Here is a 72,089-nt window from a genome sequence, read left to right as displayed (position 1 = left end):
GGTGGGTTAGTACCTGTCTACACTGTGGAATGGGATTGGGGCGGTGCCAGGGCTGGTGCTGGTGGCCCGAGGAGGCCACGTGGCCTTGGGAGGAAGGACACCCTGGGTGAGAGGGCACAGCCTGAGCTGGAGACGGAGCAAAGCCCGGCGAGTGGCTGCACACCTCACCCCAAACAGCCATTCCCAGGGTACGGCCAGTGCGCTTGCAGGCAGGTGATTTACAGAGCTGCTCAAGACCCCCATTCTTCCAACGTTGTCCATGAACTTGTGTTTCCAACTTTGAGGCATGAGTTACGACATACCACCCTGAAAATTCAATTACCTCAGCAAGACGTTTGGCATAAATCAAAGATATTTACAGCTCGCAGAGGCGTCGGAGAGCATGCCCAGAGAGGAAGCGACTCGCCCAAGGTCACCCTGCCGACGAGAGGGGCAGCTGAGAAAGATTAGGAATCTAAAACTTTTGCCCGTATCCGCGTGTGCTGGGAAACAGAATGGCTGCCTCTTCCACAGAAACCCTCCATCTCTCTCCTCCGAACAGAGGAAAACCCAGAGGAGGGACGCAGAGTCCCCGGCATAGGCTCTGAGCCCCCAACAAGGCCTCGATGCCGGACCAGTCACCAGCTGATTGCTGCGGCCACGGAATGAAATGAGGTCAAGTCTGAAGGCATCTGTCAGTAAATGGTACATGGTCCTGCAAAAGCAGGGGATTGTTAATCATCCTTATTATTCGTTATTATGGGTTATTATTGTTTATTCTGCCTGGAATGATAGCTAATGTTTCCTGGGGTTTTGTTTTTTTTTTAAACCTATTTTTGTTGAACTTATAAAGTGTAATTTAAAACCCCAAACACCACCAAGTGTATAAAAGAAGTCTCCTCCAAGCAACCTGTTAATATAACAGTTTCCTATAGTCCCTTCCAGAAAATGTTTTCCTATTGCTCTGTACCTGGCTTTTTTATTTTTTATTTTATTTTTTATGTAACAGTACACCTTGGGCAGGGTTCCACAGCAGTACATACAGATTTTAGCTCATTCTTTTTCTAAGGAAGAAAGAGTGCTCTATTCCTAAGTTGAATTAGATATTATTCAACCAGACCCCTGTGGAGGGTCCTTGGTGGTCTTGTGGAGGACTTTCCCCATCACAACGGAGCTGCGGGCTCGGCAGGAGAAGCACCGAGCGTACGTTCTGGGACCTGAAACTGCTGGGTCAGATGCGGTTCAACTGCTGTCCAGCGAGGTCACGCCGACAACCCACACCCCCGCCCCCCCCCCCCCCCCCATGAGCTGTGTGTGGAGCGCCCCTTTTCCCAAGCTCTAGTCCACCCCAGAAAGGAGAGACCTCTTTACATGAGCCAGTCTGAGCAGTGAATAGTGGGGCCTGCTTACTGTTTTAATTTGTTTCTTATTATGACCAACGGTAAACGTCTTTTTATATGCTGATTGACAATCTCTTGAGCAGCGTCGTTGCGTGTGTTGAGTGAGAAAGAGTGAGAGAGCGAGAGAGATTACCTGAACTGCTTGTTTATAGAGCCCTTGTCCATTTTTTTAAACTTTTTGTTTTTGTTTTTCATTTCGCTTTGTATAACCTTAAAACCAATTCAGAAAAGCAGCCTTGGGTGAAACAGCACAAGCTTTTTCTCTTTCCTGATGTATTGTTCATTTTATTTCTTTACCGTGTTTTTGGCCTTTTTTTTTTTTTAAGCGTACAAAATAACCTTCTCACTGAGCCTTCCATTTCCACTCTCGCCACAACTGTGATCTTTTTAAACCGGAGCCCGGTCCTGCGGCCTCCTGGTGTTTTCCATCCTTCTTAGAACACACGCCACAGCGGAGCGCTGACCTGGGGGCCCTTCCTGGCCTAGCAGCTGCCTGTTTCTCCAGACGCACACTTGACCCTGCTCACGCCCGCCCCACCTGAGCTCTCTCCCTTCTGTTCTTTATACCTCGCTCTCTCTCCCTCTGGACTGTTCTTTCTTCTGTCTCCAGCTAGCTAGCAGAGGAAAGTGCCCCCATTCCTCAGGTCGTGGCTTAAAGGTCCCCTCCTCGGAGAGGCTTCTGCGACCCTGGCCGGAGGCAGCCTTTTCTTGCCGTCCCCTGTCTCGGCCTCCTGTCCGTCTCTCTGGCTGCACTCCTCACCGTGGACAGGCACTTGTCTGCTTGCTTCTCTCTGCTCTCCCCTCCAGCATGTACGCTCCCGGAGGGCAGGGGACACCACTGCACCCCAGTGCCCCGATCCGTGCCTGAAACACTGTGCGTCCGCGCCCGTTATCTATTTAATGCACGAATTAGTGTCTACTCAGACCCAGCCTCCCTCCCTTTACGGCTGATGGTGTTTCTGGGCGGCTTGGAACAATACTTCCCTCTGGCTTCATTTTCAGGTTTGAAGTCATTGATGGAGATGGGTGTTTATTGAGCACCCTCTCTCTTCTGGGCACTGTTTACAGGCACAGGGGTGACTGTGGGGAACAGGCAGGCAGGACAGCTGTCCTCGAAGAGCTTGAACCTCAATACGGGGACGGATGATGGGCGTCAATGAAATTAATGATTGTAGAGGATGGCAAGAGCTACGGAAAAAATAAAACAGGAAATGCCCTGAACGGGTAGCTTAGTTGAGGACGCCCTCCTCACTTCAATGGGCGCCAAACCTGGAAGTGGCCCCATCAGCTCCGGGTTTAAAAGGTCACCACCCTCTGACCTCCCTAGAAGTTATCTGAGTGAAGGAAAGAAAGAAAGAGGAACCTAGCTTTATCATTTGTTCTTTAAATTTAAATGGCTGGTCAGTTGCCCATTTAGTAAACAATCTATCCTTCCCTCCCCAAGATTTAATTTCAAGTGCTTCTTTTAACATTTACTAAAATCCCCTTGGGGGTTTGGTATAGTTGGGGGGCTCCATTCTGAAACCACACATTTTGATTACTGGAGCTTCATGATACATTTTAAGATTGGCTAGAAGATCACTCTCCTTTTATTACTATTTTGTCCTATTTTTGCATATTTACTTTTTCCCAGGTGACTTTCAAACGCTTTTGCCAAATGTTGAGAGTGAAATCCTTAGTGTTTTAATTAAGATGCATTAGGTTTATAGATTTATTAATAGATTATATATAGATTACAGAGAAGTTACCTCTTAACGATATTGTGATTTTTCTGCTCATAAATATGCCTGTACCTACTTGTTCCCATAGTGTTTTCGGATTTTTACGCACCAATTTAACAGCCATGAATTTATTAAAATAATGTATCTAACTTGCTTGCAAAGAGCTCATTATAGAAACTTGGAAAACAAGGGCATAAAATATAAAAGAAAATGCAGAAGCAAATAAAAATCCCATATAATTGCATCACGCCAGAGACCCATTGTTAGCAGGCTCTTGTGTGGGTGGAGCACACGCAGGCATGCGTGTGGGGCATGATCATACGGCTTGTTGAGTTTTCCATGAAACTTCACACTTGATCCTGTCTCAGTAGACATCCTTTAAAGCACAACTATAATGGTCGCCCAACATCACAGCACACAGCTACACTGTAATTTATTCAACGACACTTCAATTGCTAAACATTTCGGGGATTTGGGGGAAGGTTTTGGCCTTCCAAGTAGGGCTGCAGTGAACACACAGAAAGAAGCCTCAACTGAAGAGCGAGAAGACCATCCATGCTGGCTGGTGTGTGTATAAGAACTAACTCCGTGCTGAGTGCACCACCTGTGCTGAAAGGGAAGCTCAGGGAAGGTCTTGTACCCTGACTGCCGGCTTCTCTGAAACAAAGGAGCTCGTTGAAAACTACAATTCCCCAAATGCACTGCTCCAGGGCTCTGACTCCTCCCCCACCCATTACATTATGCCAGCCTGGAGGACACGCTTGCCAGGCCAGCCACTCCCTCTGTCAGGCCCCAGACAGTGCCCAGTGGATGTGCTGGGATCATGGTTGAGAGAGGGGAGTGAGCATTCACGTACAGAACCACTGTCTGGGGAAATGGATGTCCAGTCTCAGGTTAGATGAGACCCTGGCCCCCTGTCTCAAGCATCCCTCAGAGAGGGAGAGACCCCAGACCTGCCTTCCTTCCTTTAACTGATCAATTCACTCGGATTAGAAACGCGGAACAGACTTGGGCCTCCGACAGTGATCTCCACGGTGCCCGAGGTGGAAGCTGCGCCCGACGGCTGCCCGTCTTGTTTCTACTGTTTTGCTCACTCGGTTACTTCAAATACATTTCTCAAGGAAGAACCTCTGAAGATCCTGAGTAAGAACTGCTTTGCAAGATGCCACTTGGGATTACAAATCGCCAATTCCTTGTTATAATAACTAAATGTAGTAAATATAAAATACTGATCTTTCAATATGAAGTTTATTAAGAAGTAGCCACAGTTTTCTCTGTATGTGCTGGCGAGAGCTCCTACTTGGTCTTGGGAAGCCATGGAAGGAAAGAAAGAAAGAATGGTGGTTGCTGGGGAGCTTGGGAGAGATTTTTTTTTTTTTAATATATTTGTATTGATTTCAGAGAGGAAGGGAGAGGGAGAGAGAGGTAGAAACATCAAAGATGAGAGAGGATCTTTAATCAGCTGCCTGCTGCACGCCCCACACTGGGGATTGAGTCCGCAACCCAGTCTTATGCCCTGACCGGAAATCAAACTGTGACCTCCTGGTTCATAGGTCGACACTCAACCACTGAGCCCCCTGGCCAGGTGGGAGAGAGATTCTTTAACCAGTGATCTCAAAATGTACCTGGCTCCCCGAGGTCTTCCTTTGGCTGCCACCAGGCCCTGCTGAGAGGAAGAAGCTGGTAGCTTTGTTCCCATTTTCCCTGCTTTCTGGGAGCCCCCCTCCCTCCCTTGGGGACCTTCCATGGGTGTGGGGGACTCTTCAGGGCTATTCTGGGTCCTCTGGCCATAACCATATCACAGTCAGGGGGACTCCCGCCTGCCCCCAAGATTTCCATCCCCTCATCATTCAATCAAACACTAACCTAGCTATTTCTGTCAGGGATTTTGCAGATGTAACTAGAACCTCATTGAAGGTCATCTGACCTTAAAAAGCAGAGACCACCCAGGTGGGCCTGGGCTAAGCAGCTGAGCATTTAAAGGCAGAGTTCGCTCTGACTGAAGACAGAAGAGGAAGTCAGAGGGACTGGAAGCACAGGGAGTATTTGCTGTGCTTTGGGGGCTTGAGGTGGAGGTACCACGTGAGTAGGAATGCCCACAGCCCTAAGTTGCCCAGAGAGGCCCCAAATGAAAGCCAGCAAGGAAACTGGACCCCCGTTTTTCACCCCCCAGAGAGCTGAATTCTGCCAAGGCCCTGAATGCCCTTGGAAGCAGATTTCTCCCCAGAGCTCCCTGCCCTCACCCTGCTATCAGCCTTGTGGGACCCGGAGCAGAGAACCCACGCCACACCCGCCCAACTCGGACTTACAGAGCCACGAGCCAGTCAATGGGTGTCTTTCTTCAAGTCCCTGGGCAGCCAGAGAACACCAGTGCACCTCCTGCCCCCGCCTCACCGCAGGGCAGCGGGATCAGAGCCTCACTCTGTCTGACCTTCCCAGGAAATCCCCCCTCAACCACCAGGTGAGCCCCACGTGGCTCAGGACAGGAGAACCCGCGTCTCCCCGCCTGATCTGAGGGGCAAGGGAGAGATCTATCCATATCATCCCGTCCCTGGAACCAGGCACGGCAGTGAAGCAAGAGGGACCATTAACACATCCAGAGGACGCCAGGGCACGGCAGCACTGAAGCCCCACTTTGATCCGGGCAGGCATCTGGGGAGCAAGAGTCAACAGAGGCAGCGATCTGAATCCAAAGCCGTCTACCTCTATGCCTTCGAAGGGGAGACGCATCTACACCCTCGCCGGTGAAGAAAGGGGAGACGGAGGGAATGCAGCCGGGCAGCCACCAAGAGGAAGGGAGGGACCCGGGAGCGGGGACCAGGGGCACCCGGACCCACTGCCAGAATCTAAAACGTTTTCCCCACCGCAGACCCAGCAACGCCAGCACCCCACACCCCACAGTTTGAGATTTAAACATGTTCAAGTTCTCCAAGCCCCAAATTAGCCCTTGTAAGAGCTTATCTGCTTTCCCCACAATGGACTTTAATCAAGTGCTTCAGAAGCGGGCAAATATGTGACGTTAATCGGCCCTCGATGCGCCTGGGGAAGCGGCAGAGCGGCTGGGCCTCCTCTTTGCCACACTCTGCGGACTCTTCCCTGCCGCTCCCCTCCCCCCCTCGGGGTTTGTGAAATGCTTGGCGAACTTGCTCCCAAGGGAAAGGGAGACTGAGCGGGAATGGGAGTTACCATGGCACATCACAGCCCATCTTAACACGGTTTTCCCGACGGTGGCGGGCAAGCGCCTTACCCGACAGCAGCAGCCTCTTTAAAACTCCCTACCCGAAATATTCCAGAAAGGGTGCACTGGACACTGGCTGGGCTCCTGCCCATCAAGAAGGCCCAGCACGGCGGCCCTGTTTCTGAACCCCAACAAGGAACCGAGGTCCGAAGAGATAACAAGTGCTCAAGAGCCAAGAGTCATCACCACCACTACTGAGCACTCGGTGTGTGCTCCATGCTGCGTGTTTACACACGAAAACTCGCTGACACCTCACAACAGTCCTCCGATAGCAGCGCTACGAGCCCTCCCATTTTACAGACGATGAAACTGTGCACTAGGAGGCCGAAGGAATTCACCCCAAAGAGATTGTAATTTGACTGTGAATTGGGGACAACGCAGAGATTCCAAATGGGGTGCTGTTTTCCACTCTTGTAGTGCAGTTGGGCGATACCCCAATCACGTATCCCCACGGTTAAGGGGCCAGCAGGGGTCAAACACACATCCGTGTCTTAGGTCAGGTGGCCCGGAAGCAGACCTCAGGAGGAGAATTTGTGTGCAAGAGGTTTATTCGGGAAGGAGGGGAAGAAACCGGTGAGCGAAAGGAGGAGGAGGGACAGAGAAATGGAAGCCAAGCATAGGCGAGGGCCCAGCCTGACCCCCAGGGGAACTGGGGAGCGTACAGCACACCTGAGTCTGTCCTGCTGCCAGTGGGCAGCTGGCCCTTTGTAGCCAGCACTGCCTGCCCACTGGCCACGGGCTGCCCAGGGAAATGGCGGGATTTCCAAGCTCCATAAGGGAAGGCCTCCTGGGGGAGTCACGGCTACAAGAGTCAGAGACGAAGTATATATTGCTGGGTAATGGGTTCGCAGAATCCCTAAGAGGGATCTGGGGGGATCAGGCAGAGGCCCGACAGTTCCCGCCACAGTCTGATTGAATCCTGGTGCCTCTATCTAGCTGTGTTGCCTTGGGTAAGTTGCTTAACCTTGCTGAGTCTCAGAATCTGCATCTGTGAAGTAGGAATTAAGTTTCCTACTCCCACCCTCGCTGGCGTCCACTGTGCAATCAGCCCCTCTATGGGCCCCTTCCTTCCTGCCTGGACAGTAGACCCTGCCCACCACTGCACAGAAACGGACTCCACAGCTCAGCATCCCTGCCTGGCCGCTGGAGGCCGAAGCCCTGTTGCAATAAAACATTCTTGTGGTTTGCGGGTGGGGTTGCTTTATCCGTCTCAGATATTCAAGGAGAAAGCTTAATGTGTCTCATTTTCCTGGAATGTCGCATTTAGATGAGCTATGTGTGTGTCGATGGTCCAGCCCCCTTAACACACACACACACACACACACACACACAAATCTATAAATTACAGTTTTGTGAACAAAACACTCAGCCACATTTGATCCTTGGCGTGCTTGACGACCACTCCCTTTGTAAGAGATTTCTTCCCGCTGGTTATTAAAAAAAAAAAAAAAAAAGAGATCCATTATTTGTTTTAGCTCAATTCCCTGAAAGTATGGAGGAGCCACAGAACCCGAGGAGGAAACTGGGGGTAGGAAACTGGGCAAAAACCCTGGGGCAGGTGGAGGGACCCCTTCTCTCCACTGGATTAAGATTTCCAGTTGCATAAAAACGAGGAGGCAGAGGTTAGAGGCAGCCTTGCTCTGGCCCAGCCAGGCAGAGTGGTGATGGCCAAGCCTGGACCACTGGAATGTGCTCTGATGCCCTAAGGAGCAAAGCAGAACTCCCAGGACGGACTTGCCCTGGGCGGTGGGCAGGAGCGGGGGGGGGGGGGGGGGGCGGCGTGGGGGGGGGGGGGGGGGTGGCTGCAGTCAGGTCTTGTCCAGCCCTGTCCACATCCCTGAAGCAGCATCTACCCCATCACTCCTCAGGCGTCCAGAAGAACCACAGGAACAATTACAACAACACACAGTTCTGCACAGATTTCTTTTTTTGTGTGTTTTGTTTTTTAATCCTCACCCAAGGATATTTTTTCCATTGATTTTCAGAGAGAATGGAAGGGAGGGAGGGAGGGAGGGAGGGAGGGAGGGAGGGAGGGAGGGAGGGAGGGAATGAGAGAGAGAGAAACATCTATGGGAGAGACACACATCGATCGATCGGTTGCCTCCTGCATGAGCCCTGACCAGGGCCAGGGATCAAACCTGTAACCAAGGTACATGCCCTTCACCAGGAATCGAACCTGTGACCCTTCAGTGCGAGGGCCAATGCCCCAACCACTGCGCCACACCAGCCAGGGCTGCACAGGTTTCTTTAGGGCACTGTCATACCTGGAGATGATCTTAATGCCCCCGAGAGGTAGGCAGGGCCACTTTCCCACTCCTGTTTGGTCTCATAGCGGATGTCCACGCTCAGAAATTCTACCACTGCATAATCCTTTCTTCCGGTCTGGCACTCAAGTCTCACTAGGCTTCATTGACTTGTCTAAGGTCTCAAAATGCCTCTTAATAGTCCAGGAGGAGAATTCTGGGTTTCTAACTCCGCATACTCTCTTTTGATGGGTTTCAAAACACTTTGGGAAAGACTCACATAAGACTCACAGGCCACCAAAACCCCCACGTTGGACACCCCGGGCACACGCACCGTATCCTGCAGAAGAGCAGAGCGCGGGGGTGTTTCCTTTCTTCCCATTAATTTCTGTGGCCACTTACTGACTTCCTCCTGTATGCAAAGACTCCCCTTTCCTCGGCTTTTAATAAACTCAGGCCTTGGTGCTTACATTTTGTTGTTGTTGTTAATCGTCACCTGAGGATATTTTTTCCATTGATTTTTTTTTAAAGAGGGAGAATGGAGGGAAAGGAGGAGTTGGGAGAGACAGCGAGAGAAACATTGATGTGAGACACACATCAACTGGTTGCCTCCCACACCCACCCCAACCAGGCCCGGGGATCGAGCCTGCAACTGAGGTACATGCCCTTGACCGGAATCGAACCTAGGACCCTTCAGTCTGAGGGCCGTCGCTCTAACCAGGGATCAAAACCGGCGAGGGCGGTGCTTACATTTTGAACAAGCTCTAAATCTGTGGTTCTCAACCTTTTTAATGCCGCGACCCTTTAATACAGTTCATGTTGTGGTGACCCCCAACCATAAAATTATTTTCGTTGCTACTTCATAACTGTAATTTTGCTACTGTTATGAATCGTAATGTAAATATCTGTGTTTTCCGATGGTCTTAGGCGACCCTGCTCTACATCATTGGTTCTCAACCTGTGGGTCGTGACCCACAGGTTGAGAACCACTAGCAGGGTCGCCTAAGACCATCGGAAAACACAGATATTTACATTACGATTCATAACAGTAGCAAAATTACAGTTATGAAGTAGCAACGAAAATAATTTTATGGTTGGGGGTCACCACAACATGAACTGTATTAAAGGGTTGCGGCATTAAAAAGGTTGAGAACCACTGCTCTAAATGCTCTGCTCAGATACCCCTCCCTCCTTCCCCATTCATGTCCCTTCTTTGTACGTGTCACCCTTCTGCAGATGACAGGCACGTGTCAGTGATGGCACCGTGGGGAGAACGGGAAAGAAAATGCCATTTTCTTCTGCACATACAGAAATGTACAATATGAGAAGCTTTTGCTTTTGGAAGGGCTAGCCGATAGCATGAGTCAGCTACACTAAGCAGACTAATGCGTTTGATTAAACATGCAACGTATTTGATTGCCGATGCCAGGACCCGGTGCTGGAGTGGACTGGTTGCCAGGAAGCATCATCTTCTGCACCCGGTGGGAGTAAGAGACCAAGAGCACAGGCACGGGGCCCTGGGGAAGGCTGCTGAGCTGTGTACCAGCCAGGCCAGAGGGGGAAAACCTACCGGACGAAGGCAGTGCTCGGGTGTGGAGCTCAAAGCTGGCGGAAACCCTGGCATTTTATCAGGCAAACATCTTCCTCCTCAGCCGTCCCTAGATAACAAGCTGGCAGGCTGCTGGGGTCATGAGCGAATCAGCAAGAAAACTGAGCAGGAGACAGAGAGTTGGGGGGCGGCGGGTGTTGAGTGGGAGGCGGGATATAGAAGAACCAGAGCAGGAAAGAGTTCTTCCCAAAACCAACGTGGTGCAGCGTGCCTTTGTCAACTGAAGAAGCCACCCAGACGTACGGTCAGGAAGGGCACAGGAGGCGGCTCAGTAACACCTGTCCAGGGAGCAGGAATTTCTCAGACTTGAGTCCCAGATCCCCTCCCTCACTGTCCATGGGACCCTGGCTGAGCTCCGGCTATTCAACCCCCCACCCTAGGGTTTCTGTGGGTATCGCGGGTTCACATAGGAAAGCACCTATCATGTGTCCTGGACATAGTAGGCATACTTGGTCCTCACCACAACCCTGCTTGGCGGAGTGGCTGGTGGAGAACCTGACCTGGCTAAGGCAGAGCACACACTCCCTCCACTCTGCCATCAGCTGCTGAAATGTTTTAGAGCAGCACGCCCTCCTGTCAAATTAAATACAATATGGAGCCCCAACATGTGAGTGGAGAATCCCGGGTGCTGCACGCTCAGTTTAGAAACCGTGAATTTAGATTCAACAGCCACAAATCAATCAACATGCTTTACACCACATTAACAAACTGGAGGATAAAAATCATATGATCATTTCAATAGATGCAGAAGAAGCAACTGGCAAAATTCAACATCCACTTGTGATAAAAACTCTCAACCAAGTAGGTATAGAGGGAACATACGTCAACATAATCAAGGCCATATATGACAAACCCACCGCTAACATCTTCGCCAGGAACAAGACAAGAACCATGAATTTAGGATATAACTTTTCACAAAGCAATGGGATGGATCAAAAATGTCACCATGACTTAAACTTACATCTGTGCGATTACTATTCAGACACAACTTTGTCAGGTGGGTGATGCTCTCAGGTCCATCTTGCAGGTAGTAAAACTGAGGCTCAAAGAAGCTAATCAGCTTATCTAAGCACACCCATGTGATGGGGGACAGAGCTGGGATTCAACCTCCAATGCCCACACTGTGAATCCATTGTTCTCTCTGAGGGCAGAATTCCATATTAGCCCTTCCTAGTCTCCCGAAGAGGAAATGGGGCTGAGGTGACAGAGAGTGGATCATTTTCTCAGCTCCCCCAACCCTTCACCTCCAACTGACACCACCACCTGGGTTCCTTCAGCAGCAGAGACGAGTGAACAGTCCGGCGGGCACGGCGTTCGACAGACTGTCCTTGAAGGCCCTCTGCCTTGACCCAGGGAAAGCATGCAGGCCAGTCTCCTGGGGCCTTGCCTGGTTCATCACCAGCTCTCTGGGCACCCATCCCTCATCCCTCCCTGGAGGGCAGAGCCAAGATGGAGAGGAATGCTCTCACCAGGCCATCCAACACAGTCGGCTGTTCCCAAGCTGTTGCTGCTTAGACAAAAATCTCCCCAACCTGGTCTGCATCATAAACACGTCTTTCCCAATCCGGGGTTTGGCCCAGAACCCACGAATCCTGAGAAATGAGTGGGATCCAGCTCTCAGTGGTTCACGCAAAAGTGGATACGGGGAAGAGGCAGACTCATGCACACTCATTTACGGAGATCCACAGTGTGGTGTGTGCCATGCCCTGTGCTAGGTTCTGGGGATGCAGACATGAAAAGGTGCGTCGCCCTTAGGACATGAGGAGCCAGTGAATCTTTAGAGACCACTTCGTCCCACCTGTCCACTTAAGATCTGAGAAGACTGAGACCCAGAGATGAGGAAATGACCCAAGAAGTTCATGCGACTCAAACCAATAGGGTCCTTCCCTGAGCCTTTCCACGTTGGTGCCAGAGGAAATGGATGCGTACTTGGGGTTTTCAGCCAGGGCCAGGACTAGAGTGAAGCCATGGAGATGCCTCCTGCAAAATACTAGGAGGCACCCCTCTCAGGATCTTTCCGTCATGACCAGGAAACTGAAGGACTGGTCAGGGCCCTGTGCTTGTCCTCCCAAGGCCCACATTCTATCAAGTCATCACCTCTTCTCTTGCCGGCCCAGATCCCCCGGCTGCCTGTGGCTCTCTTGTGACCTCCCTGCCTAAGCTAAAGGTTCCACCAGGAGGCCCACTGCCCCAACCTCATCTCCAGACCTCGTCTTGCTACCAAGCCCCGATGCACAACTCCGGAGTCCAACTTCTCCATGTTAGGGTTGGAAGTAAAGGAGAGGACGTGAGAGGATTCCTGCTATCAGGGCCTCCCCTCTTCCTTAGGACCAGCCGGAGACAAGACCCGATGACGATGGGAGGCCTGTGACGGCAGCCAGGGGGCGCAGTGGGGAGGCAGCCTCGATGATCAAATGGATCATTTTGGAGGCATCTAGGTTTGGGCAAACTATTTGCCAGGGTGTTCTCCTTGTTGGCAGAAGCTCAGTGCCTCGGCCTGCAAGAAGCTGGGGAGGGGCATCTGCCAACTCGGCCCTCCTTAAAGGGAGAGTTCCTCCTCACACAGGCACACGTGACCCGCCGTGGGCCGGACAACCAGCCAGATGTTATCAGAGGCAGGACACGGCTTCGAGTCCAGGAGGAGTGTACTGTTTCAACTCACACACCACAAATTATTTTCTCTGCACATTCCTGGGACGTTTGAGGGCACAAACTTTCCGCCTTAGCTTTCCTGGTGATGTTTCCATTCAAGCAACAGTGAGGGTAGGTGTCAGCAGCCCCTGGGGCTCCTAGTGAGAAGAAGAAATGGATCAGGCCATCTCCAGGCAAAGAAGGGAAGACTCAAGATGGGATGGGATGGGATGGGATGGGATGGGATGAACAACAGGGAAAGGAAGAGAAAAGGAAGCAGGATTTGCTCCTGCGGTAGGGTTTGCAAAGCTAGCTCCATGAGGTGGTGCTTACGAGTGTGGGCTCTGGAGACCCATCTCTAGGGTACAAATCCCAGGTGTGCCCTTGACGTACTGTGTAACCATGTGTGAGTGACTCGACCTCTCTGAACTTAGCTGATCAGCAAAACAGCACTTACTTCCAGGACTGCTGTGGGCACTGAATGAGATGACATGCATGTGACCCTTAGCACAGCATCCGGCTCACGGCATACACTCCATGCAACTTGGACACGATTATCCCTCTACCAGGAACTTCTGTGGAATCTGGTTACACGGAGAACAGATGTCCTGGGGAGCCTGTGTCCTGGCCTCTCTCGTGATCCCAACGGATCTGCTTTGAATATCTGGATCACAGGTAGACCGCTCGACCTTGACCTATGAAATCAAGAGCTCTGTCGAGGTAGAAAAGGCCAGCATCAACTTTTCACCTTCCACTGCGAAAGTAACAAATAATTAGAGCGGCCCTTAAGGAGAGGCACACGTCTAGGTCAGCTCGCTGGCACCTCTGGGAAGCAGTGCTCCTGAGCCCTGGCTTGTCCTCGGGCCGAGTCTGCCGTAGATGACGGGTCTCCGCCTGCGGAATACGTCATTGAAACGAAGCTTCTGCTGCTTTAAAAAGGACACCAAACAGTTTGCAAACCACTATCCTGGACAACAGCACCTCCAGCTGCAGGTTTGTACCTTTTATTTGTACTTATTTATGTATTTATTTCTAGAGAGAGTGCAAGGGAGGGGGAGGGACAGAGAGAGAGAAACATGTGAGAGAGGCACATTGATTGGTTGCCTCCTGCACGCACCCTGACCAGGGCCCGGGATCGGGTCTGCAACCGAGGTATGTTCCGTTGACCGGAATAGAACCCGGGATGCTTCAGTCCTCAGGCCAACGCTCTATCCACTGAGCCAAACCGGCTAGAGCAGGTTTGTACCTTTTAGATGCACGAGATGTCACTTCTGTCAGAGAAACCATGACCTCTTTGAGAAGTCTGGGTATTCCAGCTCATTGAGACTGGACATGGGAAGTTATAGCTAAAAAAAATGCCGGTCCCACTTTTGATCCATGTTGCAATAAACACTGAGTGTAAGATGTAATTCTTCTGTTTTAAGAGAGGCTCCTCGCCCACCTAGGAGCCACCGCTTTCAATTTTACCAAGCCAAAATTGAGTTCATGGAGAGATTGGGGCATCGTTTCACGGACTGTAACCTTTGAAAATGCATTTAGAAGGAAGAGAGCAAGGTTTTCAGGTGTGAATAGCCAGGGATTGATCGAGTGGTAGGAAAAGTGACCCTGCCCGAGGGTCGCCCAGAGTGGGGGCTCGCACACGTCAGCCGTGGGACTCTGCCAGGTAAGAGGCAGGAGTCGCCCTCTGCCCTCCTCCGCTCTGGCCTGGGCACTCCTGAGCCTGGAGAGGAGAAGGTCGCGCCCAGGGAGGGAGAGAGGGGCAGGAGAGGCTGGTTAGTAAGAAGAAACCTTCAGTAAGAAAATTAAAACATCCACCGCGCTTGCGGTCCAGCCCCAGGGCCATGTTTTAGCATCAGGATGCACTGAGTGTAACATTTAAGAGTGTTTGCTAAGGTGAGCAGACGGCAGCGACCCACCAGGAGTCCAAGAGGCACCACTTCTAGGCACGTGCTTTCCTTGAAAATATTAGTAGGAATCCTGGGAAGGCACATCCTTTTAACTATTTAATTTATGTGTATGTTTTTTAAAGAACGTTTAAAAATACATATATTTTTATTGATACCAGAGAGTAAAGGAGAGGGAGAGAGAGATAGAAACATCAATGATGAGAGGGAATCATTGACTGGCTACCTCCTGCACGCCTCCTACTGGGGATGGAGCCCACAACCCGGGTATGTGCCCTGACCTCGGGAATCGAACTGTGACCTCCTGATTCATAGGTCAATGCTCAACCACTGAGTTACACTGGCTGGGCTAAAGAAGTTCTTTTTAAACTTCAAAACCTTAGCATTATTTTCCTTCAAATGTTTGTATCAGGATTTATTTATTCATTCATTTTATTTATTTGTTTGTTTGTTTGTTTGTTTTTGGTCAAATAATAAAAGCAAAACCTGGCCAACATTTTTTTTTTATTATTTCTTGGAAGAATACAGGGTCATTCACAGAATCAAGGGCAAAATCAAGAATGTACTCTGCCTTGGGAAGGACGGGAACCAGGTGGCTCCTGGAAAGGCTGGGAGGCCAACTGCTGGCTTACATTTCTAGAACACGCATGGGAGATGGAGGTGGCTTCACTCCCCTCCCCCTCCCCCAACTTGGGGCAGAGTGATTGACAGTTCCTCGCAACCATAGCAAAGGAAGCGGAGGTAATTCAATTTCTCCAACGGGGAAAATTACACTAATGTTTTGACAGTTTATCATTGATGTGTCTTTTTCATGTAAGAAAAGTATTCAAACATAGCTTTTAGCTTCCCAAACCGCAGGAAAAGTTGGGTATCCTATTGAAACAGCTCACGGAGGAGGGGAGGAGAGGAGAAGGGTTGTGTTTTTTTTTTAAATCTCGTTCCATCTTTAATACATACTCTGGATTAGATGCTGATTAATTTGGCACCAAGGTCTGCTGCTAATCAGTTGCATGTCAACAACCAGTTCTGGAGACATTTAAATGATAAAGCATGACAGGATTAACTGCACTTTTGCAAATTACCTCTTTATAAAATATAAGCAAACCCGATGTGCACACAGGGCGTGTGTGCAGGGAGGGGAGAGATGACGACGCGCGTTTTCTTCTACCAAAGCCCACACTTCCCACCATTTGGGAGCCTCACAGTTCGTATTCTTTCCAATGTGCTCAGGAAAGAACGTGTTGTGTTGGCAGGTGATGACAGAAACGTGACAGGTGAGTAAAAGCTATTTCTGCCCGGGGCACTACTATGAATGTGCCAGTATATCTAAATTTTTTAAAAAGCTTCTCTCACCTTAAAAAAACTACAAAAAAAAAAAAAAAACAGTAGTCGCAGTATGGTTCAAACTTTATTTTCTTTAAAGCCAGTTGGTTTACTGAATAAGTATCTACTTTTGGGAATCCATGGGCACCGTGGGTAGAGAAGTGCATGGATTTTTCATTTTTAAGTCTTGGTTAGAAATATGAGCTTAGCTTGGCTGCATGGCTCAATGGTTGAGTGTTGACCTATGAACCAGGAGGTCGTGGTTCAATTCCTGGTCAGGGCACAAGCCCGGGTTGCGGGCGCGATCCCCAGTGTAGAGCATGCAGGAGGCAGGCGATCTATGATTCTCTCTCATCATGGATGTTTCTATCTCTCTCTCCCTCTCCCTTCCTCTCTGAAATAGATAAAAATACCTTTTTTTATGAATATGAGCTTAGCCACCAGGCCAGGGGGTTCTCAGCCCCAGCTACACATCAGAATCGCCCAGGCAGATTTAAAACATACTGATATCCAACACCACCCAGGCGATTAAATTGGAATCTCTGGGCATGTGACCTGGTGCATGAAAATCAACCAAACGCTGGATCTCAGGCATCAGCTATCTGATAGGAATGGGCACCACCTTCCCCATCCATGTCATGGGAGCAGCAATATACCAATCTGGTAGGGCGGTTGCAAAGACTCAACAAGTTACTCCTGTGATATGCTCATTAGCACGTGCTGGCTCCTCATAAGACCACGTGGGTGGTGAGCGCTGACCCTGGACCGTGGGCAACAGCCTGGCACCACAGCTCAGGTGGGCCACTCTCTCACGCTGGGCGGGGTAAACCAGAAGCCCAGGCCTGAGCCCTAGTGTCCTCAGCTGTTCACATGAGATAAGAACAGTATCTACCGCAGAAAGTCCTTTTGAAGATTCAATGATGCAAGTTACGTGAAGCGCAGCACACCAACACCTGTTAACTCCCATGCTTGTAAAACGTAATACGTCACCTGGAACTATCTTGTGAAATAAAAACCTCTCTCTACCATTGCAGAGATGACTGGTTTCCTGACTTGCCAAAGGTCACCGGCTAGTAGGCAGAATACCTTTCCTCCAAAGTCCACCTTTTCCTCTCTCCGTCAGCCGCACTGTTACTGCGGTTTGGTGGATTCCTCAGTGACGGCCGAAGCCCTAAGCCTGGCAATGGAGACCTTCACAAATGGGCTCCATCCAGCCTTTTTCAATCATTTCTCCACTTATGTGCAATATTTCTCCAACGTGCTCTATCCATTCTCTTCTTGGGGCCTCAAGTCACACCTGTGTGTGTGCCCAAATCCTTCCCCTCTTCCAGGGCCTGGTCCACATGCCTGCCCCCCACCATCTGCCAACAGAACTGCTGCCCCCTCCCCGCCCCCCCAGCACTTTGTCAGTTACCTCCCTCCTTCCATAGTATCACATCTTGCCAGGCGGGACTCTCAGGCATTGGGCTTTATCGTACCGGGATCTGTGCTGGGCGCTGCCTCCTGTAATTCAATCTCACGCCTCCCATTTTTTACAGTGGGGCTGGCGGGAGACACATTTGTCATAATCGACCCATTTGACTCGTACGAACCGTTGTAGACAGACTCGACATTATTAACTCCGTGAGGTCTGTCTGGGAAGCGCTTGCACACTGTCCACGGTGAGTTCTGCCCGTCGGTCCTGTTGGGAGTTCGGGGCGGCGCATGGGTGTGGTTGGCCGCGTATGTCCTCGAGTGGAGGGTCAGTGTTCCTGCATTTTTACAAACTCCGACTGTATGTTTATGCATAAAGAAGGGGAAGAATTCAAAATTAAGTTGTGCACTTGAAGGAGTTGTGTCAACGCCTTTAAACAAGAAACAAATCCAGGGTGGTGGAGAGGGCCCTGGAGGGGGGCAGGCAGAGCCCTGGGCTGTAGTCCCATCTCGGCCACCACCTGGGTGTGACCTTAGTGGAGTGAATTCCTCTTTCAGGGCCTCTATTTTCTCAAAGGCCAAGTAAGGAAGTTGGACTCGCACATGACGTCTGATCCAGGTCCAGCATTCATTCCAAGAAGCAATGAACGCCAACCCAGTGGAATGTGCAGGCTCTGGTGTTTGTTCAGAGAGTGAGCAAGCTTTGAGGGTTCTTGCCCTTAGAATGACCTCCGTCGCCGACCAGAGGCCTGAACCTGATGGGCTGATTCCCTGCGTCCTCTGGATTCTAACCCATCTTTCCAATAAGAGGAACACTGCCCCTCGGGACCTGGGCTTGGGGATAATAGGTCAAGTTCTGTTTGTTTTGCAGAAATACATCTCAGCCTTAACCATCTTCTAATTCCCAGGATGATGACTAAACCTTGGCTCTTGGAGACCAGCCCATCCAACTGCCTTGCTTTATGGATGGGGAGCATGAGGCTGTGGGAGGGGCAGTGACTGACCCAAGGCCATGGGTAGATAGAGCTGGGCAGGCTCCTGTTCTCCTGGTCCAGGCTCTACGTTACTGTACTCGCTGTGCTGTGGGGTTTATTGTAGGCGTGGGCTGGGGCTGTGGAGATCCTGAGCCCTCCTGGAAAGAGGGTGCTGGATGCACAGAGCCACATGAACCCCTCGTCTCTCTCTCCCGGGGTCCAGCAGGTCAGAGCTCAAAGGGCATTGGAGAATATTCAGTCCTGTATCTCTACCCTGCGGGTAGCAGGCAGTGAGCCAGGGATAAGAGAATCCTCACCCCCAATGTCAAGGTACTTGGAGTTGGGGCTTCGAGGAGGTAATAGGGTTAGACGAGGTCATGAGAGTGGGGCCATTGAGAAGGAATCGGCGCCCTTATGGAAAGAGGAGGAGACGGGGTCTTACTCTGCTCTCCACCATGCGAGGGACAAGAAGACAGCCACCGGCAAACCAAGAAGAGTGGCCGCATCACCTGTCGGATCTGCTGGGACTAATGTGATCCAGACATGCCGCTGAAGCCTGAGCAGCTTGTCTTTCTGTCCCCGCCCCCTTTCCAAAGGGTCAGGAAATTCTCGAGCCTCACGGGGTGGGTGCACCCCGAGAAGGCTGGAGCCACCCCACGCAGCTGCCACGGCGCCCGAATGCTCATCATCAGGAGGGCTGGAAAGAGTTCCTGTTTTTAAAAAGCTGAAATCAGAAAGTGCTGTCATTTTCTTTAAATACATTCTTTTGAATAAAACATCTATTCTTGAAGCCAGCAGCAAGCTTGGGAACATGTTCAAGATGACATGATTGATAACAAGGAGGCTTTTTCAAGATGCTTCTAATTTCATCTTCCTGGTTAAAGAATGCGAACTTTCCAGCATGATGTATGGCCTAATAAGGTGCGCTTGAACCGGAGTTATTTATTTATGCTTCCATCATTGACAGATGAATATTAACCACTGAGAAAATGGTAAAGCCAATTAGGAAACGCTGAGTAATGTCCACGCGAGAATGTAAGCACACAAACACACGTTACCCCTCAGCCAAAGGCCAGAGCCGCAGACTGCCTCGGCCTTCTCTGGGACGCCGTGGCCAGGCCAGGGTGTGGTGGCTCCTCTCCCTCCAAGTGCCCTTGGGTTGCCCTTGAGGAAGTCTAACCCGGGAGCTGATTCTGGGAGGCCCAAGGGAGAGTCACCCTGGCTGGCGAATTCCCTCCACGCGGGACCTGCAGAAAAAGTGCATTTCTGGCCGAAACCAGTTTGGCTCAGTGGATAGAGCGTCGGCCTGCGGACTGAAAGGTCCTGGGTTCGATTCTGGTCAAGGGCACATACCTTGGTTGCGGGCACATCCCCAGTAGGGGCGTGTGCAGGAGGCAGCTGATCGATGTTTCTCTCTCATCGATGTTTCTAACTCTCTATCTCTCTCCCTTCCTCTCTGTAAAAAAATCAATAAAATATATATTTTTTTAAAAAGTGCATTTCTGCTGGTCCCGCTACTCAGCCATCCGACCTCCAGCACTGAGGGCAAATGAGAAAGAAGAGAGGGGACACAGAGCTCCAAAGATGGGCTCTCCTCCCCTGTGCCTCTAGGAGGGAGTCTGCTATAAGGGACAGAGGGCACCAAACCCCCAGTCCTCACCTCCTCCTGGTCTTATATACTCTTCATGCTAATGTTGCTCCCAGGACCTGTATGTGCAACAAATATTTATTGAGCACCTACTATATGCCAGGCACCAGAAACACAAAACAGACACAGTCCCTGCCCTCGTATGGCTCAGGTCAAAAGGGATAAGGCAGGACCCCTCTGGAGACCCCGGAGTGAACTCATGCGCTGGGACAATGCAGGTCCCCACTCGAGTCCGCCTCCTCCCGAAGCTGAGAAAGGTGGGTGGAGGGCTGGAGGCAGCTTCCAAAATTAACAAGAGGTTAATCTGTCCAACACATGCTGCAAAGGTTGTGTTATGCTTCCAGAAACGAAGAGCAAATAACCTGAGCTTTCTTTGGAGGCTGTGCCTCATTCTTGTCCTCAGCATCCTGGGCACCAATCTGTCATCTTGCATTTTGCAGCACATGGTTAATTTTTAATAATCCCCTGACAACCGCTTGCAACCACATTAACATCACTATCCTTCTACCCTTGGTATCTCTCCTTCCAGAATCGAGGGCACAGGCTTTCCATTTCTCCCTGATGCACAAGTACAGAGTTTGCAGACTTACAGCTGCGGGACCAAATTGATTGGCCTGTCTGTGTCCCCACATAACGAATGGCAAGGGGTCCAAGCACTCCATTTCAGCCCCAAAGAACCTCTCATTGTGTTTAATGCAAACATTGTTCTTCATTCCTCAGCTGGATCTTCGTCGAGAAGGGTTTCATCATCATGTGATTTGGACAAACCCACAGAATTATATTAAAACCATAAACTATGTGGAAGTACACAGGATGGCAGGCATAGGAGGTAAGTTGGGGACCCAGAAAAGTTATTATCATGCGCCAAAGTTTGTGTCACAATGTCTAACGGCAATTCCTAATGCTAACGATCAGACCATTTGGGCATCTTTACTTCTTGTCGGGAAAATAAAGTTGTCTCCTGTCATGCCGGACAATCTTACATCAAAGACAACAGAAATAATTTTATGTGTTTCTGGACTTGTCATTTTTATTTTATTTATTATTTTTTTATTGATTTTAGAGAGAGACAGAGGGAGAGGAACATCGATTTGTTGTGCCACTTATTTATACATTCATTGGTTGATTCTTGTATGGCCTGACCGGGATCGAACCCTCAATCTTGGCATACCAGGACAACTCTCTAACCAACTGAGCTACCCATCATTTTAGTACAAAAGGACTTCTAATTCGAATTAACACACTTGTTCAAAATGTCATTTTTGACAACTACAGCAGAGGGGCAAGTAAAGAACATTCCATGATACATGCAGCCTGTCTTGCCTTTTATTTTATTTTTTGCCAGTAAGACTGAAAGAGGGAAATAGAGTAGATATTCATCATTATAAGTCACTTCCTGAGGTCTGATGAAATTTCCCTTTCATCACTGCAATTTGGCGATCAGCTCCATAAACGTGTAGTTATCTGTTGGTGGAAAATGGGGCTTTTATATTGGACACAGAATTTGCAAAGAAATATATCAGCCCTCCACCCAAGCTTTTGGCACTGTACGGGTCTTCTGGGTTTAAGTTTTATTTTGTTTGGGGTTTTTGTTTATTTGTTTGTTTTATTTCAGGGAGAGGAAGGGAGAGGAAGAGAGGCATAGAAACATCAATGATGAGAGAGAATCATTGATCGGCTGCCTCCTGCACACCCCACACTTGGGATTGAGCCCACAACCCGGGCATGTTCCCTGACCAGGAATCGAACCATCACCTCCTGGTTCATAGGTAGATGCTCAACCACTGAACCACACCGGCTGGGCCACATTTAAGTTTTGATGGTGTACCAGGGCCAAAGAAATAGGGCAACGGTGAAATAAGTCAGACAGAAAAAGACAAATACTCTATGGTCTCACTTATATGTGGAATCTAAAGACTTCAAACTCATAGAAACAGAGGGGGGAATGGGGGTTGCCAGGGGCAATGGGAGATGTTAAAGGATACAGACTTTCAGTTATAAGATGAGTAAGTTCTGGGGACCTAATGTACAGCAGGATGACTATCGGTAACGATATTGTGTTGTATACTTGAGAGGAGCTAAGAGATTAGACCTCAAATGTCCTCATCACAGAACCAGAAATGGTAATTACGTAGGTGATGGAGGTGTTAACCTTAATATGATAATCATTTTGTAACATATACGTGTATCAATCATCACATTGTACACCTTAAATTTACACCACATTATGTCAATTACCTCTCCATACAGCTGGGCAGAAAAGATTAAAAAAAAGAAGAAGAAGAAGAAATTATATAGAGACTAGAGGCCCAGTGCACGAATTCGTGCATGGGTGGGGTCTGGCTGGGTGCCCTGATCAGGGTGATCGGGCCAGGTGGGCGGGGGGAGGGAAGAGAGATTGGCCAGCCGGCCCTGTCGCCTAGTCGAACTCCTGGTCCAACTCCCGGTCAAGGGGACAATTTGCATATGAGCCTTTTAAGTGAAGCTATGTGGGTATGATGTACGTAACCACTGGAATTGGAATTTCTACTCCTATTTCTGTCACTTATCGGTTGTATAACGTGTGGCAAGACACTTAATACCTTTCTGTGCTTCCAATTCCTCATTTGTAAAACCAGGATAATAATAATACCTCCTTCATTGGATTGTGGAAGCAAATGACTAAAACCCTTAGCTCACAGGCCTAGATCACGGTAAGCACTCAGTGTCAGCTGTTAACCCCTTACTGACCAAGGAATCCTGTTTCCTGGCTCTTAACCTCTCTCTGGCATCTTCTCCTTCAGCCATTCCAATGTAAATGTTGTCAAATTTCACAAACTTGTTGGGTCAAAATCAACATGCATTGTTAATTTTCCTAATGATTGCAAATGGCCCTTCAAAACTACTAGTATACTTTACATTCCGTAGGCACACGGCGCTGACAAGCAAAACCAATAAGTAATTTCAAAGGCTATGAGAAACCAAGTGTGAGGAAGCATTCGACGTGTATTTATTTTCAATGAAAGAAAATGCAATTATTTTGATAGCTATGGTATTTCTGCATCAACAGAAATCAACTCACTCCGCTCCCAAAAAGGAGCAAGAAAAATGGGGCGACGAAGCCAATGCCCCCCACCTCTCTCCCCCTGCTCCTTTGCCTTGCCCTCACCTATATTTCCTGAACAAACAGAAGCTGTCAATCAAGCTCCTTCATTGTTTCTTCCCACAGACCAGTCATTATATCTGCGTCTGGTCCTCCCTCCAATCTGTCTGCCTTCATATCTTCACACGTCCAGTCCTCCCTCCCTGGAACAGCCCCCACCCCCACCTCCCCCAGTGCCCCCACACCCCTGAGCGTTCCCATCACTACAAAGCGCGCTCCTGAGTCAGCCATCTCGGCTAGGAGAGAACTCTGTCTTGACCCCAGGCTCCCACCTTCTTCACCAGGAGACGCCCTCACTCTAGCACCTTCCACGCCCACAACTCCACTAACCTGCTCTGCTGAAATTCCCAGGGAACTCCTCCTCTGCTCGGATATGAAAGTTGGCGGCCCTGGGTTCAGCCCTCAGGCCCACCAGCAGCCATCCTCAGCCCCCTGCCCATCTTCAGCGTTTCCCACAGGTGAGCCTGCAACCCAGCAGCTTCAGCTACAGGCACCGACCCCTCTGCCTGGGGATCTGTCCTGGTCGCAGATGGACACTCAGCTCACAGGGCAGGCCCGACCTGCCGGGAGCTAGTATCTCCCGGAATCAGCTCTCACCCCATGGTTGGCAGGATTTGGTAGGTAAATGCCCCAGCACCCTTGCCCTTTGCTGGGGATAACCGGAGGCCTGGTCTCTAGTATCTGTCAGAGCTCCCAGGCTGGGCTGAGTCCCATTGCGATTATTTCATGCTCCCTTGATCAGGGGTTGCTATGGATCGGATTGTGCCCCCGCCCCAAATTCATATATTGAAGCCCTAACCCCAATGCAATAGTATTTGGAGATGGGGTCTTTGGGAGGTAATTAGTTTAGATGAGGTCTTGAGGGTGGGACCTCATAATGGGATTATGCCCTATAAAAAAGATTTCAGAGAGCTTGAGTTTTCTCTCTCTCTCTCTCTCTCTCTCTCTCTCCTCCTCCTCCTCCTCTCCTCTCCCCCCCCCCCCCCCACTTCCCTCTCTCCCACGGATAATAGACAAGAATGCCATTTTGCAGCATCCCTGACAGCACTGGGTTTTTGCTCTTTTAGATTTTGCCCATCTTTTGGGGGGTGGGACATTTCATTTTTTGTGGATTTGTTTGTTTGTTGGTTTTTTAATTGTTGTTGTTGTTTTTTATCCTCACCCTAGGATATTTTTCCCATTGATTTTCAGACAGAGTGGAAGGAAGCAAGGAAGGGGGGAGAAAGAGAGAGAAACATCACCATAAGAGAGACACATCGATTGGCTGCCTCCTCACACACCCCAACCTGGGCCAGGGATTGAACTTGCGACCGAGGTACATGCCCTTGACTGGGAATCAAACCCATGGCCCTCTGATTCGAGGCCGACACTCTAACCACGGAGCCAACCTGACCAGGGCTCACTTTTGTTTTAATGTGAAGGTGTTCTTTATCACCAAGCTCAGTCTTTTCGTGCTGGGAAGCAGGCAGTGGTGACGTTTTAGAGTGGGATGGCAGGTTCCAAGCAGGGTTTAGAGGGGGACAGCCTTTGGGCACGAGGCAGGAAGAGGAGCCGTGGGTCTCCCTTTCCTTCTCTGCAGAATTGAACTCTCAGCAGAAAGAGCGTCTGCTGACCTTGAGAATTCCCCTTCAGTTCTCTTTGCTTTCCCTTTAACAGGCACATCACTGCTAATCAAGATAAAAGGCCTCCATCCCTCTGGCAATGAGGAAAGAGCAACTGGAAGGAGAGTCAGGCTCAGGGGGAGGAAGAGCTGGAGCCGCTGACCTGTGGCTTCCATCTCCTGATGCCTGTGAAACCCAGAGCCCACATTTTCTGCTCAGCGCCTGCCATCACGTCTTCCCCAGATTCACTCCTGGAGAGCGCCTCTCTCTGCCTGTGCTGTCTACTTCGGGACATAAAATACAGTCACGTTTAGAAAAAAAGCAATGGCTGGCTACAGAGAAAGAGCACCGGATGCAGAGCCAGACTGACCTGGGGGCGGAGCTTGCATCTGTCCTGGAACCTCTCAGAACCTCAGTCTCTTCCTCTGACGCATGGAACTGCTCTCTCTAGCTCAGAGCCTCATTGTGAGAATGAAATGAAGAGTCGGGGGGTGGGCCCCACACAAGAGCAGGCACCCACTCGAGGTAGCTGGTGAGGGGAGAGAATGTGGATTCTGGAGACAGACAGGCCTGGGACTGGTTGACTCTCTCCTGCAGGCCCTGAGCTGTGTGCCTCCAGGCCATTGACTTCATCACCCTGGACCGCAACCTCCATCTTTCTGGTTACTGTCTCGGGCCAGCCAACTGGCCTCCATGCCTCAGTGACCTCTTCTGTAAAATGGGGCGACGCTGTCTTGCAGGGTTTCGGTGAGACCCAGCCTCACGCTGAGTACTATGAGAAGCCCTCACACGACACAAATGCAAGATATCATTCAGGAAGTCTTTTATATATTTTGGCCGAGGAAGGAAGGACCTGGGAAACATGGAAACACTGTTCCAAGCCCAGACTGCCAACACGTGCAAGTGTCCTCATGCCCGCCACCTGAACACACATCTGTAGATCCCCTACCATGTGCCAGGTGCTGCGCCAACCACTGGACACGCAGACATGAATGCACGGCCCCGATACTGAGAGTCCCACGCCCCGGACCACACACAGAAGCTGCTGGGTTGTGCCGATAAGCAAGTTAGCCGGAGGGCAGAGCCACACGCCTCGGGAGCACAGACGGGGTGGCTCATTTCAGGGAAACCTGAGCTCATAACCAGCGTGCTAGAAGCTCGCGTTCCCGGCAGAAGAAACAGCAGATGCCAAACGGCCATGGTTTGGGTCCCCCCCAAAGCAGACCCTGAGATTAGAACCTGGTTGTGTGTATGTGGGGGGGAGGGAGGGGGATCCCAGGAAGCTGGTGAGGGAGTGGGCAGTAAGAGATGCCTAGGTCAGCTCCAGCTGTGTGTAAACAACAGAAATTGACTTCGCACAGTCTGGAGGCTAGAAATGCAGGATCAGGGTGGCCGCGCAGTCGGGTCCCGGTGAGAACCCCCTTCCGGGCTGCGGAATGCCCATTCCTCCGTATGGACTCACAGGGCAGAGAGGACCCAGCCTCAGAGGGCTCTTCTAAAGGCACGGACCCCATCACCAAGGCTCCGCCTCAGACTACTACCTCCCAAAGGCCGGCCTCCTACTCCCATCACTTTGCAGGGTGGGGCTTCAACGTATGAACGTGGAGACAGGAAAGCATTTAGCCCACAGCCACCGGGAGAGAGGGAAGCAATGACTGCATTGAATGAGTAGGTCGCGTGGAGACAACCAGGACACAGCCCCGGGGACCCTCTGCGAGATGGCAGAGCTCACCTCAGCACTGTCGGGGGGGCGGGGGGGGGAGCCCCTGGCAAGCTGGGCGGTCAGTCTCCAATCCCTGCTCCTCGCAGCTTGCCGAGGCTCTCGAGGCCTTCCCCTTCCCACCCCGCGGCCATGGCTCTCCGCCTGGGCAGGCAGGACATCCTCCCGAGCGAGACCAGAGCAAGTGCCCAGGCACAGACTCCCAGGCTGTGTCCCTCCCTGACCCGGGGAATTGTTCAGAAAGGAGGTGGGTGCCTTGGGGGTAGATGGAGGGAATAAGGCTGTGACCACGTGCAAACATGCAGCACACGGAGTGGTCCGTCCAGACCCCAGGATGGAAGGAATGGGTGAGGACAAAGCATGGGAGAGATTGCAGGAGACTCTGTACGGCACATTACCGAGTTTGGACTCTATCCCGGAAGTAACTGGGAGCTGTGGGAGGGTTTCGAAGGAGCGAGCGTGACCCAGGCCACTCTGGCTGCACCTGGATAATAGCCTGCAGCCAGAAAGACCAGGGCAGAGGGGAGAATTAGGAGGAGAGAGGGGAGTGTGGGGAGAGGGAAGTCAGAGCGGATAAAACACGTTCCAACACCAGCCACCCTCCAAACCTGACTGAAGGCCTCTCTGCCGCCCCCCTTTCTTGGCTTCCAGGCTCCCAACATCGCCTGACCCTTCTCGTGCTTGGAGCCCACCTCAGCAGCCCGGGGCTGATCCTGGATCCAGCCCTCTTGTGATGCCATTCTTGCAGCTGGGGGCCTGCCTCAGTTTCCCTGCCCAGACTCCTGTTCCTGAGTGGTACAAGAGCCCTTCACGAACCCCCAACCTGACCCCTGGTCCTAATGCCCGGTCTGGTTCTCACTTCTTACAAGGTGCAGACAGGTGAGGTGAGCTGCTCAGATGGCCACAGGTATACATAAGGCGCTAACTCAGCAGAGGTACCTCTACCACCCAAGCCTGCAATGCGTTAGGTGAGCCCCCACTCCTGAGAATGCGTCAAGGTAAAGAGTTCTTGCAAAGTGAAGGACGAGTGCTTTTTACTTAGTCACCAGAGTAACAGGCTGTGTCCCTCCCAGGTGCCAGGAGCTGTGCTACCTGGGCAAGCCAGGCCTCCAGCGTCCGTCCCTTTCACATGAAGTCACAGAGCATCCCGTGTGGACAGCCGGAATTGGGGGGCAAGGACTGGCCTGGGAGGGGCGCTGACCCGACCGAACATCTAGGACCAGCACCAGCTGGGAGACCTCCTCCTGACCTCCTTCCTGCCCCTGACCTTGACTCAGATCAGGGACCCCACCTTGTCCTCTCCCTGCTGCTCCTTGCAGAGACAGGAAGTCCCACCTTCTCCACGTGGCCCCAGAACCCCGCTCTGGGCTCCGGCAAGCCGCCTGTCATGCCATTTCTTTCTTACCATAAAAGTCCTGCCTTTCTTTTTATCCTTTAACGGGGTTACGGCGGGACTGGGGGAGGCAGATTCGAGCCTCGGGCCACAGCTGCCCTTCATTTAAAACCGCCGGACTCGGACTCCCGCGAGGCTGGAGACAAGTCTGGAGCCTCTCTTTTATGGTCTTTGTTAGATCCACATCCAGAGTTATTTTCGCCAACAGATTGTATCAGCCTGCAGCCCGTTTGCCTCCAGAAACTGACCCTCTTGCTTAGAAAGCAAAACTACCCCCTGCTGCACACCCCGATTCCTGCTCCTCCGGGCTCTGGGAAGCGGCCCCAAAGACAAAGGCCGGCTCCGAAAACCGGGGAGCCTTCTCCTCCCCGGGAAGAGTCAGGGTGCCTCCCCCGCGCCCCAATCCTGCCTCACCCACGCTCAAGTCTCAAGCGTGCACACAGTTTCCAGTGTTTGCCTTTTCCACTACAAACATATGGAGGGAAGTTTATTGCTGTTTTTAATTACCCTGGTCATTGGACAAAGAGCATCTGGACAAAGGCGATACACGCTTACAGGGGGAATTCTCGTTTCCAACAAAATAAAGAGTGAGACAGCGGCTCCAGCTCAGCAGCGCTCTGAGGGCGCCCTGCCTCCCCTCTCCTAGCTTCCTGTTGTTATTCATCCACCAGGCTGGGCCCAGACCCCAGGGCCAGGCCGCCTGCTGGAGAGACAGAGCTAAAAACAGCGCCAGCCTCCCAGAGGGGCCACTGATCCCTTCGCTCTCCCGTGGCCCTCCGCAGACTGCACTCCGGAGGCAGGCTGCATGGAGAGCAAAGGCCCTGGCATTTGGAGAGGAGGGGAAATGAAGGCTGTTTGCAGGTGTGGAGACAAATCAGCCGGGCAGCCGCGGGGGAAACGCCCCTCTCCGTCAGCCACTGGTGTGCCTAGATTGGAGGAAGAGTTGGTGGGTGCAGGGAGGGGTGCCGAGCTCGGAGTGGGGCGTTATGAATCCATTCCAGTGCCCGGATCATAAAGGAGCCCTGGCTCTGGCTGTGAGGTTTCTTGTTAGGGAAGAACGTTAGCACCGGCTAATGGGTTTCCTTAGACCTTGTGTATATTTTATTTGGGCGAGGATGGGGAGGGAATAAGCATTAATTATGCACATTCGGCTGAAAGTTTCCCAGACATTCATTCCTCTGTGCATTCCCTCAGCCTCCATGTATTATTAAGAACAACCACCCTTTCGTGGGCTCCCGGTGTGGACCAGGCACCGCCCTAAGCACTTTAGGGACGTATCTGATTCGGGCCCGCAGCTCGCCCAGGAGACAGCCATTGTTGTCCCCATTTTACTGATAAAGAGACAGGCTCAGGAAAGGACAGGGACTTGCCCCCAAGCCTGTAAGACTCAAAGCCAGAGCTGTCTGCCTCCAAAGTCTGAGCTCTTCACCGCAAGGGTTTCCTGCCTCCCGTGTGGGTCCCAACGCCCGGCCTGGGCTGGGTGCGGAAATACAGGTTTGACGAGCGACATGGTTCTGGAGTGACCTCCGACAGGTGCGCTCTGGGTGTATAGGGTACTAAAAGCTGGGTTCTGCCCTTGCCCCTCATCATGCAATGCCTCCTGGGCCCAGAGCATGGCAAAGGCAGACGAGAGATGGGCTGGGGGCATCTTCTTCACCCAGACCAAAAAGAGGGCTGGGCTGGGTAGCAAAAGGGACCCCCGTTCGCTACCTCTCCCGTGACCAGCACCTCTGCAATGCGACTTCGCGGGTCCTTGCATCCTGAGACAGTGTCTACGCCCCATCCTTTGGATCTGGGCTGGTCCACAGAACACAGTGGGCGTGACATACTGGGCCTGGGCCTCTGGAGGCGCCAGGCTTCTGCTCTTTCTCTCTCATGGAGCCTGGCCATAGTCATGGGACAGCCCCACCGGCCTGCTGCTGGATCGGAGACACAGATCCCAGGCAACCCCATGACCCTAAGCACAGCCATCCAACCACCACAGCGGAGGCCATGTGGACCAGTCGGCCTCCAGCCATCCTGGCCCCTGCCCACGGACACGTGCGTGAACCTGCCAGATGGACCCCAAAGTGCTGACCTGCAGAATCGTGAACTGAATCCATGCTGCTTTGTTAAGGCACGGGGCCCGGGGCTGGGCTGTTCCCCAGTGAGAGCTAACTGATCACGTGGCTCCACTGTTCCCTGGAGCCGAGACGGAAGACCATCAGAGCCCAGGCTCCTACACCGAGGATGCTGCCGGACCCTGGGTCTGGCCTATAGCCTCGTGCTGGTTTCTTTGCTGCCTCTCTCCCGGTTGTGCGTACAAGTGCACGCATGCATCGTGTGCCGTGGTGGCGGCAGGGAGTGGGTACTTTAGGTCACATGTTTGGACATTCCCCACTGCATGTCCCTGCATTCCAGGGATCTGCCTTCACAATCCCTGGAGCCAGCCCTGGCTTGGGAAAGAATGGGGCGGGTCCCCTATCCATTGTCCCTGAAGGCCCGTGAATGTTGTTTTTTTTTTTTTTTCAAGAAAAACAATTTTAAGTATAATAATGTTACATGCAATAAACATCAATATCTCAAGAAATTGTTGTTTTTTAAGGCACCAGGTTTGGCTGACTTGTTCCACAGCGAGAGCTAACTGATCACCTGGCTCATCTGTTCCCTTGAGCTGAGAAGCCACAAGACAGGTGGTCAGAGTCCAGGCTCCTACCCCAAGGATGTCCCGGACCGAAGGAAGAGAACAGGGTCATCTAGAGAAGCAGGGAGAGAGCCACCAAGCCTCGGTGGAAGGAAGACCCTCTGGCAACGCGAGCTGTTGAGAAACGGGTTTTGTTTGCGGAAATAAGTGAGACTCAGATACTCAGCTCCTGGCCCAGGGTTCCGTCTGCATCCTCCGTGCTGACGGGCTTTGGTGAAATCTACATCAGTGCTCTTAAAGGGACCCACTTCTTTAAGGGGATCAGCCTCTCCAGGTCAGGCTCCCACAGACAAGAGAGCACAGGCCAGACTCCCCCAAGAGACAGAAGAGGAATTTAAGAAAGGGGCTCCCCACAATGGGATCCAAGAGCCAGATGGGTTCTGCCCTCACCCCTCACTGTGCAATGCCTCCTATGTTCTGTGTTGAACTCAGTGTTGATGAAACTGCTCAGCAGAGACCCCTGGCCTCGCTCCCCGAGCACACCAGCCTTCAAGGAAAAATCCTGTAAGGGGAAGGAGGCGTGCATTTTGGCAGCACTGCTGTGTGTGTGTGTGTGTGTGTGTGTGTGTGTGTGTGTGTAAAACACACAGGGTAAATGTGTGTGTGTATGGAAAACACAGGGTAAATGTGTGTGTGTATAAAACACATAGGGTAAGTGTGTGTGTGTATGTGTGTGTGTGTGTGTATGTGTATAAAACACATAGGATGTGTGTGTGTGTGTGTGTGTGTGTGTGTGTGTGTATAAAACACATAGGATGTGTGTGTGTGTGTGTGTGTGTGTGTGTGTGTGTGTGTAAAGCACACAGGGTAAATGAGCCAGGGTAAACATAGACAGCAGCAAAGACCCAGGAGTGGCGTGTGAGGGGGTGAGTGACCGGACCGCCGGGCACTTCTGGGATCACAGAACAAATGCTTCTGCAGGAGGGACTGACCGGGAGCCACTAGCACTGCCCCCGCCCCGAGCCTCTCATTCTGGGGAAGCCCCTCCGGGTGGGCCAATGGGGCCAAGGTGGAGGCAAAGCAGGAGTGGCCATGCCCATGGTCACCAGAGAGCCCTGTGCCCACCTGGGGCCCAACCTCAAGCAGCACAGCTTGATGCTGCAATTCCCCTTGGCACCGGAGCCTCCGGGTGAGGTGGACTCCATGAGCCTTGTTGATTCCTAACTAGAGGCCAAGCCCTTGGTTAAATCAGAGATGATGGGAATAGGTCATGGAAGTAAAATCTTTCCCAAACAGGATCCCAAGGGGATAGAACTTGGATCAGGATTAGTATCAGCCTCAATCCCGGGTGAAACCATTAGGAAAGATGACCCAAAGCAAACATACTCTCATTCACTAACTGAGCCAACAGATGCTTATGGGAAAGGATGGAAATGGGGCCATCCATCGATCTGTCCATCCAGCCATGAAATCCATTCAACACGGGCCTGCCATGCCCGGGTTCTGTGCTAGGCCTGGGGGTGCAGTGGGGACCAAGACACCCAATCCGTGCCCCTGTGGAAGAAAGGTGGAATTCTAGATCATGTAAATGTCGGTGCCATTATCTAAACTGAGATTCTAAAGAAGAAACACCCTTGGGAGGGGAAGGGGCTGGCTTTCGTCATGGACACACTGAGCTTGAGGAGCCTGGAAGGTGCCAGAGTGCCATGGCCAACGAGCCTGTGGATTTGGGGTCTGGAGCAGAGCAGAGAGGACTGAGCCAGAGAGGCCCAGGAAGCATGAGTGTAGGTGGTGGAAAGGCTCTGAGGTGGGTGAGCGTCCCCAGGAAAAGGGAAACGGACAAACCTGAAAAACACAACACTCATAAGATAAACGGCGGGGGGGGGGGGGGGGGCAAAATCTGAGGAGGGTCTCAGCAGCCCAGAGAACACCAGCCAGAGAGGACTCTGGGGAGGAGAGAAGCATCGTCTGAGTCCATTGCTGCAAAGAGGTCAAGTAAGAGAAAGACACACTGGGCCTCAATGAGAAGAATGGGTGTCGCCTTGGGGGCAGGGACTGAGCTGTGAGCCAGGGAGGCCATGTCATTTGCAGACGGGAAGAGAGAGGCAACAGGTAGCAGCCGGGGGAGGGAGGGGGGAGAAAAAGTGGGGTAAGAAAGAATTGTGCTTTGGTTTTGTTAGATGGAAGGACCTGGCATGGCTCAAGGCTGTCGGGAAGGAGAGAGTAAGGTAGGAAGAGAGAAGGATCCAGAAAGAAAACGATGGCCCAGTTAGGCACATGGGGATGGGAAGTGAAGCCCAGGTGGACTCGGCCAGGATAGAAGATGTGTTTGCCCCATTTGCCCCATGCTGGACAGGAGGAAGGCTGCAGCGGCTGGGGAAGCTTCTGGGTCTGATAGTTTTGTTCTCATGTGTTGTCAGGAGGCATTTCTCACCAAGACCTAGGACGGAATCGGAAATGGACAAAACAGAGGCTTCAAGAGGTCGGGCAATCTGCCCGCCTTCCCAGAGCCGGGACTCAAACCCAGACCCACGTGTTCCCAGAACCTGCGCTATGAATCCCACAGGCTCAGTAAGAAGGATAAAAGTCGCTTCATCTCCCCTCTGGATCCTTTTTCTGAGCTTCCTTTTCAAAGGCAGCTCTTGTTCGTGGGACAAAAGGAAGGAAGAAAAGCCAGGCCAGCCCCGACACCCGGCTCCCGCTCTGAGGAGGGGGTGAGCCCGGGGAACGAGTGCAGCTTCTAGGGTTTCCTTCCAACAGGCCCGGCGTCCGCGGGGCCTTCCCCTTCCAATCATAAAGCAATTCATAAACACAGGACCTGCAGGGGAGGGCAATGAATCTCGGGGACCCTGCTAATTAAAAAGCCTGTATTACATTTCTTCCTCAAGGACTCCTCTTCTAATTTTTAGGATTATGGTACATTGATTAATTTATACAAGTTTGTAATCCCTTTGTGCTTAATGAACTCCAGGAACATGGGAACGGGAGCATAATTGAGCTTCGTATTATTTTATTAGGGAGAATTATGGCCCTACGTGGGGTGGAAAAGGTTGTGAGAGTGGGGATGCGGTCTTCATGCTGTTAACCCACTGATTCCCAAATGCCAGCAGCGACAGTTCCCTGGGAGCAGCCTACAGGGAGGTAATATTGCTAAGCCATGCAGTTCTGTGGTTCCTGGTGGCCTATAGGGAAAAACACCCCATCTTTTCCCCCATCTACCACCCCTTCTACCACCTACATGCACCAAATAGCCCTTGTGTCTGCCCCTGCTGTTCCCTCTGCACCCAATGCCCTTCCCAGACACGGGCGCCTCTTTTTTGTCCTATATAATAAAAGGCTAGTATGCAAATTGTCCCCTCGGGAGTTCGACCCACCAGGAGTTCGACTGCTTGCTATGACATGCACTGATCACCAGGGGGCGGTGTGGAACAAAGGAGGGCCCCAGCCAGCAAGCCGGCAGCTGGGGAAGGAAGGTCCCGATTGGCACTGATCACTGGCCAGGCCTCGGGACCCTACCCATGCACAAATTTCGTGCACCAGGCCTCTAGTATATATATATATTTTTTTTTTTAATTGATTTCAGAGAGAGGAAGGAAGAGGGAGGGGGAGAGAGAGAAAGATCAATGATGAGAGAGAATCATTGACCAGCTGCCTCCTGCACACCCCTTACTGGGGATTGAGCCCGAAACCCAGGCAGGTGCCCTGACCGGGAATGGGCCAACGTTCAACCACTGAGCCACCCAGCCAGGCGCACAGGCTCCTCTTTTGATTCAGGCTCCAGTGCCATCTCCTCTGGGAGCCTTCCCGGAACCCGTCCCCTGACCTGCAAAATGTGTCTGTAGCAGAAGGCCTTGCATTCCCCCAGCTTACCAGAATTTTCCAAATCAAGAGAGCCTGAGTTAAAGGATTGTCTTAAGTTTCCTACAGGACTAAGAGCCTCAGTCTCAATCTCAGGAGCCTCCACCCCAAAGGAACTTACTTAATTACTTAGGATGACTCAAAGGCAAAAGCACTTCATGATGAGCAAGGTGACTGAGGAAGAGGGTGGACAGGAGACGGAGACCTCCTCACCAATATCCCTATCTCCCGGTCTCCCAGGGTTTGCAAGAGGCCTGAACAGAGACCGGGACAGCTGACTGGGGCTGAAACTTCCTGGCTCTCCTCTAAGTCTCTGTGACGCTGAGTGAGCTCCCTGCTCTAGGCCTGGAGTTCCCCAGCTGTAAACTCAAGTTCTTGGGGCCCCTCTGTTGCCGGAACATTCAAGAATTCTTGAACTCCCCACAAATCCTCAGGATTCTAAGCCAAAGCCCTGGAGTTTGGGTCCCACGCCCTCTAGAGGCCAGAACTGGAGTTGCAGTTGTGAAACCAATAGAGAAGGTTCCAGGACCAATCCTTCACCCCAGAGGGCTGACTCAGCTCTGGTTCCTAAGGAAGTAAATAAAGCCCAGAATTCCAGTTGCATTTTGATTCTTGCTTCCTCCATCAGTTGACCCCTGCAGAAAGCTCTCTCTCTGTCTGTGTCCCTTCCTCTCCATGGGAGCGGGGGGGAAGAGAGGCGGGCGGGGAGGAAAGTCCATAAAAGACAGCTTCAAACCAGCAAGAAGGTAAAGGAAACTTTCTGGAGTTCTTGGTGCCCCGGAAATCACAACCCCGAAGTAGCTCACTGTCCATTTGTCAGGGAGACTGAGGGTGGAGATGGTGGCGAGCATCTCCCTCAACCCTTCTCCAAGCTGCTCACACAGAAGTGTCTCCAGGGCACTGTTTTCACGGGAACGGATCGCTGCCTGCAATTCTTCTTCCATGGGTAGGCAGGAAAGGGATTTTGTGCTTAAGAAAGAATCCAAATCCTGGACCATGCGTCAAGGTCAAATAATTCTCTGCCTTTGTTTGGCAGATGAGGAAACTGAGGCAGAGAGAGAGAGAGAGAGAGAGAGAGAGAGAGAGAGAGAGGAGAGAGAGAGAGAGACTGACTGCACTGGAACAGCTCTAGGTTCTTGACCCAGGTTCCATGCTAAAGCCCCAAATACCTGCAACTCCCACTTTAGAAAAGTTTCTGAATGGGGACCTTGAAACAAATCAGACCTTCAGACCTCCACCCACGGCGTCCTGTGTCCAAAGGGAAGCTGGAGGGAGCATTTGCCCAAATGACCATCTTTGAATCTGGGATTCAACACCCTCCCCTATGGGCTCACAAAGGCATTCCAGGGTTTTCTGCCATCACAGTGATGAAACTGCCTGTTTCTGTGTTTATTTTTTAAAATAAACAAAATTAGCTATGAAATTTGTATTTTTTTTTCCTTTAAAGCAGACTAGCTCAAGAGCCTTCCAGGGCTGGACAAGAGTCAGCAGAGGTCAGCTGGGTGTGGGGCTCAAGGCTCAGCCCTCAGGCCTGTCACCAAGGGCTGTGGAAATACAGGAGGAGCAGAGTGATAACGATGCTGAGAATTCACCTCCAGACCATCGCAACCAGATCTAGAAACTGCACTCATCTGAACAAAATGTTTAGGATATCTCCACAGCCCGGCCGGCGTGGCTCAGGGATTGAGTGTCTACCTATGAACCAGGAGGTCACTGTTCAATTCCCAGTCAGGGCACATGCCCAGGTTTAGGGCTCTATCCCCAGTGGGGGGCGTGCAGGAGACAGCCTGTCAATGATTCTCTCTCATCACTGATGTTTCTATCTCTCTTTTTCTCTCCCCCGCCCCGCCCCCCCCCCCCCCGAAACCAATAAAAATATACTTTTTTTAGAAAAGATGTCTCCACAACTTCCAAAGTCATTTTCTAAAGAGAAAAGAGAATAACTGGCCAACTGTTCTGACGTTTTATATTTATTAGAAAGAAAGACCATCTGCAGCCCGCGGGGTGTTGCTAGTGGAAACCGGCTTACAGATAGGGGCCTGAAATCCTCTCTCGTGTCATTTGCAAACAAAACACTAAGCTTACTTTTTAAAAATAACAGTTTTACTTGTAAGGGAAATTTCAAACATGCCCAGTATCAGGCCATGAAAACAACGTATGTCTTTTTCTTATGCTGTAATATATAGTCCAATCTGCGGTCCTATTAAATATACATTGGGCCCCACACCCAAACATGATGTCGAATGCCCATTTTTAATCTAGTTGCCAACCAATGATGCTTGTCCGATACTTCATGAAGCATCATTCGTCACTTATAATTTGGAGCACGGTCAAAATTTGCCTGTTTTAATATTACTTACAATTTTATTTTAAATGGCTTTAAAGTCCAATTTTAATAATATATTGGTTTAATATCATTTCTGACAGAAAAAAATCATGTTTTTAGCTTTGAAAATGTTGCTTTAAAATGTAATTGAATCATGCATAAGGGGGTTTTTCGAGATTATTTCTTACTCTGAAGAAAATGTCTAGCCAACAGAAGTTGGGAAGTGCAGGCCTAAATGGACTCACTTCCAACCATCCCTTAGAGCAGGAGTGGGGAACCGTACAAAGCCCACAAAATCGTCTGGCCCTCCCAAGGCATTCGGGGTGAATTAGTTAAATGTTTGACCAAATACAGCGGGCTAATTTTTAAGTTGATGTTTTTATACGGCCTGAGAAGGATGTTATAAATATCCAAATGGCCCTTGGCAGCAAAAAAGGTTCCTCAGTGAAACCACAAGGCCGGATGCTCTAAACCGCCTTGAGGTTCTCCGTGGCCTGGCAGATGGTAGATGGTGACGTCACCTGTTGTCCAGAGTGTGGGGCCTGCCCAGCAAGCCCCAAGGATCTGGGTCAGAGGAAAGGGCCCTTCCCACAGAACTAAAGGCAACGCCCAGGGAGTGGGCCCAGCCTGGCTAGAGACTTCGACCTTGGGACCCTTCCTTGGCAACCTCACCAAGTCTCCAGAACACTCGCCTGGTTGGTAGGAGCTCAACCTGGAAGAGCCTTAAAAGCACAGAAAGCTCGGACTCTCTCCTGGGAAACAATCAAGACTCGGACAAAGCCTTCAGCACAAAGATATTTAGTGCAGGTGTTTGTTTGTTTTTTTAAGAACAAAATTCAAAAACAACCTAAAGATCCAAGACCAGGGGATCATTAATCACATCCTGGCACAGGCATTCACTGGAACGTGGCAGAGCTCACGGAGTGTGCCAGCCATGTGCACACCCACCCACACTGCCCATCATGCAACCCAAGAGCCTGTCAGCCGGGTCTCCCAGTGCTTGTGTCACAAGGCTAAATGCAGAGGGCATGAAGTTTTCGAAGGACGGGTTCAAAGTCCATATTACATTGGGCATGTGATTCCAAGCATAAATTCTACCGCTTATTGTGTGACCCTGACCAAGTCACTTAACTTTCCACTTCTCAAGTCCCCTGGTCTATAAAGTGGAGATAATGTATGAGGGGTCGTTGTGAGAATTAAATAAGACAAAAATACGCAAAATGACTAAGAAAAGGCTTGGTTTTCTGCTGCTCCAAGTGCTTCCTTGTGGCTTTACTAGTGATATTATCATCCTGCCTTGATCACTTTTATAGAGATAACTATATCTTCTATAGCTTATACTGTGAACAGGAGTTATTTCCAATGGGTGACACTCGGCACAATTTTTAGTCTCTGCCTCAGGCTTACAGGTAATTTCCTTTTTTTTTTTTTTTTTTTTTTTTTTTTTTACAACGAACACATTTACTTGCTTCTCTAAACAGGGAAAAAAATAATTTTAAATAAAAGGAAAAAGCAAGTTTTTCCCCACTGAAAGCTTCCAGCCCTACCTGGCCTCAGAGGGGGGCTGGTGCTCAGTTTGTGATTCAGACACTTAGCTATCTCAATCAGAATGGTCCCATTTTGCAGGTGAGAAAACTGAGGCAGCAAAGTGACAATTTTTGCCCAACGTGGCTCAGCCAAGGCACCAGAACCCCGGCCTCCTGACTCCCCAGCTCTGTGGCAATGGATTCAAAGTCCTGCCTCCTCTGTAGGTAGTGAGTTCCCCATTTCCGGAAGCAATCAGAGACCAGTGCTCACTTCTCAGAACAACTACAGACAGATTCCTTCAGTGCGAGTCAAGCGGCCTCGAAAGATTCTATAATATAATTCTAGGAATGCAGACTTGAAAAAGCCAATCACAGGGACAGCGCCTTCCAACTAAGTGCAAAAGTTCAAAAGAGAAGGAAAGGATCTCATTTACACTGAAGAAAAAAACAGAACGAACTGTAATAGTGGCCTCGAAAAGCAACGCCGAGGGCTCTGAAAGAAACAGGATTAAATGTTGTGCTTCCAGCCCCGCCCCTTTCCTTCAACAGCCGTGGCTGTCGTTGACTGTGTGAGGTCTGCCCTCTTAACGAATTTTTAAGTGGACAATACGTTATTTTTGACTAAAGGTACACTGTTGTATGGCAGGTCCCTAGAGCTTATTCATCTTGCTTGATTGAAATAGCACTATTCATAATAGCCAAGATGTGGAAACAACCTAACTGTCCAATCGACAGATGAATGGCTAAAGAAAATGTGGCTTATACATCAAGGGGAAATTCTCCAGCCTGGGAAAATAAAAATAAAAATAAAGGAGGAAATTCTGCCATATGAGACAATGTGGGTGAACCTTTCTGACATTATGCTAAGTGAATATTACACCTTCTTAACACCTTCTTAATTGCTTTAACAATTCTTGGCGCCTGACACCCATCTCCTGCCTCACCTTATTCTTCTCCGAAAGGACCCTGGCTATTCTTAACTTTTGTTATTCTATATCCAAATCAGAATAAGCCTATGAAGTTCCATGAATACCTTGTTGGGACTTTTACAGGAACCGTATTGAATTTATACACTAATTTGGGAAGAACCAACATCTTTTCGATATAGAGGCTCCCTATCCTTGAACGTGGTATGTCTCTCTGTTTAGTTGGGTTTTCTTTGGGTGTTATAACTTCCTTTCAGAGAAGTCATAGACAGCTTTCATTATATTTATTCCTAAGCACGTTGCTTTTTGTGCTGCTATTGCAAATAGTACTTTAGTGGCTTGTTGCTGATGTACAGAATACAATTGGTTTTTGTATATTGATCGTATATCCAATAAACTTAATGAACTCTCATTAATTCTAATTATGACCTTTCGAGTCTCTTGGGTTTTCTCTGTAGATGATCCCAATTGTCCCTGAAGAATGGCGGGTTTGGATTCTTCTTCCCAATTTGTTTAACGCCTGTCTTATAGACTTCTCTCACTATGCTGGCTAAGACGGCCAATTTAATATTGGGGGCGGGGAGGGAGAATAAAAAATAGATATCTGTGTCTTCTTGATTTTAAGATAAATGCGTATTTTCCCACTAAACATGAGGATTTTTTAAAATAGATTTTCGACACATATACTTTGTCAGATTAAAGAAGTCCCCCATCACAAGGGCTGCACACACATGGAAGGGACACATCCATACATACCAGTCCGCCCAATTTATACCTGTCATCATAGAGTCATTACTAATAGTGACCTCTTCATCCTCCCTGTACCCCTAAAAAGGGTTAAGAGTTTGAACAATAAATTATATGGCCCCTCTAATAGAAGGGTGATGGTATATGGTGATGCTAGGGAGGCAATCTGATCTGTGATTATGAGATGAATAAGAGGACTTTAAAGGTTTGGGGCAGCCTAGAGATTCCAGAATGTTCTCTGCCTAACTGGGAAACTGCCAGCCTTAAGTTACAAAGCCACAACTACCCGCTCCTTCCCTCTGCAAATGCATGAGGAGAAATGCTCAGAGACAGCCCAGCATTGCCCAATTTGCCATGAGACGTGAGAAACACACACGGAATGGAGTAATTATCTTATCAAAAAACCGGGGCGATCGGCGACCGGAGAACGAAGCTGACAACAACCTGGCCTGTCACGGGCTCTACGTTGTCACTTACATCCCCAATATAAATGCAAAAATGTGAAAACCCGGGGCGAGACTGAACCGCAGTGGATCCATTCTGACGCTGGGCATGAGCCACTTACCGAAGACATAAATTATAGTGCTGTCACCATCGCCCTTCCTGTTTGCAAATTAATGTTGTCATCTAATTGTACAGGACCTGCAGACGGTTTAACGAATTTCCCCGAGGAAAGGCCCGGCGGTGGCTTGGATTCCCTGGACACCCAGCTTCTCCCTCGCCTCTGCACGTAGCTTTGTGTTCTGCATGATGAGCACTGCTCTCCACCGTCTCAGCCTTTCTCGGAGATAAAGCTGCAAATATCTGATGTGCTTCTGGACTGGCTCCATTCAAGAATCATTAAGGATGAGAGATGGAGAGAGGCAGGCTCTGCAAACATGTAGTGAAGGGAAGGTCATGGGGCAAGAGGAGTGGCCAAGCAGAATGGCCCAGGATGGAGGACCCGACCGCTGAAACCCCCCTCTCCCTCTAGATCAGGCCAGGAAAAGCAGCAGCGACCCAGACAAAGGGCAACAACTGAGGGCCAAGTCCGGAGTTTCTGGGACACTTGGGAGAAGCGGGTGTTTGTGAGTCCAGGGACACCCCGTTCGCTAACTGTGCGCAGGGGGCTTGAGGAATGTCGCATCAGGTGGCACTGGCTGGGTCCAGCGCATGCATTTACTCATTATCCAACCGCTGGCTAGTGAGCACTGGCTCAGCGTGGGTTCGCCCAGAAACAGACCCTCAGATAAGAATTCAAGCCTGGCTGGCGTGGCTCAGTGGTTGAGCATCAACCTATGAACCAGGAGATCCTGGTTCGATTCCCGGGCAGAGCACATGCCCCGGTTGTGGGCTTGATCCCCAGTAGGGGGTGTCCAGGAGACAGCCCATCAATGATTCTCATCATTGATGTTTCTATCTCTCTCTCTCCCTCTCCTTCCTCTCTGAAATATATATATATACACATATACACATATATATATAATATATATTAATATATTTATTATATATATTTATTATATATACTTATTATATATATTTATTATATATATTATATTTTATTTATATATTTATTATATATTTATTATATATATTTATTATATATTTAATATATATATTTATTATATTTTTTTTTTTCTTTTTAAGATTTAAGTACTAGCAGTGTGTTTGAGAGGTGAAGAAAACACCTGGAGAGGCATGCAAAAGTGGAGGATGCATTATCACGTTCCCCCTATGGTGACCTCTGAGATTCAGAGCAGAGCCTGTGTCTCAGACGGATCCCTGCAGGGAAGGGAGGGAGCTGGGGCATTTAAATGCCATCATGGGTTGACTGGCCAATGCTTTTCCAGCGTTATTAATTTCCCCACTTCTGGTCTTCCATTCAGTGAGGCAGAGTAGGCTTTGGCAACAAAGGAAGTCTTTAGGCAAAGAAATGTAAAAATGGCAATTAGAAATCAGGCCAAGTGACCCTAAAACAGTAAGGCTTAGGAGATATGGGCAGGGCATCAATGTTTGCTGCAAGCTCCTACTATGTGCCAAGAACTGTGCTACATGCCCTGGCTACATCCACAAACAAGCGACTATGTGGAGCTTGTCAGAGGCAAACAGAAGGCCACCTGTCCCCACACCTCTTTCCCCTCCCCACGACAGCCTGTGCCAGGAGTCACCTCTATTCTCTCTCAGTCCTTGACCTCTGCCCTGACCCGTTATCTCCATCCCTCCCTCTCTCAGTCCTTCTCACTCAGGCTCTGAGATGTGTCCTTTCCACTCATTCACATCATCTGATCATAGTAACAGTCAGTAATGAATGATACAATGTATTGCGCGCACACTGTATGCTAGCCACAGGGTTAAGTGACTTATGGTTATTACCTCATTTAAATCTTCAAAACAACATGGCCTTCTTCTCATGCTCCCAAGCCTGCTCCTGCCTTATTGCAACTGCCAGAGGGGCCGCCCTGGAGAGCAGCATGACCTAAATCCACCCACAAGGCCAAGCACCTGGTCACTCCCCCGCTAGGTGAGTCCTGTGTGTTGGCCCAGGCCTGCCCACACCGCCTCGATGGAGGTCCCTTCTGCTCCATTCCAGTGACTACCCGCCTCCAAGGCTAAGCCACGCTCAGCATTGTCCCACGTCCGCATCCCAGAGGCAGGAGACGGACAACAAGGCTGCCACCGTTGTTCTTAGCTGCTTCAGACAAACGTCCATTTTTGCCTCCCTTCCCTTATCTTTCTACCTTGGCAGATTGAAAACAGGGAAGGGAACTGAACCCGAAGTTCTCAAACTCCGCGCCAATAAGCCATGATTCTGCTTCTTGTGGATTCATGCATGACGCTGTCTCTGAAGCCATATTTTCATGGCTTTCTAGACTCAGCTCCCTGCTGATAAAGGAGTGGTTTTCATGGTGGGGACTGGAGACCAAGGGGGGGGGGGCATACATTTGGCTGCACCCTTGTTTGTTGATGCATCAAAGGAGTGCAGATTCAGAGCCTGGGAAATTCAGTCCAAGAAGGTCAATGACGACAAAAGGGAAGGCCGTGGCTCTTTATTGGGGGAAAAGACAGCCGCAAAGGAGGGCTGACCGGCTTATCTTGCATTCTGGCACAACCGCAGACCACCAACTCAGACACTTCAAAAGCCCCTGGCTCAGCTCCCCAGCCCTCCTCGAGGTTCCTGCCGAGAGAACATCATAATACATCTCCTCGTTTTCTCCTGCACTTTTGAAGTCAAAGTGTGGTCTGGTTAATTAGATGTTAGTGGGGGCCCAGGAGCGCTGGAATCCAAACTCAATAAATTCCATTTCTGAAAGACAAAGAGGTCAAGTGCATATTAAACTGGAGTGTTCGCAGAGCTCTGCTGGGGCATTTATTCAGCCGGGCTCCGTACGGTTTCGGCGGAGAGAGCGCCAGGCGGCTTGGGGAGGCTGGCTGGGTGCGGAGGCAGGCCTGGAAGTGTGCCCGTCTTCCATTGTGGAAGAAGGTGGGGGGTCGGGGGCGGAAAGTCACTCAAATGTTTTCAACATAAATAGCTCGGGCCCGAAGTCAGAATTTGAGATTTCTGCCAATACCCGACTCCTTGGATGAGACCAGCCCTGTGAACAAACAGCCCAGGCCTTCCCTTCGCCTCCTGCTGAAATCAAACCCACCAGCTTGGGCATCTCCCCAGGGGGCAGGCAGCTCTGGGAAAAGGCCCCCCTCAAGCCTCTCTGAGCCCAGGGGACTCTCCCCATGCCTCTCCCCATGCTCTGCTGTTTCTATAGTTCCCTTGGAGCCACAGCCATAGGATGGGAGGCCCATTATTTAGTCTTCATCTGCCCACTTCCTTGACCTGAACAACAAGGAACCATACCATGCACCAGCTACTCTCCAGCTCAGTGGCTGCTCTGGGAAAACCAATGCCCACCAAACGTCTGTATGGCAAGAGACCTTGTTACTGGCAGTCAAGCCTCCTATAGGGCAGGCCCAGGAGCCAGCGCCCAAGGCCAACCCTCGCCCGACCCCTTCTGAACTAGGACCCCCCCAGGCCTGTATCTAGAACTTCCCGCCTCGAATCATGGGTGACCACCACCTGCTGCCTCTGCCAGGATTCTGACCCACATTCGGCCAATCCTGTAAAACGCAATGGGTGACTTTCTCAGCCTAATCGCTACCCTTGCCGCAAGATCCTAGCAGAACAGGCAGAGTTCAAGGCCAAACCCTAAACCCTGTTGTTCTGTTTTGTCTGTTGTCTTCTTTCTTGTCGTGTGAGTTTTTCTATCATGGAAAATGACCTATTTATTTATTTCCTCTAGATTTGCCTCTTTCTTTTCGTGTGTTTTGGAGGTGCTGGTCACGCTTGAGGTGTCTGCATTTAGAAAATCACTGATCCTGCAGTTTAATTACATTCGGAGGCCAGTAAACATCCCTTGATTTAGGCAGCCTCAGTCTTGTGAGTCATGATTTGGGGATGTGATCATCCAAGTGTTGCTTTACCTTGAAAACTTACCAAACCACCACCGCAGTATCTCCAAGCAAACAAAATGTCATGGTGAGACTGGAACGTGGCTGTCCCTAAAAGCCCCAATTTAAAACATCTTCCCTGACAAAGTCCCCCAGTGCCTGCTGCAGGGCGGGGTGGGCGGGGACCGTCTCTAACTGTGGTTCTCGGGTTCCATTTCTGCAGCCTCAGTCACTCAGCTGCATTGTTCTTCATCTCCACACCACCCCCCACTCCATCTTTCCCAGAGAGCCACTGTTTTGCAAGAGGCCCCCCCTTTTTATTAACTTTACCAGGAGACAGTCCATGATGATGGAAAGAGTTCTGCAGGACCTAGCAACCTAAATTCAAGGCCTGCATTTGCCACCACCTTTGAAAGTCAGAGACCCCGGATCGTCCATCTCTGAGAGCTATTTCGACCTTAACCGCCCAAGCGTCTTCGTTAAGAAATCTGGAGAAACCATTCCCAGTCATCAACAAGGTAGACTCCATCTGCCTGCTTTTTGCTCCCTAAAAATAACTTACCGGGAGCTCCAGAGAAGCCGGGAACCAGAAACTTGGGGGGCAGGAGAGAGGGTCCAGCTCACAGAGCTCCCTTCCCAGTGCAACCCCAAGATCCCACTGACAGCCGGAGGGATGGGACTCAGAAGCCAGGGGAAGGCTCTGCCCACGGGAAAGGCCCCACCCCAGCCCCCTCATGAGGACAGAGCCCACTCTCGGGGTGAGCTGGGCGCTCGGCAGGACTCCACCCAAAAGAGAAGCCTCATCCCAGGAAGATCCGTCCTAAGTTTGATTTTCTAGACTAGAGTTGGGAGAGTCCAGTGTCAGTGTGTATATCATCCTGTCCCCACACAGAACTCCAAGCAGAGAGCCTGCTGCAGGGGCCTTTCTGGGACGGTGTCCCCTGCAGTGTTAACCACCAGGAATAAATGTCAGCGCTCCGTTCTCAGCAGAGCCCAGGGCCCCCCCTTCAGCTCCCATCTGTGCCCCATACCTCTCCTGTTTCCTCATCTACTGTGCCCTGACCTTCTGGATTTGGGGGCCACGTCTGGATTTGGGGGCCACGTCTGTGGGTCAGAGGAGATTGTGTATGGTGGCTAGGGTCCGGGAGCCTGACCTCTAACCCTCTGTATCCCGCCACCATCCACCTGAGCAGGGTCTCCCAGTGAAGATGTGAGCTCAGTGGGCAAAGGTAACAAAGATGTACATGTCAGCCTGGCCAGTGTGGCTCAGTGGTTGAGCATCAACCTATGGACCCTGGGGGTCACAGTTCGATTCCCGGTCGGGGCACATGCCCAAGTTGCACGCTTGATCTTCTCCGGTGTGGGGTGTGCGGAGGCAGCCGATCAATGATTCTCTCTCATCGTTGATGTTTCTATCTCTCTCTCCCTCTCTGAAATGAATAAAAATATTTTTAATAAATTTTTAAAATAACATGTACACTTTAGTTGTCCCACATTTCCTGCAGGCCCCGGATGAAACAAAGATTGGAGAAAATCATTGCAAACGACATCTAATAAAGGACTGGTATCCAAAATATACAAAGAGCTCTTAAAGCTCGACAATAAGACAATGCACAACCCAATTTAAAAATGAGTAGGCAAAGGTCTGAAAAGAGAGCTCACCCAAGAAGGAACACAAATGGCAAATAAACATGCGAAAAGATGCTTAACAGCCTATGTCATCGGGGAACTGCAAAGTAAAATGACCATGAACTACACAGTATGCCTATCAGAATGGCAAAACCCAAAACACTGACAACACCAAAGGCTGACGAGGTTCTGGAGCAACAGGACCGCTCGTTCATTGCTGGTGGGAAATCAAAAGGATGCAGCTACTTTGGAAGAGAGATTGGCAGTTTCTAACAAAACTAAGCCTATTTTAATCAGACGATCCGCCTGTCAAGCTCACTGGTATTTACTGAAATAAGTTGAAAATTTAAATTCACACAAAACCCTGTCCTTGGATGTTTTAGAGAAACGTTACCCATAATTGTCATAACTTGGAAGCAGCAAAGATGTCCTTCAATCGGTGAGTAGATAATGGATAAACAAATCATGGTGTATCCACACAATGGAGTATGATTAGCACTAAAATAAATGAACTATCGAGCCACAAAAAGACATGGAGGAACTTAAATGCCTATTACTAAATGAAAAAAAAGGCAATCTGAAAGGCTTCTTACTGTGTGATTCTGACTACAAGACATTCTGAAAAAGGCAAAACTATGAAGACAGTAAAAAGATCAGTGTTTGCCAGGGATTTGGGGGAGAGAGGGATGAGAGGGATGGATGAACAGGTGGAATAGAACAAATTGGGAGGGTGGCGAAAGTGCCCTGTAGGATACCATAATGAAGTAGACAGATAAACAGAGAATAAATATAAATAATACATTTGTCAAAACCCATGAAATGTACAACACAAAGAGGGAAACCTAATGTAAGCTATACTCTTTGGGTGTTACAAACACTTCAGTGTAGGTTCACCAATGGTAACAAGTGTACCGCTCTGATGCAAGATGTTAAAGATAGCAGAAGCTGGAAGGTGTGGGTTAAGGAAACTAGAACCCTCTGTACTCTCCACTCAATTTTTCTTTAAATCTAAAACTGCTCAAAAAACACAGTCTATTAATTATGCATTCATTGGTTGGTTCTTGTTTGTGCCCTGACTGGGGATCAAATCTACAACCTTGGCATATCGGGACGATGCTCTAACTAACTGAGCTACCTGGCCAGGGCCTCTATTAATTACAATAAATAAAGCCTCAGTGACCTATGGGATAAATAATTAGAGGGCCAAAAGAAGAGAAAAGAGAGATTGAGTCAAAAAAGACACACCTAAAAACGTAGCAATGCCAAAGAATTCCAAATCAATGAAAAATACCAGTCCACAGATGGAAGACGCTAAAAAAAAAAAAAAAAAGAGGCTAAACTTAATGAAAGCCATACCTAAACACATCACAATCAAACAGCTAAAAAGCAAAGAGAAAGAGAAAAATCTTTAACAGAGCAAGAGGGTGGGGGGACACATTCCAAAGAAGGAAATGATATGACTGACCGTTGACCCCTCAGCAGCAACAAGGCAAACCTGGAAACACGGAACAACATTAAAGTGAGGGGAGACGAAGCCTGTCCGCTGCACTTCCAAATCCAGTGAACGCGGTTTTCAAAAGGAAGGTGAAATAAATGTTTTTAAATAAAATTAAGAAAATTTGCCACCCATAGACTTGAACTCTGAATTTTTTTTTTTCTTTAGGAAGTTAGTCAAGCTGAGGAAAATGGTACCAGATGAAAACTCAGACCTACAAGAAGGAATTCTAATCACCAGAAACAGTAACTATGTAGCTAAGTATAAAATACTTTTTTCTCATTTCTTAATTTATCTAAAAGTTGATTGACAGTTTTAAAAAATGACAACAATGTATTTCAGGGGCTAAAACATATGTAAAAGTAAGTGTATGAAAACAATAGTACAGAATAGGAGGAACATGTAGATACTACTACAAGATTCTTTTTAAAATATATATATATTTTTTTATTGATTTCAGAGAGGAAGGGAGAGAGAGAAATGAACATCAATAATGAGAGAGAATCATTGATTGGCTGCCTCCGACACCCCCCCACTGGGGACCATGCCCACAACCAGGGCATGTGCCCTGACCAGGAATCGAACTGTGACTCCTGGTTCATAGGCTGATGTGCAACCACTGAGCCACACCAGCCAGGCACTACTACAAGGTTCTTAATCAATAAGTGACTGTTCTATAAGTGATATAATATTAGCAAATACGGATAGATAAAAATCCAATCCAAAAGATAAAATGTAATATCCAAAAATGCCTATTTAATCCAAAAGGGGGCAGGAAAGGAAGAAAAAGAACAAAGGAGGTAAACAGAAAATGAATAGAAAGATGGTAAGTTTAAACACAACCATATAATTAATTATGTTAAAAGCAAAAGCAGAGATTTTCAGATTAGATTTTTTTTAGGCAAAATCCAGTTATATATGGTTTAAAAGAGATTCACTTTAAATATAAAGAAAAAGATAAAGGACAAATTAAAAATGAAAAAATACCATGCAACAACACAAATTTATCAATATCAGAAATGAAATAGAGGACATCGCTAACTACATTACAACAGTAAAAGGATAATAAGGGAACATTCTAAACAATTTTATGCCACTAAATTTGATAATTTAATAAAACTGACAAATGGTTTGAAAATACAAACTATCAAAACTGACACAAGAAACAGAATATATAAACAGCCTTAATCCTATTTTAATAATAGAATTTATTATTGAAAACCTTCCCACAAAGAAAACTCCAGATCCATGCTTCACTGCTGAATTACATAAAGTCATTTAAGAAAAAAAAATGTCAATTCCACATCAACTCTTCCAAAAAATAAAAATAAAAATAAACACAGAGAAAAAATTCATTTTACAGGGCCAACATGACTGTGATGCTAAAACCATACCAAAGGGAGATTACAAGGGGAATAAAACAACAAAAACAGAACAATGCCCATGAACACAGATACTAAAGTCCTTAATAAAATGTTAGCAAATTGAATATAGATATATATATATATATGAATATATATAGATATATATTTACACACACACATCCTATATAATAAAAGGCTAATATGCAAATTGTCCCCTCAACCAGGAGTTTGACCAGGGGGCAGGGCCACCAGCCAACTGTCCTCACCACTATCAGGGCTGGCTCGCTGGACCCCACCCATGCACAAATTCGTGCACCGGGCCTCTAGTATATATAGAATAACACATACTTATCTCTATATATAAATAATAAGTAGGATTCATTGCAGGATTCCAAGATTGGTATAACATTCAAATATCAATCAGTGTAATTCAGCATAATAGTAGATTAAGGAGAAATAGCATTATGAGCATCTCAATAGATGCAGAAAAAGTATTTGACGAAATCCAACACATATTCATGATAAAAATAAGCTTAGCAAACTTAAATGAGCCTTCCTCAATCTGATCAAGGGTATCAATAGTAAACTTACAGCTAATGCCATCCTTAACAGTAAGAGACTGAAGACTCTCTCCCCAGGATGGAGAAGGGGGCAAAGATGCCTACTCTCACCATGACAACATTTTGTTGGATGTCCTAACCAGTGCACCAAAGCAGGGAAAAGACTAAAGGAGTATACGGATTGGAAAAGAAGGAGTAAAGCTCTTTATGTGCAGGCAATATAATCACATATACAGGAAATCCTACGGAAGCTACCAAAATAATAACAACAACAATAACAGAACTGAAAAGTGAGCTCAGCAAAGCAGCAAGATACAGGCTCAACATACAACAATTGATTTTATTTCCATTCTCTAGCAGCAAGCAATTGGAAATTGTAATTTTGAAAGTTCTGTTTATAATAGCATCAAAAAACATAAAATACTTAGGGATAAATTTAACAAAATATATGCAAGAGCTGTAACCAAAACTTCCATGACAGCCAGAATAAAACAATTTTGGAAAGAAAAAAAATTGAAGGACTTAAACTACCTGATTTCAAAACCTACTCTAAAGCTACAGAAATCAAGAAAGTATGGTTTTAAGGTCAGGTTACACATAGCTGGAACATGCATTCTGCATTTCATGAGGACCATGGAAAAGTACAGAACATTACGAGTCGTTAGGAAAATGAATTAAAACTATAAGTAATCTGAACTCTCACACATTGCTGGAGGGAATGCAAAATGTGTACAAAATGCTATCAGTTTCTTGTAAAGTTAAGCATTTGCCTACCCTTTGACCTAGCAATTCTACTTCCAGGTATTTATTCAAGACAAACAAAAATTTACATCCACAAAAAAAAGACTTGTCAAAGAATGTCTATGGAGCTTATTCATAAGACCCAATGCAAATGTGGATCAACAGAAGAATGGATAAACAAATCATGCTGTATTCATACACTGGAGTACTACACAGCAGTAAAAAAGGAACAAATTACTGACAGCAAAGTAAATTAATCTCAAAGCCACTGTGATGAGAAAAGAAGCCACACACAAAAGAGTAACACTACACAATTCATTTACGTAATGTTCCAGAACAGGGAACGCTAACCTGTGGTGAGAGACATGAGGAGAGTGGTTGCTATTAGTAGAGGGGTGACAGGGAATGATTAGAGCAGCGGTTCTCAGCCTTTCTAATGCCGTGACCCTTCAATACAGCTCCTCATGTTGTGGTGACCCCCAACCATGAAATTATTTTTGTTGCTACTTCATAACTGTAATTTTGCTACTGTATATGAATCGTAATGTAAATATCTGTGTTTTCTGATGGTCTTAAGCGACCCTGCTAGTGGTTCTCAACCTGTGGGTCATGACCCACAGGTTGAGAACCACTGCTGTAGAGCCTAAGACCATCAGAAATCACAGATATTTACATTATGATTCATGAACAGTAGCAAAATTACAGTTATGAAGTAGCAACGAAAATAATTTCATGGTTGGGGGTCACCACAACATGAGGAACTGTATTAAAGGGTCGCGGCATTAGAAAGGTTGAGAAATACTGGATTAGAGGGACACAAAGCAGACTTCTGGGGTGATGGGAGGTTCTATATCTTGAGTGGGGCGTGGGTTACATGGAAGTAAGCATTTGCCAAAACTGGTCAGACTGTACAGTTATGACTGTGCACACCCATACTGAACTGACCACTCGCTATATAAATTATACTTCAATTATTAAACGTTTTTAAAAGGATGATGAGTTCACCATGTCCTGCGAAACAACATGGAAAGGGCTCCCCAACTTCATTCTTCTCCTTGCATTACCCTCAGCTCCAATGGACCCCTTGCTTGGTTTTTTTTAAATGAGAGTTTCACCCACGTGCTTCTGTCACCTAACTCTATCCCAGGTCATAGCTGCACAACCTTCCACCGCGTGGACAAACCGCATTTTACCCACTTCTCTCCCCCGCAGTGAGAGGCTGCCAGGCTCTCGCCGGTTTTTGTCGTTATAAACAATGCTGCAGAGACTCCCTTAATCATATATCTCATCTCCCGGGTGCTTTTGTTTCTACAGGAGAATTTCCCAAAGTGGGGCTGGTGAATAAAAAAGACAAGTGTGTTATTTGTTTTAATAGATGTTGCAGATTACATTCCACAAAAAAAGGCTGTAGGAATCTCATTTAGTGTTCGGCCTGATATATTTAAAGTTTCTGCAGACTGCCTTCAGACATGAAAATAAATGATGAACATGGCATAATAATCATTTTAGGCAATTCATCTGTGCTTTGAAGGGGGAAAATTCAGCCACATATCTAAGACCGCAAATAACCAAGTTATTCTGTCTAAATATATCCGGAGAGGCAGGATATCAGAGTGGTTAAAACGAAATCATTCCTGCCTATGTGACTGTCCAAGCCCGTTGTAATTCTTCTCAGTAACCTTGAAGGAGCTACTTGGGCCCAGCTGGTGTGGCTCAGTGGTGGAGCCTCGACCCATGAACCAGAAGGTCAAGATTCAATTCTGGTCAGGGCACATGCCCGGGTTGCAGGCCGGGGCATGCAGGGGGCAGCTGATAGATGATGTTTATCTCTCATCATTAATGTTTCTATCCCTTTCTCCTTCTCCTTTCTTCTTTCTGAAGTCAATTTAAAAAAAAAATTAATATATAGAAGAAGCTACTTGACCTGTGAACCTGAGTTTCCTCTAAGCAAAAATCCTATATAATAAAAGGCTAATATGCAAATTGTCCCACAGGAGGGAGTTCGGCCAACCAGGAGTTAGACATGCGCTGACCACAAGGGGGCGACACGGAACATGGCAGGTGTTGGCACTGGCAGTGGGCAGCAGTGGAGGGGCTGCCGGCCCTGATAGGACCCAACAAGAGCGGGACTGCGGTGGAATGGTGGAGCAGGTGAGCGGACAGCACCAGGCCAAGGCAGGTGCAAAGGAAGGCCCCGGCCAGTGTCAGTGGCAGCAGCAAATGGGGGAAGGGAGGCCCTGACCGGCAGCCGGCAGCCACTAGGGACCCTACCTGTGCACAAATTTCATGTACTGGGCCTCTAGTATACATAATAATAGTGCCTGCATCACGGAAAATAAAGGTAATGTGAAGAACCTGGTGCCTGGAGGATTGAAGGGTCTGACACATGCAGAGGTCTGTTAGTTAGTTGTTATTGGTCAAGCGGCTTCCTTCTCTGGGTCCCCGTTTCCTTGTGTATAAAATGAGCACAATAACACCATCTGTCTCATAGGGCACGTGAGGCGATTAGAACAATGATTGTCTCCTATGAGGCTCTCAGCAGAAGTAGCTGACATCGCTGTTGAAACGCAACGCTCACCTGCAGGAACTAAGTGCATGCAACGGCAAAGATGGAAATGCCGTGTGGATGGCCCGCCCCCTCTGGCAGTCAGGAGAAAGCCACGTTCCTCCCAGGCCTGTTGAGGATACTGGATTCTTGGAAGGCCGCGCAAACCTTCCAGCATGCGGAAAGGAATCGATAAGCACCCTCGGAAGGTTTGCTTCCCTCCGTGGCCAGTGATGCACATTTATCTCTGCCTGCAGCTGAGGGGCTCTGAGCATTGGGAGCGGCTCACCTAGCAGTGGCCTCTCCCCGCAGGCTGCATGTGGAATCAGAACAAAGGAGGGTGGCTGCTCCTAGAAAGCACTGGATCCAGCTGCGGGTGCGCCTCGCCAAGGCTCCCACGTCCACGCTTCTAGTGTGCAAACACCCAGATGGCCAGGGAGGGGACCACCCACTGATGGAAAATGGCTGCCTCCCCCTCAGAGGGGATTTCTGGCCATGTCTGCCTCCCTCCCCCCCGCCCCCCAAGCACTGGGCCAATCCCCTCACTTACAGCAGCCCCTCCTTTCCATCTAATGGGAGAGTGGGGTAAGACAGGCGGCATTCATCTCATAGACCCACTGGCCACAAGGAAGTTAGAATTTGATTGCAGGGCTCAAATAAAACACTGTGATCTTTGTTTGGTGTTTGAAGCCAAAGTCCACCATGCAGTATCTACTAGTCTATACTAACAAAAGGGTAATATGCTAATTAGACCAGACATCTTCCAGATGACCTTCTGGACGCCCTTCTGGACAAAGCCATGGTGGCAGGGCCAAGGCAGAGGCAGTTAAGAGCAATCAGGCTGGCAGAGGAGAGCAGTTACGGGGATCAGGCTGGCAGAGTGGTTAGGGGGGATCAGGCAGGCAGGCAGGTGAGCGGTTAGAAGCCAGCAGTCCCAGATTGCGAGAGTGATGTCCGACTGCCAATTTAGGCCCGATCCGGGCCTAAACCGGCAGTTGGACATCCCCCGAGTGGTCCTGGATTGGAGAGGGTGCAGGCCAGGCTGAGGGACTACCCCCCCATTCACGAATTTCATGCAACAGGCCTCTAGTCTACACTAATAAAAGAGTAAGATGCAAATTGACCGAACCTTTACGATGCCCACCAGCCAATCGGGAGTATTCAAAGTAACCCAATAAAGATGGCGGGTTAATTTGCATACGCAGGTGCCAAGCGGCCAGGGGCGGGATGGGGTGGGATGCTTGCGTCGTTGCCATGGTGATGACACAGACGTTCCGCACCATTCCAGCTTCTCTGGGCCTCTGGGCACCATGGGAAGGCGGAAAGGCAACTCCAGGCCGGAGCAAAGGTGGTGCCGGCAGCCAGGGTAAGGAAGGCCCATTCTTGCACGAATCTTCGTGCATCAGGCCTCTAGAGTGTGTGTGTGTGTGTGTGTGTGTGTGTGTGTGTGTGTGTGTAAAACCCTAAGTGATCAGTGGCCCATTCAACTGGTTGCTATGATGCACACTGACCACCAGGGGGCAGAGCCTCAATGCAGGAGCTGCCCCCTGGTGGTCAGTGCACTCCCACAGAGGGAGCACAGCTCAGCTGACCAATGGGCACCAGACACCCAGGCTCACGGTTGGCGAGTGCAACTGCAACAACTGTAGCAGCACGAGCCTCTCCAGCCTCCACAGCAGCACTACCAAGAGGTGGCAGCGGCAGGCACAGAGGGGCTGGGACGAGCGGAAGTGGCGCAGCCCCTCTCCTTCCCACAACCTTCCCACCCACACTCCAGTTCCTCCCCCGCTGCCTGCTGCTTTGTGCACTGGCCTGCAGGGATCGGGCTGAAACCAGCAGTGCAACATCCCCTGAGGGGTCCTGGATTGTGAGAGGGCACAGCCCAGGCTGAGAGATTCGTGCACCAGGCCTCTAGTAAACCAATAAATAAAATGAAACACAGGTACATCCCCATGTGTTTCATCTGATGTCAAGCCCAGATTACCTGTAAAGGCTCATAAACACACAAGTGAATTGCTCATTGATAAGAGGCTGAATGATTAAAAGAGGTTTTTAACCGTTATCCCAGGCTCCTCCTTCCACCACCCTCACGGAAAAACTCAGCCTAGTTATCTCTTATTCCATCTCCCTGAAAGGAACCTGCATAGAGTAAGTGTTGGCAAACATTGACAGGTGAGTGGATGAGTTAGATCAGTGGTCAGCAAACTCATTAGTCAACAGAGCAGCAAACCGAGGCTCTCGAGCCACATGTGGCTTGCGAGCTGCAGTTTGCCAACCACTGAGTTAGATAATTGAATGAATGACTAGCAAACAGAAAAGGCCTAGATAATTAGGAGAAATGATGAAGCTAGATGATAGGAAGGAAGGAAGGAAGGAAGGAAGGAAGGAAGGAAGGAAGGAAGGAAGGAAGGAAGGAAGGAAGGAAGGAAAAAAGGAAGGAGGGAGGGAGGGAAGGAAAAATGGGAGGAAGGAAGGGGAGAAAGAAGGAAAAGAATGATGGATAACACAGATTTCTTAGGGCTTTACTACTTTCCCTCTGAACTCCAAATGTTTCATCCATTCTACGTTCTAGAAAGGGGGAAAAAATGTTATTTTTGTCTTGGGTAAAAATTGGTAGAATTTTTCTGGCAAAGGCAATGGGGCATGGCTAGCTGACACAATTCCTTTTCTCTGCATGAAACCTGCTCTGGCAAATCTCAATGCGGCTCCTGAAGACAGAAGACCCAGGAGAAGCCAGGCTGGGCCTCGGGACACACAGTGAGGTTTCACAACGGTAGCCAGCACTTCCCTAGAAAAGTCCCCCACAGTCCCACACGCTGCACATCAGGGGCAAACCACTCAGGAATCTTCAAATATTTATTGGGGTTCCTGCCAAGCCATGCTCGCTGGCGACCAGCTCTGGCCGGCTCCGTGCTGAAGTCAGGGCTGCTAATTGAACTCAGACAGTCATGTGCCATTTCTTGCCAGCTGCTCTCAAACATGGGCGTTCACTGGAGGGTCCTGGCTGCCTGTAATTCTCTCCTCACAAGACTTAGGAGCCTCTGATTCTAACAACATCCCTCAGCAGGCCCCACAAATGCCCCAGACAGGAATGCTAACACCAAGAAGAGAACGTGATTTCCACTCTACCCTCACCCACCCCTCCTTCAGCCCAGTCCCAGACACTCGGGCACAGATAACTGGGAAGAGATGGATGCCGGATGATAAATGTCACTGGTCCCATTAACCCGCCAGGTCCCTCTGCAGAGTCCTCTGTTCTGAGATGGATGGTTGGCACCGTGTTCATAATAATGACCATCAAACCTTAGCATTTGTTTAACATTTTACAATTTAAGGGAGCTTATGTGACCTGCACGGCTCCATGAAGTAAGTACGACAGTGTAATTGTCATACAGTTGTAGAGATAAGAAAACTGAGACCCCGGGAGGTGACACGATGGGCTGGCCAAAGATTGCCACGTGTGTATTTATTTTTATATCTAATACAGTGGTCAGCAAACTGCGGCTCGCGAGCCATATGCGGCTCTTTGGCCCCTTGAGTTTTTAGCAAAGGCCAGCTTAGGAGTACCCTAATTAAGTTAATAACAATGTACCTACCTATATAGTTTAAATTTAAAAAATTTGGCTCTCAAAAGAAATTTCAATCATTGTACTGTTGATATTTGGCTCTGTTGACTAATGAGTTTGCTGACCACTGGTCTAATAAGTTATTGCAGTCTCTCTAATATGAATTAAAAAATCCCAGGTTTGGGGAGTCAGACTGATCTAGCCAGCGGTTTACTTTTTTAAAAAAATAAATATATATATTTTTTTTATTTATTATTTTTTTTTTTTACAGAGAGGAAGGGAGAGGGATAGAGAGTTAGAAACATCAATGAGAGAGAAACATCGATCAGCTGCCTCCTGCACACCCCCTCCTGGGGATGTGCCCACAACCAAGGTACACGCCCTTGACCGGAATCGAACCTGGGACCCTTCAGTCCGCAGGCTGACGCTCTATCCACTGAGCCAAACCAGTCAGGGCAACCAGCAGTTTACTTTTGGTGCCTTTTTATACATGGAGCGGGGAGTTGCCTCCAAATACATCCTTGGGGAAAAGACCACCCCCCTTGCCCTTCCAACAAAGGCAGACCTATGTTCTGTATAAAATGGAACTTCGGGGCCTTTGAATGAAACTAGTCCTTTCCCCACGAACCTCTCAGGGAGTCCACAGGGAGAGACAGACCTCTGAGCCATACAACGTGACGAGCACCTCGGAGGGAAACAGCGGGGAAGGCTGCAGAGAGGAGGGTACAGGCGAGCAGGCTCCCCTGTAGATAAGTAGGGCTTGACCAGGAGGTCAAAGTAATCAAAAGACATTCCAGGTGGAGGGAACGGCAGTTGAAAAGACAGAGACTCTGAGAATCTCAGAGCCAAACCCAGAGCTCGCCTCCGGAGGAATTCTCTTTTATGGCTGGTTTGAGACATAACTGAAATAGTTCCCCGCGTTTTTCGGTCACGGGTCCCGTTTGGGGTTGACCCAGTTAAGGCTACAATGGTAACACCAGGGGAAAGAAAAGGCCTAGGGAACGATGCCACGGCGACGGGAAGGAGTCGGTCAGGTTCTGGGAACAGTGAGGAAGCCGGCCAAGTTGCGTTGGTTAATTCAAACCACCTTTGTACCCTATGAAGACGGAGAACTAAGCCAAGCCAGTGGCCTGGCATGGGAGAGACCATGGTGGCAGCCTTTCAAAAATAAAGTGTGACTTTGCTGACACGCTATCTTTTTTCTTCTGGGGCTCATGTAGGAGGAAGGGATACCGTCGTAGGCCCTTTGGGCTGCTATCACAACACCACAGGCTGGGTGTCCTATGAACAACAGAAATCTATTTCTCACAGTTCTCACGGCCAGACGTCCAAGATCAAGGCGCCGGCCCATTCGGTGTCTGGTGAGACCTCCCCTCCTGGTTCATAGTGTCCTCACATGGCAGAAGTGGCAGGGAAGCTCTGTGGGGCCTCTTTTATTTTATTTTTACATATTTTTATTGATTTCAGAGTGGAAGAGAGAGAGGGAGAGGGAGGGAGAGGGGGAGAGAGAGGGAGAGAGAGAGAGAGAGAGAGAGAGAGAGAGAGAGAGAGAAACATCAATGATGAGAATCATTGTTCAGCTGCCTCCTGCATGCCCCCTACTGGGGATCAAGCCCACAACCCAGGCATGTGCCCTGACCAGAAACTGAACCGTGTTCACAGGTCAACACTCAACAACCGAGCCACACCAGCCGGGCGGGCTGCCTTGCTCTTATTGGAGCGCTTTGAGAGGCCACATGCGCCTCATTGTAAGCCCCTTCTACTCGTTTCTTGAGGCTGCTCTACAAAGTACCAAACACCGGGTGGCTTTCAACAACAGAAGTTCATTATCTCACAGCTCTGGAGGCTAAAAACCCAAAATCAGGGTCGTGGTGAGCCCTGCTCGCTCTGATGATGCTACGGGAGGGTCCCTCTCGTCTCTTCCAGCCTCCAATGTCTGCCAGTCACATGGCTATCTTCTCCCTGTGTGTCTCCATCCCCTCTGCCCCCTGGGCATGTCTGACTCCGGGTCCAAATTTCCCCTTTGCATAGGGACACCAGTCATACTGGATGAGGGCCCACCCTCATGACCTTATTTTAACTTATGACTTCTGCAAAGATGCCATTTCCAAAGAAGGTCACACTCTGAAGCAATGAGGGTTAGGATAGCAACATACATTTGAGGGGGGTGGAGGGACGTAATTTAACCCTTAACATACCTCAGTTCTCAGGGTATGACAGCAAAGTTCAATTGATTCGCTGGCTCCCACCTATCCCCAGATCTGAAAATAATTACATCCACAAGTCCCTACAGGGCTGGAGATCGGCGGCACCCATGGTGGACACACACCTGCCCCCAGCCCTGCCCCCAGCCCTGCCCCTCGCCCCATCCAAGCTCCATTGCTACTGTGCTTCCCACCGAATCTCTGTGAGATGCAAAGAGGCTTCTTCCTGGCCACTCGCCAACGTCACTCATTCCCACTTGTTTCCGGCTTCTGGCTCAGCACTAACAGCCCCGCGCCGCTGTCATAATCAGCTCTTTGTCCGCTGCTTCCGGTGGGGTGTTTACATGCAGCTGGGGACATGCTATTGTGTGCTTACGAAGAAAATCTTAAGTCTTCTTAATTAACTACTACCCTCCCACATGGAAGCCGAGGCGCATCCACTTCACCTCCCTTTACCCCCACAGATGTGTCTGAGGTAAGGGGGTGGGGACTTCAGAACAAGACGGTAGAGTTTGTACTGCTCCTCTAAGCACTTTCCTATCTGCCATGTCTTGAAGATAAGCAGGAGGGCGGGAGTCCCCATTGGGCAGACAGGAAAACTGGGGTCAACCTCTGTGGTTAAGGAATTGGTAAGTGTCCTCTTAGGCCAAGCCTCGTTCTGTTTTGTCACAGCTCTCCTGTCCACCAGGCTGAGAGAAAACTCATTCTTTAAACAAACGCTGAGCAAAGATGGCATCTAACTTCGGAGATGGCCCACATTCCTCCAGCCACACTGAGCTTTCGTCGGGAGGAATGCCCTAGGTCCCATTGTGCCCCTGGGCCTTTGCACTTGCTATTCCTGCTACCTGGAATGCTCCTCCGGCCAGTGTTCCTCCTTCCAGTGTCAGCTCGTGAATCATAGCCTCAGAGAAGTAGTTCTCCCTTTTTAACTTTACTGAGGAATGATGGATCAACTTTATTAATATATCCATCCCCTCACACCCATCCGTCACAAAGCATATCAGCATATTAAACCCGGAACTCACACCATAATTAGAAATAGGCACCCACCCACTATAGCTGGCCAAAATTGCGCATGACATTTAGGAATAAGCCCAGTAGCCCAAAGTGGAGGCAACGTGGGGTCTTGGAAAGAAGAGAAACTTGACCTGGCTCTTCGGGAGGGACCAATGCTTCTCATACTTCATTCAGCATGGACTCACCTGAGCAGGGAGGAGGGCGTGTCCTGTAATATGTAGGCTGATTCTCTAGTTCTAAGGTGGGGCCCGGGATCCTGCATTTACAAGATCCCATGTGATGCTAATGCTGCTGACCACGCACCGCCCTTTAAGTAGCAAGAACCTAGAGTCTATTGCTTAGCTGTCCGAAAGCTCTGTGTCCTCGTCGATGAGATGGTATTGGTAACCCATCTACTTTGGGAGGCTGTTGCCAAGTTGACCTGTGATCAATGTGAACACCACCCTGATTCCCTCTTCCTCCACTTTCCACAAACTCCGGGAAGTATCCTTGGGGACTTTCCTCACCTCTTTATCACAGTGGTGACTGCAATGGAGAGAGACTCTGGTGCAGGCAACTGGTCTACCTCCTGGGAGCATCCACTGTCTGAAGGCAGGAAGGAGTCTCCTTTGGGCAAATGGCATATTTCCACTCAGGGTCTCTCTTAACCATTTTATGCTCAATCGTAGGTGTCGTCTACACTGAAATATGACCAAAAGGTGAACAGATAAGCCGAGAAACGCATCAACAGGCAATCACATTGAACTCAAAGCTTATTGCTTCATGCGCTTACATTCTCAAGCCTGAGTCTCTACATGGTGTGTGACAGCAGGTAAACGACCAGGGCTGACATTTCTAAAGGGAGAGAGCTGAGGAAGAGCAAACCTGGGACATGCCTGTGAGTGAGGTTTGGGGGAACATCGGGCTCCTCGGCTGGGCATTGCAGACCACCCAGGATGCGACGTCCACCTGATTCTTTGGCCTCCTCTCTCACCAAAGCCCCGTCCCGCCATGCTACACTACTTCAGGCCGTGCTATACTACCTCCTGGTCCTAAACAACCTGTTCTCTCCCCACCCCCCCTACCCCCACCCACCCAAACAAAGGCCTTTGCATATGCCATTCCCACCGCTAAATGCTCTTCCCCACCTGCCCAGGATATAAACACTCGCCCACCTTTCAAAACTTAGCTTACGCACCACTTCCTCAGTGAAGCCCGCCCACCACAGCCCCTACAGATGCCCAGGGCTTGTATTATTTATAATCTGTGTAGATGTCTGTTCCCTGCTCCTAGGCTGAGCTCCCTGAAGAACTGTGTCCTGTATCTGCTGAGGCCACACCTCTGTCTTAGGAGGTCTTTTTCTTTTAATATACACTGAGTGGCCAGATTATTATGATCTCTGAACACATAATAATCTCGCCACTCAGTGTATATCCTATATAATAAAAGGCTAATATGCAAATTGTCCCCTCAACCAGGAGTTCGACCAGCAGGCAGGCCGGCCAACCACCCATATCCCCTCCCCCTGGCCAGGCTGGCTGGACCCCACCCATGCACAAATTCATGCACTGGGCATATATATATATATATATATATATATATATATACATACATACATATACATACACACACACACACACACACACACACACACACACACACACTGAGTGGCCAGATTATTATGCGTTCAGAGATCATAATAATCTGGCCACTCAGTGTATATAGTTTATTGATTTCAGAGAGTAAGGAAGAGGGAGAGATAGAAATAAACAGCCATGATGAGAGAGAATCTTCAATCCATCTGCTGCCTCTTGCACGCCCCCTACTGGGGTTCAAGCCAGCAACCCAGGCATGTGCCCTGACCAGGAATCGAACCATGACCTCCTGGTTCATAGGTCGACACACAAACACTGAGCCACACTAGCCAGGCTGTCTCAGAAGGTCTTAGTCCCTGTTGAATAAATGAATGAATAAATGAATCTAGTGGCAGCACTACATCAATGCCTAACTCTATCACTGCCCTGATCACAGTAAAATGTACGTTTTTGCTTATATGTCTATTTCCCCATGAGCCTGTGAGCTTCCTGAAGATGGGTCCTGGGCCCTGCATCTTTAGCACCTGCCCGTGCTCGATAAACACTTGTTTAATGAATATGAGCTGCTTTGGATTGAAGTCAGATGAGGCGCCTTTGGAAGACAAAGGACACATGCATGATGATAAAGATTTTAAAGGGCTGTCAAGTTCACGTGTTGATTTATGGAGCAAATTAATACGACAGCATCAACACTTATAGCCCTCCCCAATCGGTCTCAGCAATTATGTGTCCCCAGGGCCGGGCGCAGCTGTTGGTGAGACGCGACAGGAGTGAGGTCTCCCTTGGTTTGCTCAAAGGTCTTCAAGATATTTTTAGTTGACAAACAACCATGTGTCACTCATCAGACATCCCATTAAAGCAAATTGTACAACTTGTTAGACAGTTTCCCATATTAATTGTGAAGGCTCTGCATGTGACTTCAACCCGGCTGGTGAGGTGCCTACCCCACAGCTGGGGATGGTACATGCATACGCTTGAAAAAGACTGACCCTGTGGCTTCCCTTGCCACCGACGGTCTTGTCCGACCCATGTCAGTGCAATTTTGCACCAATTTCCACAGGGACTCAGCAACACAGGCTATAACCAGCTGAAAAATTCTCTACCCCAGAATTCCTGGAAAAGGAGATGTGGCATTTTGGTACAAATCTCACAGGTGCCTGGGGATTCTAGAAGGTCACTGAGCAAGCTGACTTGCTGACTTAGCGCTATCCCAGGCTCAAGCAAAGTAAAGATCCATCCTGGAAAGAGGCTCACTTTTTCATGGAGCCAGCCATCAAATGTGGGAGGAGGGCAGAAGTCACTGTGGAGCCCCGGCCGGTGTGGCTCAGCTGGTTGGGCATCATCCCATGCACCGAAAGGTTGCTGGTTCGATTCCCGGTCAGGGCACCTCTTATTTACAACTAGAGGCCCGGTGCATGAAAATTCATGCGCTCAGAGGGGTCCCTCAGCCCAGCCTGCACCATCTTGCAGTCCAGGACCCCCTGGGGATGTCCACCTGCTGGCTTAGGCCCACTCCCTGGGGGAATCAGGCCTAAGCTGGCAGTCAGACATCCCTCTGGCAGCCTGGGAGCCCTCAAGGGATGTCCGACTCATGGCTTAGGCCCGCTCCACAGGCCTAAGCTATTAGTCAGACATCCTTAGCGCTGCCACGGAGGCAGGAGAGGCTCCCGCCACCGCCGCTGCACTGGCCAGCCATGAGCCAGCTTCTGGCTGAGTGGCACTCCCCGTCAAAGTGCACTGACCACCAGGGGCCAGCTGCTGCATTGAGCGTCTGCTCCCTGGTGGTCAGTGCGCGTCATAGCGACCGGTCGTTCTGCCATTAGGATCAATTTGCATATTACCTTTTTATTATATAGGATAAGCTGACTTCCTGTATGTTTTAATAAATGCTAAGTTTTCTAGTAAAAGAAAAGAATGAGAGAGAGGGAGAAAGTAAGAAAGATCACTGTGGCTCTCCCAGCACAGCTGCTGTCCCATCCCCCACTGTCCCATCCTCACCAACTCCACAAGAATGGACTCTCCCTCCTGTATTCTGGGTGTAAATATTTTTAAATGTGATAGCTTAACTATATACAAGCAGCAGTCAGTTGTAAAATATAGTAAAAAAAAAAAAAAATAGTGGGAAGCAGAACCAGACTCAAAATATCCACAGCGATTATAACTCATCTAAAAATACATTTGACAAGAAAAATGCAAGCACTTTCTATGAAAATATACTAAAAGGCATTTCAAAAGACCTAGAGTGATATTCTTGGGTGTGAAGACACACACTGTATATTTCCTTACTCTTCCTCAAACTAATTCATTAATATAATGCTATTTCGATCAGAATTCTAATAGTTATTTTAACTTAACGAGTTGATAATTAATTCACTTGGAAAACAAATATGCAAGAATAGTGAAAACATATGTAAAAAAATAGTGAAGGAAACTTGAGAATGAGTTCTGATGTTGACATTTATATTAGCCTAAAATAATTCGAAGAACATAGTCCAGATGTGGTCAGAGTACAGCGAAACCCAAAATGTCCCCCAGAGCAACAATTAAGACCCAGGGACCCGGAAGCCATGGAGAAGACCCAAGAAAGCAGAGGAATGAGCCGAAATGGGAGCCTAGGATTTACTGAGCAGATGGCTGGTACCACAAGGTCTGCATGTGCATGTTAGCATATGCCTTTCAGCCATTTACATATGTGAATGGGGAAAAAAATATTCACAAATTCCCCTTGTCCTTTGTCTTTAAGGAGAGAGAGAGAGAGAAAGAGAGAGAGAGAGAGAGAGAGAGAGAGAGAGAGAGAGAGAGAGAAGAGCAAAATAGATCAGTGTAAAAAAAAAAAGATAAGTGTAACCAAATGGAGTATAAAGAACACCTATTACATATGATAATTTAGTGAGTGGAAAGTAGCTTTTCAAATCAATGGAGGAATAGACTATTTAATAAACGGCGTTGGAAAAATTGACTGTCTGTTGGAAAGACTGATGATAGATGATAGATGGTTCATAGATAGGATACTGACATACACAGATTCCTACTTCACTTCACACATAAAAAAAATTTCAGTGGATTAAAAATGTTAATGTAAAATAAAAAAAATATAAAACTACTAGAAGGAAATATAAGAGAATTGTTATGACTTAGAGGTAAAGACCTTTTTTTAAGATGTTACAAAAACTCAGGAGCCATTGAAAGGGGGATGGGCATTGATCAATCTGACTCCATACAAATTTAAAGCTTCTCCATTTTTAAAACAAGTGTCAGATTAAGGGAAAATATTTACAAAGTATACATCTGGAAAAGGACAAACATCCATAAATATATAATACGTTGAAAGCGCCTATAAATAAGCAATGAAAATATAAGCATTCAACTGAAAATGAGTCCAATTGTAAGTAGGCAATCCACAAAAGAAGAAGTAGGAATGGCCTATACATTTATATAAAAGATTCTCTCTTTTGGCCAAGCCTCCTTATGATAGAAATAAATCAAAGCAGTATATTTCCTATTTGGGATGAAAATAGGTTGGTGAGTGGGAAAATAGTCCCTCCTTCACTCAGAGTAGAAATCTGGGCCCCATCCTAGTAGAAAGTGATACAGCTTTATTGGAAGGCATTATCTATTATCCATGGGCGAGCACAGGCCCTGACCCTACGTTTTATTTCTGGAAATTTCCCAGTCAAAACTATCTCCTCATATGCTCAGAAACACATTTATATACAGGGTGTCTCAAAAATATGTATATACCCTTTGAATAATTATTAATTCCAATGGGTTAAATCTGAAAAGAAAGAAACATCAACTGAGCCCGGCTGGTGTGGCTCACTGGTTGAGCGCTGACCCACGCACCAAGAGGTCTCCAGTTCCATTTCTGGTCAGGGCACATGCCTGGGTGGCAGGCTCAATCCCCAGTGAGGGGCATGCAGGAGGCAGCTGATCGATGTTTCTCTCTCACTGATGTTTCTATCTCTCAATCCCTCTCCCTTCCTTTCTCTCTAAAAATATCAATTAAAAAAAAATTTTTTTAAAAAAAAGAAACATCAATTGAGCTATCACCTGTTAAGTGTGTATACATTTTTGGGACACCCTATATTTGTGTATAATACACATATGCACATTGACTTGAATAAGCTGTGATAAACTATATAATGGAATATTCTCTAGCCCACAGAAAGGATGAGGTAGATCTAAATAAAAATGATATAAACAGATGTCCATAACATGAATATATACTGACTGACACTTCTGATTTGAATTCAAGACTGTGGGATTTACACATAACCACTTGTATATTACATCTGTATCTTCTTTCTTCCACACAAAGAATAATAATCTCAAGACACAGGAGATAATAACATTTCAGCATGTTGGGTGTTATTCGCCCTTCTTTCCCTGTATCCTCTATGCATATGGTCCCTGATTTTGTTCTCAGTTCCCAGAACTGCCTGGCAACGTCAGGGAAAGGTCAGGCGAAGGCTCTGAAGAGAGCGGAGGTTTCCTCACTGGCCAGGGGAAACCTCGGAGCGGCCCAGCACCTTACCCACTCTGTGGCCCTCTCCTTACAGGCATCCCTTGCCAAGGTGAGGATGGCTGACAGAACTTGGTCTGCACATTCTAGAGACAGCGGCATTTTAGCAGAAGACACTTTACCTTCAACCAAGCAAGTGGCTGCCTGACGGTGGGGTCCTAAGCACCATGGCAGGCAGAAGAGATGGTGAACGGGAGCCCAGGCTGAAGACATCGGGGACTGTGGTGTGGTCTGGGAAGTAACCTCAGCCGGGAGAGAGTGGGGGTTACATGTTGGAAGCCGTGAAGATGGGTAACCTGGGTGGGAGTGAATAGTTACAGGACCCTCAAGTTCCAAGACAAGCAGACAACACTGATCATTCCTGAACAGGACAAAGGTGCCTTTAAGAAGGAAACATTGTAAAGGAGGCATGTGTAATCCTTTCAACAATAAAGAAGAATTTTTTTAAAGATGACAAATGTGTTAAAATGTCATAAAGAAAAACCAGAATCCAATGCAGGGAGCTATTGTGCGCCCTTCAGTCATTGCAAATGCCGAAGAGGCAGGAGACGGGCCTGCAGAGGGAAGGCCAAGGCCTTGCTCCCGGGTGCGAATGCGCCACGGGGAAAGACGGAAAGACGGGGCAGCCAGCATCGCCTAACTGCGGGGCCCTGGGGAGTGAGAAGGCTGAGAGTAGAGAGGTTCCGGGGAGGAGGGGGCTCGGAAGGCAGCACATTCACAGGGATACACTGAGCACTTTCCACGTGCCTAAAACTGTGCTCACAGCCAGGCACCCCGTACCCCGTCGATGGTGCTACCCCCACTTCTGAGATGAAGAAATTGAGACTCCAAGGAGGCGAGTGCCCCGCTGAGGATGACACGATGATAAATCGGCTGGGGAAAGATTCAAATCCACGTGGTCCTCCTGCTTTCCAACGCCTTCGCTCTTCGTGACTGAGCTCCACTCGAACTTCGGCCACCAGCTGGCTGGGTGGCCTGGCTCTGACTGCTTAGCCTCTCGGAACCTGAATGTCTTCATCTCAGAAACGAAGGTGACTCTCAGAATTATCACAGAAATAACATGGCTCATTCAAATCATGTGTGGTTCATGTCTGGTGAACAGAAACCCTTAGCGTATAGATAACAACTTCCCATCCCTCATCAGCTGCCACCTGTGCCTAATCTATTAAGCAGCCATTAATCTGCAGCCACCTTCCATCTTGCCTGCTCCATCCCCTTCACCAAGTCTATAGAAACTGTCTCCTAGAAAGAGTTATATGACATTCATGGGAAAGGCATGGGAAAGATTACCGTTTCATCAATGAATTCCAATGACTTCCCTCCATGACATTTCAGGGCTGGCAAGAGATTGGCTTTTCCTAGCGAATCAAATGACATTTGGAGAATTATATTATCTGTCTTATCACAGGGAGATAATCCGTCTAGCCCTTAACTATCTGACAGTCAATAAATTCCAGGAAGAGACCAGTTGAGAGGTAAACCCTCCAGAACAGCCTCCGAGACCTTGTCTGGAAGGAGTCACACTGGAGCCCGGGGTGGGCTGTGGCAGACACTGAGCAGGATGGGGTCCAGGAGCACTATCCCCGATGGATTCTCATCCTCGGGGGGCTTTCAGAGACGTTCTAACCCTCTCCTTATATTGCACAGAGAGGGAAGCTGGGGTCCCCAAAGGGGGAGTAATGTATCCACGGAACCGCCATACCTGGAACTTGAGCCCAGGGCTCCTGACTCCTAGTCGGAAGCTTGTCCCAGCACATGCTGCCACCTGTCCGTTAGGAACTGGGATGGCCGCATCATCAGAAATGAATCCTGGCTCCACCACTTAAAGGTGGGTGCTGGGCCCTCAGCAGGTTGTTTCGGCTCAGTTTCCTCACCGGTAACATTGTCATGATAAAGTCAGCCTCCCCGAATCTCAAAAGATGAGGATGTGAACAGCCTGGCACAATTCCTAGCCCTCAGTGGGCACTCATATGGGGTTCCCATTTTCTTCCTGTCTTCACTTAGGTTCCCCCCCAGGAGCAGATCTTGGCACAAGGATTTAAATGCAAGTAGTGAAGGCCTGGCGTGGGGGACAGGGGTGGGCTGGGAGAGGGAGGTCAATGGGGGAAAAAGAGGTCATATGTAATACTTTCAACAGTAAAGGTTTTAAATCTGACAAAAAGTTCATAAAAAATAGTAATCCTATCTAATAAAAGAGTAATATGCAGATTGACCATCACTCCAACACACAATATAGCTGCCCCCATGTGGTCAAAGATCCTGCCCCCATGTGGACACAAGATGGCCACCACAAGATGGCCAGCAGGGGAGGGAAGTTGGGAGGCACCCGGCCTGCAAGGGAGGGCAGTTGTGAGGGACCAGGCTTGCAAGGGAGGGCAGTTGGAGGTGATCAACCCTGCAGGAGAGGGCAGTTAGGGGTGACCAGGCCGGCAGAGGAGAGAAGTTGGGGGCAAACAGGCTGGCAGGGGAGCAGTTAAGCATCAACCAGGCTGGCAGCGGAGTGGTTAGTGGGTGATCAGGCTGGCAGGCAGAAGCGGTTAGGGGCAATCAGGAAGACAGGCAGGCAAGCAGTTGGGAGCCAGCAGTCCTGGATTGTGAGAGAGATGTCCGACTGCCCGTTTAGGCCCGATCCTGGTGGGATCGGGCCTAAACAGGCAGTCAGACATCCCTCCAGGAGTCCCAGATTGGAGAGGATACAGGCTGGGCTGAGGGACAACCCTCCGCCGTGCACGAATTTCGTGCACCGGGCTTCTAGTAGTAAATAAATAAATACAAGTAGTTAATTGGGACATGATCCCAAGAAGCACCCACAGGAGAGGAAGGAAGTGAGACAGGAAGGGGATAGAGCAAGCTCATCAGGACATGCAACTAAGACATCGTTGATACCACCAATGACCTCTGGGAGGCAGTGCAGAGCATGCCTCAGAGTCCCCCAGCTCCATCCCAGTCGAGGATGAAGCAGCTAGTTTATCAATTCTTCAATGCATCCTTCATTAGCTAAGAACCAACCTTGGGGGCATCAACTCCCAGCACTTCCTGCCTATCCTGAGCACAAGCTGAGATGCCAGAGGAAGCCCTAGGGAGGACAGTTGCAGAGGGGAGCCATCTGTGTGCTCAGGAATAAGAAGTGCCGATGGAATGTGGGCGGGGCTCTGCAAGCAGCTGCTACCGCCCACCCCTTCCACCACTCAGATCTAATCCTGCTCCACTGGAGTTCATTCTGTTCTGGCACTGATTTTCCAAGGTGGTGACTGGCCACAGTTTCTTTTATAAATAAACTAGGAGCCCAGTGCACGAATTCGTGCACCTTGAAAGGAACTGTAGGCCACAAGGCTGCAGTGGGCACGGGGAGGGTCTTGGCCCATCCTCCGCACCTCCACCCAGCCCCTCCCACCTCGGCCCCCGGTCCCCTGTGTGCCGGCAGCCCCACTCTGGCCGCCCCCACTCCCACACACTGACAGTGCTGGCCCCTGGGACCAGCACCAGCAGCAGGAGTGAGTGGCGGCTGCTGCCCTGATTGCCCCTCAGGATTGGGGGAGGGGGAGGGGGGTGGAGAAGCACTCAGGGGCGAATGGGGCTGGTTGAGAGATAAGGACCAGCACCGGCAGCAGATGCAAGCGCCAGGCGGGACCACAGCACACAGGAGCAAAGAATTTTCAGTAACCACCAGAGACTAGCCCCAATGACAGCAACCGGTGCCCCATCTTGGTCTGGCACCCCCGCTCACCTGCTCCACCATCCCACTGCAGCCAGCACCCACCATGTTCTGCACTCTGACACCTGCTGCTGACGCCCACCATGTTCCATGCGCACCCCCTGGTGGTCAGTGCACATCATAGTGACGGGTTATTCAGTTGTTTGGGTGTTCTGCTGTTCGGTCTATTTGCATATTAGGGTTTTATATATATAGATAAATAAACAAACACGCAACAGAAGGATTAGTGGAATAGGCTACAGCTCCTGCTGGACCAGTTGGTCCTGAGGTTATAATTAATAGGCATTGTGAATCTCCTTGTTATGGGCTAAGTTGTGTTCCCAAATAATGCATGTGTTGAAGCCCTAACCCCCAGAACCTCACAATATGGCTATTTTGTGAGGTTCTTTAAAGAGGTAATTAGAGTAAAAGTGGGTCATGAGGGTGGGTCCTAATCCAATATGACTGGTGCCTTTGTAAGAAGAGAAATTCAGACAGATAGATACTGGTACAGAGGAAAGACCACAAAGAGAAGATGGCCATCTATAAGCCCTTAGAAGAAACCTGCCTGCCAACACCTTGACCTTGGACTTCTAGCCTCCAGAACTCTGAGACAATCATTTTCTATCGTGCAAGCCACCCAGTCTGTGGCCATTTGTTACAGCAGCCCTAGGAAACTAATACATTCCTCTATGGCCCTTTCTAGAGTGCCCTGGGCCAGCTCCTGTACTGGTCTAGGCCAGTGGTCGGCAAACTGCGGCTCGCGAGCCACATGCGGCTCTTTGGCCCCTTGAGTGTGGCTCTTCCACAAAATACCACGTGCGGGCGCGCACGTACAGTGCGATTGAAACTTCATGGCCCATGCGCAGAAGTCGTTTTTCGGCCTGGGCGAGTCTATTTTGAAGAAGTGGCGTTAGAAGAAGTGGGGGTGTCGGGCGGGCGGGCGACGGGAGACGTGGTGCATGTGGCTCACGAGCCGCAGTTTGCCAACCACTGGTCTAGGCTCTCGCCACTCCTTCAATCCTAAGGGTCTGAGTCCCAGGTACCATGCCCTGGTACTTTGCCTATTATTGTTTTTTTCCTGGTTCTCTCCAGGTTTGCAAGAACCAAGAGTGGCCCCAGTAGGTCCCCTGAATTCTAGACACACTCTTTCCTGCCCCCACTATGTAGCAACCACCCTCCCTCCCCGTGGTAACCAGTCAGAACCCTGCCAGTACCACAACCCCGCTCTCCGGCTGCTGGTATGCCACCGGCATGGGGAGCCCAGCATGGCCAGGCAAAGCTATAACTTTGGTGGAGCTTTAACTGTGCCATGCAGTGTGGCTCTTTGTACAAAGGAAGGGGAGGTGCCCAGGCGACGGGCTGACAACTGCCTCCTCCCACCCACCCCTAGGCCAAGGTCCCCGTCCCCTGTTATTGAACCCATTGATGTCCTCCTTGGTATTTCCACCAAAACATGTGCTCCGTTTGTCTGAACAACGAAATCAGCTCCCAGATGCCCTCCGCTCTGCCAAAGGGACCCCAGCCTGAGGAACCAGCTCCGAGAAATCTGGTGCTGGAGCTGGGCGGAGCGGGGCGGCTGAACCCCCTTTCCCTACCCCCCCCCCCAAATGCTCTGCCTTTCAGGGTACAAAGTTAAAAGGAGCTTTCAGGAAACGGCTGGGTTTACTCGGAACCAGAAACGAAACATTTGCTCCCTTTCTCTGTATCTTTGAGGCAGTAACAGCTGTGAAGGCGACGGGGGTGACATTTATAATCATAAGCAGGGCGGTGACGTTTCATCTGCCGAGGCGGCTCGTCAGGGGACGGGAAAGAGCTGTCTCGGGGGTGACGGGGATGTCCGCGGCCCGCGCCGTCCCCCAGCCGCCGGGTGGCAGGGCTGCGGGAGCTCTTTGAAAACACGAGCATGCTGCCGGCACACTGCCTGACCTCTGCCCCGTCTCCACGTGGGTGAAGGGATAGAAGGGCTTTCGATGGATTCTGACATCCTGCCTTATTTAATGGCCTCCATAGGACCCGCCGCCTAACTCTCTTATGGCCAAAATGAAAGAGAAATAGGCCCCGGGATGAGCTCGGCGGTGCCAGGCGGGGGACGGGAACCCCAGGGCTGGAGCCGCTGTGAGATCTTTGTGTGTTTCCTTTCGTTGCCCAAACAAGGTTCCGGGTCCAACGGCTTTGATTGAGGAGGGGTAGCCGGGCTGGTCTGTAACTGAACCCAACTGCTCTCCAAAGCTGGAGGCCAGGAAGGAGCGTGCAGGACACTCCCAAAGACTGAGAACCGGGAAGGAAACTCTTATTTTGACACAGGACGGGATCATCCAGGATAAAGAGAGCGCACACAGAGGGGAACACAGGCCTGGCCCCACCCCGAGGGCCTCAGGGGCTCTCTTCAGGTGAAGGGACCCTCCCTCACAAATGCTCTGTGCGGGGCCGGCCTCGCCTTGCAGATGTGGCCACGGAGGCTCCGAGGTGCGAGTTCACCAGGTGTCTGGTGCATCTGGGCAGCTATCACAGCCTATTGTAGGCTGGGTGGCTTATAACAAAAGAACTGTGCTTCTCCCAGTTCTGGGGGCTGGGAAGTCCAAGGTCAAGGTGCCGGCAGACTCGGGGCTGGTGAAGCCCCCTTCCTGGTTCACAAGCGGATGTCTTCTCAGGTGGTGGAAGGGGTAAGGAGCTCTTTGGGGTTTTATACACACACACACACACACACACACACACACACACAAATCCCATTTACAAGAGTTCCACTTTCATGACCAAATCACCTCCCAAAGGCCCCGCCTCCTGATACCATGACATTGGATTTCAGCCTAT

The 72,089-nt window shown here is 49.3% G+C and overlaps 2 long non-coding RNA genes across 2 annotated transcripts; one reads left to right on the top strand and one right to left on the bottom strand.

Moving 5' to 3' along the window:
* Positions 1-42,950: 42,950 nt before the first annotated feature.
* Positions 42,951-44,650, bottom strand: LOC114230851 (uncharacterized). The gene is made up of 2 exons (XR_003616819.2): positions 44,411-44,650; positions 42,951-43,228 (listed from the first exon to the last, which is right to left on the bottom strand). It is a non-coding gene; the product is annotated as an uncharacterized LOC114230851 (long non-coding RNA).
* Positions 44,651-44,777: 127 nt separating this feature from the next.
* On the top strand, positions 44,778-53,361 carry LOC114230852 (uncharacterized). The gene is made up of 3 exons (XR_003616820.2): positions 44,778-44,882; positions 52,148-52,304; positions 52,645-53,361. It is a non-coding gene; the product is annotated as an uncharacterized LOC114230852 (long non-coding RNA).
* The last annotated feature ends 18,728 nt before the right edge of the window (positions 53,362-72,089 follow it).

The sequence above is a fragment of the Eptesicus fuscus genome, chromosome 21, assembly GCF_027574615.1.
Source record: "Eptesicus fuscus isolate TK198812 chromosome 21, DD_ASM_mEF_20220401, whole genome shotgun sequence".
Lineage (NCBI taxonomy): Eukaryota > Metazoa > Chordata > Mammalia > Chiroptera > Vespertilionidae > Eptesicus > Eptesicus fuscus.
The sequence above is the reverse complement of the archived record's forward strand: the minus strand, read 5'-3'. Positions and strand labels throughout refer to the sequence as shown.